This window comes from Urocitellus parryii, chromosome X (assembly GCF_045843805.1).
Source record: "Urocitellus parryii isolate mUroPar1 chromosome X, mUroPar1.hap1, whole genome shotgun sequence".
Classification (NCBI taxonomy): Eukaryota; Metazoa; Chordata; class Mammalia; order Rodentia; family Sciuridae; genus Urocitellus; species Urocitellus parryii.
In genome coordinates, this window is record NC_135547.1 from 96938739 (window position 1) to 97010827 (window position 72089).

A 72089-nucleotide genomic window follows, 5' to 3' on the forward strand; every position below is an offset into this window, starting at 1 on the left:
TTATCATCTTTTATATATAACCTTTTAATCACCCTCTGGCTCTCTGGGAACTTTATGTTCTTCTTTCCTCTCTTTATGTTTGCCTATAGCTACTAAAAATAACCCCAAATATAGTGGCATTAAAACAACAACACTTATTAATATTATTTCTCATAGGTTTGAGGGTTTATCAGGCTTAGATAGCTAGTTTTCTTTCTCAGAAGTTTTCTTTTTTCTTTCTTTTTCTTTTTTTTTAGAGAGAGAGAGATTTTTTAAATTTTTTTTTTTAGTTTTTCAGTGTACACAACATCTTTATTTTATTTTTATGTGGTGCTGAGGATCGAACCCAGCACCCCATGCATGACAGGCAAGCGTGCTACCGCTTGAGACACATCCCCAGCCCCTCTCAGAGGTTTTCTAAGTTATTGCTGTAAGACAGTGATTGAGCCTGGAATCATCATGAAAATGTCCTTGCTCGTGTGTCTGATGGTTAATTCTGGCTGTCAGCTAGGACCTCATCTAGAGCTATCAGCCACTTGTAGCCTGCCTCTGCAGTCTGGTTGGGTGTATTAGTTCATTTTGTATCAATATAACAAAATACCTGAAACTCAGTACTTTATAAAGAAAAGAGGTTTACTTAGCTCATAGTATGGATGTTCAAGAGCATGGAACCAGCTTCTGCTTAGTAACAGTGGGAGCAGAAAAGATCATATGGTGAGAGAGGAAGCAAGAGAGGCAGCTGAAACAGCTTAACTTGCTTTATAATAACCTTTTCTCAAGAGAACTAATACACTCCTCAAGACCTGCATTAATCTCTTTCAAGGGTGGTGTTCCATGACTGAATTATCTTCCTCTAGGTCCCACTTCTTTAAGGTTTCACAACCTCTCTCTACCCTTACATTGAGAACCAAGCCTCCATCATACAAACTCTTTAGGAACACACTCAAACTGTACTCAAGCCACTGTGGTTGGGTTCCAAGATCAAGTCTCCTAGAAGATATAGAGAATCAAGCTATATTAGCTAGCTTTTCATGGCCATGACCAAAATATCCGACAAGAGCAACTCAGTCAAGAGTTGGCTCATGGTATTAGAAGTCTTAGTCCATGGTCAGCGAACTCCATTATTCTGGGCCCAAGCTGAGGCAGAACATTATGGTGGAAGGGTATGGCAGAGGAGGGTTGCTCTGCTCATGGCATATAGTAAACAGAGAGGGGAAGGAAGGAGCTGGGGAGAAGATAAACCTTCCAAGTGTACCACTCCAGTGTCCTACTTCCTCCAACTAAGTCGCCACATCCCAGAAGTACATTCAGCTATCCAATGGATTAATCCATTAATGAGGTCAGACTTCATGATTTAATCATTGCTCAAAACCCCACCTCTGAAATTGGCTGTATTAAGGACCACACTTTTAACACATGAAGTTTTGGGGGGACTTTCAAGATCCAAGCCATAACAAAGGTCAATGCTGTCTCAATTTTCTTTATGATATAGTCATGGAGTGTCCCTTTTGTCACATTTTATTAGCTAAAAGCACACCACTCTGACCTTCCCATGTTCAATGGGAGGGGAATTCAACTTTACCTCTAATGGAAGTAATGATAAAAATGTTTGTGTTTAAACCATGACACATCTCTTTGTTGGGAATATAGGAAGCAAGTGGGGCCAGCAATAAAGGACTAAAGTCAGAAATCAGGGAGTCCATAAGAGATCTCTGGTTTGGCCATGGCCAGAGAAAAGGCCAAGAAGTATTCCATAAATACCAGGGACAAGATCCAGACCAGGGTGGGTCAGTACAAGTTGCTATAACAAAAAAAGGTGACAATGAAGAGATGCCAGATCTGCAGATAGAAGCTCTTAAAGTGAGAGTGAACTCTACGTGGCAAGGAGAGGGAGCCCAGGAGAGCAAAGTCAAAATGAAATAGCTCTCAGAATGCCATTCATGATGATCATGGGCTAAGTGTTGTTTTCAGTACTGATAATTGTGAGATCACCCGGGCCTGGCCTCAGAACACACAGGAGGTTTCACATCACAGTACAAAACCACTCAGAAGGGATAAGGCTGCTCTTGACTGTCTGAGTTTCTGAAAAGTTGCCATAAACAGTAAGGGGGTTAAGTATGATGGGCCCCTGCTGGAGTTCTACTAAAATCCTTCTATTTATTCAGGCAAAGAGAAAATGGGGTCAGGCACAGTGAGTTCTAACTCATGATGTAAGAATAACTGGATGCAGGGATGCTGAGGCTGGGACCAGAGTATCTACAGGCAGAACTTTAAGGAGACAAGCCCAAGGCCTGACACATAGCATGTACTTGTTGAATAGTTGTGAAATAAAAAAAAAATAACTGAGATAGATGGCCTTGACCCAGGCAAGGCAGTGGCTAGTCATGTGCCTTCTGTTGTATATAATGAGAAAGGGCAAAGCAGGAAGATTTTAAAATATAAAATGCTCTGTGTGCTTTTAAATTTTATATTCATCCCAATAACAGAAATGACACTTTATTGTGACTTTATATTTAGATTGTAATCCCATGCCCAAAACTATACATGTGCATGCATGCACGCGCGCGCGCGCGCACGCACACACACACACACACACACACACTCATATCCTGGAAGTGTTTTTCCCCCCTGGTGGCTCCTTCTGCAAAGTATATGCAGCTTTTTTAAGATCTGGTGCCATGGTTACCTCCATGTGTGAATGAGTTGTCACACTGATTGAACATGATGACACCATTCCCTTATTGTTCATTCAGAAAGTGTTTATGAACCTTAGGCTATGAAGGGCACTAGGTATAGTGGAGTTAGCTAAGATTCATAAGGTAGCATCTTATCTCCCAGGAGTGACAATTGAGCAAAGAGACTTGAAGAGTCATTCACACCATAACCTGCAAGAGTAGAAGAAATTTAGTATCTTTGATTGTGTCTATAACTAATCTGACACCCTCCTGTGAGTGAGCAGGAAAGCCAATTAGTTTAGGGCTCCATATGGTTCCAATGTAACCTGTAGTGCTTCCTCCTGCTACCTTCCTTAAGTTGGTAATAGCAGTCAGGGTACCAAGAATAAGATACAGTCCAAACCAGTATCTTTTGCAGTATCTTTTGAGAGAGAAAGGTAATGTTGTAATAATTACACCAGAACAATTGGAATAAACTGGGCCTATCTGGAATAAACTGGGACAAAAAGAAATTCTACTCAGAAGAAAAAGCACACCCCAAAAGGGTTTGTTTAACTAAAGAATCATTTTTCAAAGGTGTATATAGGGTTAAGAAAAGCCAACTAGAGATAGGGAATCACCCAAGGCTTCCAACAATGACAGAGTACTGCCATCTCTTAGCCTAAAAGGGTAAAGGAAGGGAATGTTCCAGAGCAGGGTGAGAGCTATAGCATTAGGACAGGACTGTTCATTGGAAGCTGTGACCACTAGCAGGGAAATGCAGTCCCTTTGAACTTACTTCCAGGTAAGGTGCTTAGGAAATGAGAGTTGGCGGTGCCTTAAAGTTAAGCCCAGGTGTCTCCTCTGTCTAGCCAGGATGTGCCTCATTCACTCTTGGCATCACCCTAAGTTCTCTGAACTCCCTCCCCTTCTCTTCACTGAATCCTAGAAGGAAAAAAAAAAAGAATTGAGGACCCACAATGGCTTGGTTTATTCTCCTTTCTCCATAATACTTTCTTCTGGGAGAAAAAGAGGTTTAATTGTCTCTTACTTCTCCTGAGTCATTGTCTTTTTCTATTTTCTATTGCTATAATAAAATCTCTGAGGCTGGATAACTTGTAAAGAAATTAAGTTTATCTAGTCCATAGTTTGTGAGGCTGAAAATCTAATATATGGCTCCATTACTTCAGTCTGTGTTGAAGGTCCCCTTGAATGGATCATAACATGGCAGAGAAGCAGACATGGAACAGACTGCAAGCAGAAGGAGCCAAGTGCATGGGTGGACTCACTTGACAACAGCCCAATGTTGCAAAATTAATTCACTTTAAAAGACCAGCATTAATCCTTTCCAAGGGTGGTACCTTTTTCACCTAATTACCTTCTACGAAGTCCTACTTCTTACAGGTTCCACCACCACACTTGGAACAAAACCTCCACCATATGAACCCTGGGAGACACTTAAATAATATCCAATCCTTAGCATTCATATTCTTATAACACTGAGAAAAAACTCATAGGTTTTCTATGTGAACTTGACATGTTTAAGTTCCACTCTCGGTTTTTGAGGCTGGATATACTAGATTGTAGAAGGAGAATGAGCTTTAACAATTGAAACAAAGATCATAGTCTGAATTACAAGGCCATTGTACTAGTGCATAATCGTATACTGTGAACATTATCATGTATTCCTTCATTTACAATTCTTATCACTAGAACATAAACACACACATACAACCTCAAAAAATTTCTATGCATTTGGGTATCATGAAAAAACTAGGGTAAGATCATGTGTTCAGGAAAGCAGAATAGAAGACCACATCAATATTTGTAAAATATTGATTCCCCTTAAAATTTTAATTTCCTGTTCCTAGCTATATTCTGGAAACTTGAGCTTTAAAGTGGAGAGCACTACATCTGAGCTAGGGCAGCAGACATGAAGCAGTGTATGAACCTGGATTTCAGCCCTGTCTCAGTCCCTTATAACCATATAAACTTCAACAAGTCACTTTACCTCTGTGATCTCCACCTTCTTGCTGAGTGAAATGAGGATGACACTTGCCACTCAGTGATGTAGTGAGGATGACATGCATTGGCAAAGAGCCTGGCTCATTGTAGATGTTTAAGTAACATTCATTTTCTGCCCTCAGAGCAAACCCTAAGGAAGAGCAAAAGCAAAAGATCTGATGCTGTTTGTAAATGCAGGGGCTAGGATTCCTGGCCCTAAGATTCTTGGTCTTATTGAATTGGGCAAGATGAGATGGGAAATTCAATTGAGTGAATGTCTTCTATGGAAAGATGCAGTAGTAGAGTTCTGTTAGCCATTACAAATGATCTCAATTTCAAAGTATACAAGAAAACAGAGAAATTAAGTAATTTATCTGAGTCATTTGCCTTTTGTTAATAAACTATAAAGCTACTTTCACTAGAAGTATATCATTCTTTAAACAAGTTGTCTGAACTTAGTGTCCACTGTGGCACTCCATCCAGATCTCAGGGTCTCAAGCCAAGGGCTTACAGGTAGGTAGGTCTCTTACCATGAAGTGTCCTTGGTTATAGCAAACAGCCCTGCCCAAGTTTAAACTCACTTTAGGGAGCTGAACCTCAGTGTCTGATTTGTAAATACAAAGGCCTAGCCCTGTCAACTTCAATTTGGGACAACTTAGTGTCCTTCCTGACCTCCCACACTTCCCAATAGATCAGTAGAGGCCTCCAGAGTAAACCATATGAATTGAGTTCTGCCTCAGAAAAAAACCTGGCTTCCTTATTTCCTTATAGGTGTATCTTCTTAAAGCACTCCCCAATAAACATTTTATACTCAGTTCTGTCTCAAAGTAAGTTTCCAGGAGACTCAATATAAGCTATAGTCTTAAATTTTAAGTGAGAGGAAAAACAAGAAGACAAACAAACAAAAAAAATCATTAGATCTCAAAACACAAACTTTTTCTTAAAGTTTGTCATTTAAACAATGTTGTACGAATTGCACATCTATAAATGTTGGCATGCGTATATCAATCACTATAGTATGCTGATTTGAGTTCTTTTGGGTATATACCAAGGAGTGGGATAACTGGGTCATATGGTGGTTCCATTCCTAGGCTTTTGAGGAATCTCCATACTGCTTTCCAGAGTGGTTGTACTAACTTGTAATCTGACCAACAATGTATGAGTGCATCTTTTCCCCACATCCTTGCCATATGTCCATAATGCACTAATAAAAAAATAAAAATAAAAAACTAAATGGTATTTAAAGTGACTGGTAGAAGTAGAATGAGGCTGGGCATCTTCTAGGAGGAGGAAGAGCTACTAGGGGAATGCAGTGGGGTCAAATTCCCAGAAATAAGACAAAAGTGGAATGCTAAAACTGCTCCTTGTTCCTATAGTATGTTTGACACTTTTACAATTATTGAAAGGCTTCTGGATATGGCAGGCTTTGCCTGGTAGGTGTACATAAAGGATTTAATGCTAGCAGAGTGTTCAGCCATGAGGTAAGAAGCAAACAGAAATAATAGTAGCTAATAGCAATATTAACCATAATAATTATTATAGCAAACAATTTACATAGAGCTTTCAATGTTGCATGCATTGTTCTGAGTACTTTGTACATATTAACTCATTTAACCTTAAAAACTGTGCTATGAAATAGTTGCTAGTATTATCACCAGGATGAGGAAACTAAGGCACAGAAAGGCTTAGTAATTTATCTAAGTTAAGCAGCTAGTGAACAAAGATTTTACCCAGATTCTTTGACTCCATAGGCATTGCTCACAATCACTCTGCCCTATGGAGTAAGACCACTGACCTCATGTATAAGGTGAATTATTTCAGAAGTTCAGTCCTAGTACCTAATCCAGAAGTCATTAGTCCCAGAAACCACAAAGGAAACAAAAATGTCCTCATCGATCCTCATGTCCCAAGCCCACTGAAGAATGACTGTTTTGCTACTAAGAAAAAAGGGACCTTTATTCATTAAAAACCTTGGAATTCTTTAGCTAAGAATTTATTTATTTGGGGTATAAACATATTATTTTATTTTTGTGGTGCGAGGGATCGAACCCAGGGCCTTATACATGCATGAGGCAAGACCTCTACCAACTGAGCTATATCCCCAGCCCATAAACATATTATTTTATATCATAATACTATTTATAGAAATAGTCTAGGTTCCAAGACCTGAGATACTAATAGAGACAATGGTTGAATGGACACCTTGGCACCACTGTTGAGAACATCACTTTGCACACAATAAATGAAGGGAAAGTTTTCCATGTGGTTTTTGAGGACCCACCTATAATTGGCAATCATCTCCAGAAAGTCCTACAAAGAGTCATCATCAATCATAGAACGTATATTCCATTGGAGAGCAGTTGGCCATTTGTCACCTACATCAGTTAATTTAACCAAAGCTTTCTCCATTAACTTCTGCTGAGAAGCCCTGGTGGAGCACTACTTGAATAGCATTTGATTGCTTAATGGAATATTCTCTCTACTGCTGTTGTTCCTGTTATAAATTTGGGGTAAGCATTGATTTGTTAAAGGTCTGGAGCTAATTTTACACATACCAGAATATCATAATGGATTGAAAGGTCAGAGACAGTATGAAGTAGCAAAAGGTGCTTATCAATTATCTATTGCTGGTTAATAAACCACTCCAAAACCTAGTGACTTAAAAGAATAGCAATGATTTATTTTGCTCTTGAATCTGCAATTTTAGAAGGGCTGGGTGTGGGTAGTTCCTCTGTATTTTATGCAGCATTGCAGCATCAGCAAAGGCCACTCAGCTGGAGGCTGGAGGATCTACTTTCAAAATGGCTCACTCACATGGCTGGTGACTTGGTATTGGCTGTCAGCTGAGAACTCAACTGGGGCTAGGAACCAGTGAGCTCACTTTCTTTTCATAGTAGGCTTCTCCATGAAATGCTTGGGGTAACTTATGGCATGGTGGCTGGGTTTCAAAGTGAGCATTGCAAGAAGCAGGAAGAAAAAGCTTTCATTTTCATAGTCTGGACCCACAAACTGGCAGAGCATCACTTCCATTACAATCTATTGGACTTTCAGTCCCAGAACCCAGATTTAAGAGGAGGAAACATAAGTTCCACAAGTCAGTGGGAGAAAAGTCAAAGAATGTTTGCATCGTGTTAGTCATCTTTTTGTCACTCTGATCAAAATACCTGACATAAGCAACTTAAAGAAGGAAAATTTTATTTTGGCTTATAGTTTCAGAGGTGTCAATCCATGGTTGGCTGGCTCCATTGCTTTGGGCCTAAGATGAGGCAGAATGTTATGGTGGAAGGGCAAGGGGAAGGACAGTAGCTCAGCTCATGGTAGCCAGGAGATAGGGTGGGGGTACAGGGAGGGAAAGCAAGGGCTGGGGTGAAGATAAACTTTCTACTTTTAAGTATCTGATTTCATGCAGGAGGGAGAGAGGGACAAAGGAAGGGAATTTGGGGAGGGAGGAGGAAGGGGTAGAAACAAAATATACTCTTCCAGGGCATATCCCTGTGACCTACTTCCTCTAACTAGGAGCTTACCTCCCACAGTTTCTACCACCTCCCAATAATGCAATAAAATTACTAATCCATGAATGGATAATTTCCTGGGTAAGATCAGAGCCCTCATAGTGTAATCACTTCCAAAGAACCTCCACCTCTGAACATTCCTGCATTGATGACCAAGCCTTCAACACATAAGCTTTTAGGAGACATTTCAGATCCAAACCATAACAGTTCATGTTTTTAAATTGCCACACAATTGAAGTAACAGAATGTCAGGCATGGGATATCTCTGTGACACATTCTATTATTTTTCTTTTTTGACAGATGAAGAAGACCGTTCAGAAGGGTGAAATTATTTCCCAAGAGCACACAGCAAGATAGCTAGAAAGCCAAACCTAAAACACAGGTCTTGATTTCTGGCTTTGTTCATTTTACGGAGAAACAGAGCATTTTGCTCAAATTGCTCTGACAGAGAAGTCCACAGAAATTCTGAAAATAATTCCTCAACAATTGTAGCCAGTTGCAAATGGCTAAATTCCTCAAAGCTACAAAACACTTAGCACTATTTTAGGGCATTGCCACAGTAATATATTGTAATAATATGATCGTATAATAGCCACAGAAATATAATGACACATTAACTGTCGTCAGGCATCATAACAATGCAGGAGATACAGAAAAGAGCAAGAAACAGGCTATTTCCCCCCAGAGTGTATAGTCCAATAGAAACTACAATTAAAGAAGAAAGTGTAACACAGTTTGATTATACTATCAAGGAAGTTTAGGTTGTTATTAAGGCACATAGTAAGGGAAATTAAACCTTTGTTTGAATATCTAAAAATGGAATGATGTATAAACTAAAACCGGAAGAATGTAAGAGGACAGAGATCAGAATATTTCAGGCAGAGGGAAGAACATTTATAAAGACATGTTGTGAATAAGACTCTGTTTTAAAAGACTGAGTAGACTCAAACTATCACAGTGGCTGATACATAGTAGATTCTCAAAACTAGTAGCCGAATTCAAAATATATAGGTGATTCCTTGGTATCTGCAGACTTTAGGGAAGACTTAATCTTCCCTAATCTTTTATCAAACCTGACTTAGTACTAAATGTTTGGTTTTAAAAAAGGAATCTGAAGACATGTTTAATACACCACATAATAACCACACTAGGTCATGTTGTTGTCGGGAGTACTTGGATTGATGGCAGCCTAAGAAAGCCTATTTTCTTGCTGTTCCCACCAATACTATGGCCACTTATTTTCTGTTTGTAATTGTTTAATGCATCCTGAAAAGGGTATGGGTAAATACAATTGGTGCAATTGTGCAATCTCTGTTGTCAATATGGAATAAATGTTTATCCTCCCTGCAGTAATTGCTAATTATAAACTAGCAGATATAGTTTTCTGGTGGTTTAATTTTCTCCAACAACCTTTGTCTTTTCTAAACCGTGCAAGAGTAGTTCTCAGGAATCTCAACTGACATACCAGTTTTTCCCAGGGTGATTCCTATGATTACTACCCAGACTTCCAGAAAATACATATTTGACTTTAACAGGAGATATTCTCCATTGTGTCTATTGTGTAACACCCACCTTCCTCCATTGTACCCACAAATACAATCCATTTCTCATCTCAGATCTTCAGTTTTTCTCTGCAAATATTTGACTCAATTATATGCAAGATACTGAGCTAGAAAATATGAGAGTCCTAAGGATCAATAAGTCAGAGATTATAAATTCCTTGAGGGTAGGTACTCTCAAGAAAGAATAGATCTATGCAAATATAAGTTGAAATTGCAATTTTTGTTGTTAAAATGGAATTATTGCAATAATGGAATATGGAAGATACCTTCTCTGCAAGTATTAAGATCAGGATTTTTCAGATTTGGAACATTTGCATATATACAATGAGATACCTTAAGGATGGGACCCAAATTTAAATGTGAAATTCAATGTTTCATATACACCCTATACACATAATCTGAAGGTAAGTTTATACAATATTTTTAGTACACTTGTACTTTACTATGATCTGTCATAGTTAAGTATGAGATTTTCTACTTATGGTGTCATATTGGTGCTGAAAAGTTTCAGATTTTGGAGCATTTCAGATAAGAGTCTCAGATTATGGATGCTCAACTATAATACATTATAATACATGACAGAGGATGGTACATACTCAAAGAATCAAAATTTCATATAACATAGTGGAAAGAGTTTATTTTCTGCAAAGAAAATTCAAGAAGACTATGATGGAAGCAACATCTGACTTGAAACTTAAAGGATAAGTAAGTAGGATTACATAAAAACCTTTTCATGTGATTGGATAATCCTATAATCAGGTAATTGCTCTTTCCCCCATTTTATTTTCTGGAGAGTTCAGGGGAATGAATCTGGAAAATAAGTGCTCAGTTGGATCAATCCCATACTAAGCTACTATTCTTCACCAATATATGTTGCTTATCCATGTGAAATGAATATACTTCTCTATTCTGTTAAACCTAATTATGGCCAAGTCATGTGCCTTGACCAATGGATGGGAACAAAAATGATGTGTCAGTTTTAGAAGGTGGCTTAAAGGCCAGTGCCTTCCTCAGCATGTTCTTTTTCCTTCTGCCACAACTACTGGCCATGTTCCAGATCAAGGGTATTCTGCCATCCTGGATCCCAGAGTAAAGGTAATGTAGACAAGAAGCACAATTCATCTATAGTGAACACAGAGCAGGAGTCATAAACCAACCATTATCATTATAAGACACTGAGATTTTAGGGTTATTTGTTATGGTAGCATAACATGACCTATCCTGACTAAGATGAAAATGTGCTTGTTAACTGAGTGCCTGAAAAGTAATATAGGGCTCAATAATGGGATAGCAAGGTATAATTTGAATATTTACTAATGTTCCAGGCATTGTATGAGGCAATTCACATACACAATCTCATTTAATTTTCACAGATTCACCACATATAACTTTACATAGATGTAGAAACTCAGAGAAGTTAAGAAAGTGGCCCAAATTTACCCAACACATAGGAATCATTGCAGGGATTCTAATTTCACATTGTTTAACAGGGAGTGTGCTCCTTTTTTGGTGATAAAATGCCTACCAAGTTACACAGATATTATAACCTTAGCTTCCATAGTCCCCATAGTAAATTATGTCTCTTATTCTGAATTTAATGAATATGTTATCATATGACTGGACCTTGGAAACTAGGGAAGGAGAACCTTGATTCCAGCTTCATTATTTGGTATGTGTAGGAAACTAACCAATAATAAATAGTTTCATGTAAGTGACAAAAAAGAGATTAACCTTAGAAATGATTTAAATCCATTGTGCCCCATCAAACCTGATTGGCAATTACTCATCTTGGATCCTAGGTGCTTATTTTTTCTTTGTGATCCCTGATAAAATCACAAGGTTAGATTTCCTTTGGATACTACAGAAGACAAAAGATTATATAGTTCAACAGAAATAATGTTCTCCAGCCATTGACCTGATCTCTATAGATCTCTCAGAAAAACAGGACTACAATTTTCTCAACCACCCTGCTTTTACAGGCTGCAAATCTTGCTATGAAAAGCCAGAAATTCACCATCAATGGGACCCAGTGAAGTCAAAACACATATTAAACAAGTATGCAGTGACCACAGGAGACTTGTCAACAGGAAAAGAAAAGGCTGTCTTGTCACAGGCAGAAGAAGAGAGGCTGAACAGAGGCTCTTCTAGAAATGAACTTGGTGACCTGATAGCTTCTTTTTCCATTATTCATCTTTTGTTCCTCTGGCTCACCTCCTTTCTTAACTCTTTCCTACCACAGATGTGGTTACTTATTTTTAATGATCGTTACTGGAGAAATCTATATTTCTCTTTTTAAAATTTCTAGTACCTTTTGGTGTTGAATTGATTTTTTTAAATTTGTCATTCCCTAGACACAGTTATTTCATTCATAATGTTAGGATTTTAGCTGATATTTAGGAGTATTTACTGTTTCTATGGTTTTGACTGTTTTTATGTCTCTGCACATGTGTATCAAATATATATATATATATATATATATATATATATATATATATATATATATATTTGTGCCACACACAAACACAAAATCAAAGAGGAAGAAAAGAGACACACGAGAAATACACATAAATCAGACCTGTATACCATGGAGACTTGAGCTTGGCAGCCAAGTAGTGTATTTAGGGCCAAATGAAGGCAAGGAATACCTGGCAAAGTAACTCATCATCCAAGCAACCAAAATAAGCAAAGCAAGTGCTGAGGTATAAATAAGAGTTTAGGTGGTCCAATGTTCTGTGAACAATCTTTATGGTGGTGCAAAAAGTTTTTCAATAACTTCTTGGAAACTTCCAAATTTCGAAACTGACATTTTTGTTTTAAAACAAGATATTAAATAAAGCTGGGCAATTGGAAGGAAGGGAGGAAGAGTGTTGATATAAAAATATGTATATACTGTCTGATTTTTAGATGAAATTTATCAAAATTGAATGCCCTCATTATCTTGCATCTCAAAGGTGATGAGATGAACCTACTGCCAAGAAGGATCATCTGATTGTGAGGCCCAGTATAAATTCTAGTAGTGATCAAACTATGTTTATTGGCATTGTTATGGGTTTTGTTAGTAGTCTTTTTAGAAATTTCCATGTTTTGAGTGGTCTGCATCAACTACATTTTTTCCATAAGCCAATAATTTATAGAGTGTGATTTTTTAGCATGAGAGATTTTTCAGAAATACATATCTGGTGTTATAATAGGAACTTGTATATATACATACATATGAAAGTTCAGTCCTGTAAATGATCAAAACTCAAAACTTGATTTAAAATTTTACGCCCCACCCCCAGCTGAGGAAAATAAGAAGACTGTCATGGGAAAAGTGCATGATCCTTCCACTTTCTCAACCTAAAGCCTTCAACACTCTGCTCCCATCTTTCTCCCTAGCTTTCTGGTTCTAAAAAAGCTAAAGAGAGAAGACAGATGGAAAGATGACTTTATACTCACTGGGCCTGGCAGACTCTTGAAGATGACTTTCTCTCTGAGATTCAGAGAGATTTCCTCTGAGGCATGTACATGAACCTCCTATGAACCAGGCCAATGTGGCTTCTCTGGTTGGCTTCTTGGCCCTTGTTTGAGTGGTTCCCCCCTACCCTTGCATGATCCTTTGCCCCTTATGGTAATTCTCTGGGACAAACATGCATAGAGCTACAGGATGGCTCTCTCTTCTATATGTGATCCCATCTCTACAAAAAACATGCTGACATCTGTGGCAAGTTCCAGGACTCGCAGGACTGGAGGGCATCCTCAGTGCAGGGGAAATATGCTCCACCATCAAAGCAGTTCCCCACTTCTCAAAGAGCCTGCAAACTTCCAAAGGTCCACTGAGTCCTCCTAATTCCTAACTGTGGAACTCAGATCCTGGTTTCTCACAGATATTTCCTCCTTTTAGACTTCAGTTTAAGAGAGAATGTTCCTTAATTCCCAAACCTTGGAAGGCATTTCAGATGAGACAGTAAGCAATAGACAAACATTTTTTTTCACAAATCCCTCTCTAAGTCCCCACTGCTATCTACATCCTCCGTAAGAGAGAAGAGCTTAAAGTTAAACAATTCTCATATTTTGACTTTGAAATGTTTGTATTGTTATATATTTGGAGTACAGGATTTATTGTCTTCATGCTTCGATGAGAACTGAAACAAGAAGAGTCCTACTTGTACACACACACTGTAACATACATACACACTCAGTCATAAATTTTGTACTTTCCTAAGTGTTCTATTTTTCAACCCCTGTAGCAACACAATAATGTACTATTGTGATACACAAATTCTCACACATGCACACATTGTAATTTTCCACCTTTATTTTCCTTATTTATTTTTCAATTTTGTCTTAGTGTTTTTAGCTTTTTACCAATCCTTTTGAATTTTAATATTCTCTTATCAAATCACACACACACACACATACACACACACAGAAAACTGTTGGAATTTCTATTGAAATAGCATCCATAGACATGTAGCACCCTCCATCTGGTTTTCTACATTAAGTTTTATGTATTTTTATTAGATTTGTTCATAGGCAAAGGTTTCTTATTCTTGTGAATTGGGTTCTTAAATTACCTTTTCTAATTGGTTGTTGCCAATACACTGGAACATTGCTGATTTTCACATTTTATTTTTATCCACTAACCTTATTGAAATTTCTTATTAGTTCTAATAGCTTGTTGAGCCTCTTGAATTTTCTATGTAAACAATTAGATTGTCTGAAAATAGTGACAACTTAATTTCTTCCTTCCAATTCTTAAGATTGTATTAGTCTTCCTTGTCTGTTGCACTGATTACCACCTTCTCTGATACCATGCTAAATCCAAACAGTAAATACAGGCAACCTTATTACTAAACTAAAAAGAACACATGCATCACTATTTTGTCTGAAATTCACTATAGGTTTTTAAAGTTACTTTCAGAAATTGTCTTTCTTCCAGATTGTTCTTTGTGAATGGCCTTTGAGATGACTGCTCACAGGCTCTAATCAGCAGCAAAATTGCCCCTAGATCACTGCTCTGGGAACAGTTGTACACAGTTAAGTGGCTTCCTTAAAGTCCTAGTATCTGGCAGAGGCAGAGTTGGGGCATTCTTTTACTGACTTAAACACCTACTGTGAAATGCACTCTTTATTCATATATCCTGCTTTTGCATTGCTTGGTAATTTTAACTCTGTGCTTTTATTTTGTCTTTCCAAGTAGATTGTAAAATTTTGGAGAATAGAGCTAAAAATTTATTTTCTTTATATCATATAAACTCTCTAGAATATACACTGTATGAGGGAAAGGCAGTCCTACTTTGTTTTGCTATTGCTGTTTCCCCAGTTCATAGAACAGTGTCAAGTCCTGAAAGCACTAAATAATTTCTGAATGAACAAATCAGTTTCATGTCCCTCCAATCCCTCACAGGTTTCAGCCCATGTCTGGCAATTTGCTGTGTACACTAAAAGCATTAAAAAATGTTGGTAGAATGAATGAGCCATTCCATCCCCCTAATCTTTCACTTTGATTCCACCATTCTTTCACCTGGACATCTCTATTTCTAAACAACTTAAATAAAGCTTGATGTTGATGTTTTTGTCAATGCCCGAAAAAAAAAAAAAATGTTTGACAAGTGTGCAATCTAACTTCATGAATTTCAAAACAGATGACACCCATTTTGATAAATGCATATGATTCTGCAGCTGATGAAAAAGAAAAATGAAAATAGGGCCAAATTACAGTTTGGTACCCAAGACAATAATCAATCTTTCATCATGTTAATGGTCTGTCATGAGACTATAAAACCACATGAAGACAGGAAACAGGAAAGCCCTCGCACCAGCTTTCCAAGGGAGTCAACATAATTTGGTTAACAAGACACACTTATCTGTGAATGAATTATAGCTAAGTGTGAACCTGGCAGTTCAATTATAAAATATGTCAAAGCTTTCCAGAAGCGATTACCACCACAACATTGAATAAGGTTACCATGGGCAGAACAGACTAATTGGTAGAGTTAGGTCTATTTTTAAATGTCAAACGACATCTTGCTCCTCTTAAAGTGCAGATCTCTGTCCCTTAACTGGGAATATTAACTACCTACAGGTTTCTAATTTTTACCACAATGGTCTATCTACATTTGTTTTTTAAATAACAGTTGAGAAGAGAGATGTGGGAATCTGTATCACCCAAGTCGTAGCACTACATAACTATGGAGTATTGGTAATAAAAGGTGAGAGAGGAAAAAGTCATGAAAGAACTCATAGAATGCAGGAATGTTTGTATCTCAGAATAGCTCTTGTGGGCACTGTGCAGATCCATCTGGACCATGCACTGAGCTACCACAAGCAACTCAATTACTTCACTTTGCCTATGAGCTCTGGTTCCTCTTTCCTTATACATTGCTCCCAACTCCAAGTTCCTTTCCTACCCTTCAAGTTCTCCCCGACCCCTCTCCTGTATGAAATCAGTTACTTAAAAGGAAGAAAATCTTCTCTCTGATGCCATCACAGACCTCATGAAAATCTGTACAATCTGAATCCATAAACTTACCATCCTCCATGATCTCTTTGCTGACTACAACTCTCAACCTCCATCCTAAACATACTTGTATAGATAGAATCTACATTCCTAACTGTTGTTGCTTGGATTTCCCTAGATGCAAACTGTGAGTCATGGATTTGAGTACAAGTAGATTTTTTTGTGGTAATTCCAGAAACCAACAGTAAGGATTTAAGGGAATGAAAAGAGGTCAATGTTGAGGGCATGAAGTTATCCTTGGAATGTGAGCTCAAATTTCCTGGGGAACTCTGGGACATGGTGTAGAACACACACCTCAGTGTTCTACCATCTAAGGTGCAAAGGGGTTGAGGAATTTATTCAGACATTTGTATTAGACATTGATTAAAGGCTACCCCCAGGCAGCATTGATTTCCTGGTACTTAGCCTGCTATTGCCAGAGTTGGCTCAGTTAGACAGAGAAAGCTCTTGGGCAAAAATGCACTTGTTGGTATTTGAAGTTGGGCCAGAATACAATGAAATAAAGCTGAAGATGGATGGAGTTAGGGATGTAGATCAGTGGTAGAGTACTTTCCTAGCATGCCAGAGGCTCTGGGTTCCATCCCTAGTACTGAAAAAGAAATCTTGAGGAGATATGAAGATGTGGGTGGGGACCTAACAGTATTTACTACTCCAACAAATCAAGGGTAATTTGGTAGCTCTGTTATTAGTGTATCTAGGTAGAAACCCTTTCAAAAGACTTTATCAAACAAAAGAAACTCAGATGCAAATTCTCAAAGTCCTAACTTTCTGATGGCAGAAAGCACTAAATGCTACTACTCTTTGCACTATACTGACTCTGTATCTTCATACTGATAATCTTTGTAGTTTGCAACAGAGATTAAATCCAAAGTAAAAGTGTTCGGTGTTCAAGTATACTTCCTTCTCCTGAAAGGGAAAAAAAAAAAAATATATATATATATATATATATATATATATATATAGAGAGAGAGAGAGAGAGAGAGAGAGAGAGATAGAGAGAGATAATATTTTATTAGAGCTAGGCAAATAGTTTTGTGTGGGCAAATGTTCTTATTTTAGGAATAGGAGTACTATAAATCCCAAGGCAATTATCTTTAGGAAAGCAGCAAAGTAATAGAAGAAGGAGTATTATCTTACCTTTAATGACTTTTTGTAATTTCAAAATAAACAATTGCTGACTGAGCTGAGAGGTAATTTCAATATTATAAACAAATCAGTATACGATTAAGTTATCAGGAATGAAATCAATGAAACATAAAAACTATTCTCCAATAAGTAAAGATGGCTTTGCCCCTTCAGTAGAAGACTACTGAGTTCCAACAATAAAATTTTTGGAAGGGTCTTAAAAGTACCTTTTGGAGTCTTGGGTCCCATTTTTTCCCAAATATTCATGGGGGAGATGAGAGAATTTGGCACCACTTAGATACTGAAAATAAACAGTTCATAATGAATTCTGAACAATGATGGAAAAATGATTCAATGAGAAATCTACATCAAAATACTAAAAGGAATGATACTAGGACCCCAAAGACAACATTCTAGAAGGGGAAATTTGTTGTTTGAATTCTTGCAAGAAAAAAATATCTTCCATATTTGTTTAGCCTTGAATTATTTTCAAAGTGCTTTCCCATATAAAACTGGCCCTTTGAAAAGTTCTGAAAGATAAGGTCAGGTATATGATTACTATCTTATAAACACTGAGGCATGGAAAAGTTCAAGTGCCATCACTGAGATATCACTACTAGGAACAGAGCATGAAATACACTTCATCCAGTCACTATATGAGGATCCTTCTGGAAAAAGATAGATGAAACTCAGATCTGAAAATTAGGCACAGAAATACTCTGTAAATCAACAACAGACTTGGGCTGACATCTTTCAGAAAATAAACTGAAGACAGTAATTCTTCAATTATGAGAATAGCTTAAATGAGGACAGCAGAAATTGGAAGCATACAAAAACTGCCTAAAATGATCTTTTGTGAATGCTGTATCTATAGTTAACACACATATATTCAGACTATTTAATATTAGTCCTTGACAATTTCCTTTAGCTTGCATGATTATTGGAAAATAAATAAATGCTATCTCTAAAGCTTAACCCTCAAAGGAATACCTAGTGCTGATAAACAAGTTCTATAATTTCACATGCTCTCAGAAAAGTAATGACTCTCAGAAATTTTAGAACATCTCAAGAGCAATGAAAGGAAATAGCAATTTATTTAGTGATTTTTTTTAAAATACGAAGATGCCTAAAGCAAGTAAGCATAATACAGTAGGAAATTTTCACTAGATAACATCTATTTGCAGCTGTCATCTGATCTGTGTAGAACTGAGGACAATGCCAAAGTTGTCACTGATTTGGTTGAATAGGCTAGCCCTCCATTTTAGAGTCACTAGAATCCTACAAATTCATTTTCTACCAGAATATCTATTACAGATAATGGTAATACTGCTTTTGCTTATTTTAGTGTCTATTTTAACAAATCTCAGAGCCATTATATAATGATGCACTCTTTTATATATGATTGTGGATGCCTGGGAATGCTTGGTCATCTATTCAACATATCTGTAGAATGCCTACTTTGGACAGGTACTACTTCTGGTATTTGATTTAAAATATGGGAGCTGTTTGACTGCTGTGTTTCGACAATGAAATGAATTAACATGAGGAGTGTTAAAAATGGTGACAAAATGGCATTGGGTGAAGAATTATATGGAAGAGAATGCAATAATCCAACTTGGAATATGACCAAAATCAACCATGTACCAAAAATAACAATGATGAAGATAAATTTAATTGAAAAAATACAACCTATCTTTTAAAAACAATAAACATTCCTGCTTTTTACTCCAGCAAACAATCACTTGTCCATTAATATGTTACCTAACTTGTATCCCCAACTCTTTGCTTATTAGTTTACCCACCGTTCTGCCTCTGTCAACTGCAGCACTAAATTAATCCTACTTTTCCTTTTTTGCCCCTAGTCTACTGAGAAAATTTTGCGAGACAAGGAAATAGACATGATTTCAAACAGTGGTCTTCCTCCCCCAGATAGTTCTTCAATGTAGGCATGTACTCCTCATACCTTCTATTTTCGCTGTTCCTACCAGTGCAATCACCAGTGTCCTCCATGGTGCCATTAAGTCCCATTATTGCTAGGAGATAACTTGCCTTCTGAACCACAAGCAAAAGTGAGGCCCTGATGTGCTGCCATCAGCTTCCACTCTCCAACATGATGTGTTATCTAATACATTCCCTTATTCAAACTTCATTACTTGTGGTCTTAAGGCAAGAGGTATATGTCCTCATGGGCAAGGCTTATCTTACTGGTCATCTGGGCTCCAGTCCCTCTTTCATTCTGCCAAGTGCATTTATTACTTAACCACCCTTTCTATTTCCACTGTTAGTGTGCCACAAAAATGGTACTGGACCATTATTTTTTTAAAGAAAAAAAACATTTTTTTAGTTGTCAATGGATTTTATTTATTTATTTATTTATTTATTTATTTATATGTGGTGCTGAGGATTGAACCCAGGGCCTCACACATGCCAGGCAAGTGCTCTACTGCTGAGCCACAACTCCAGCCCATGGACCATTATTGATAGAGCTTAATTATTCAATACATGAGATTTAAAGTCTTGAGCCTTTCTTACTATAAATTTCTTTTTCTTTGCTTTCCATAAGGCAGTTTGTCCTGACCACTCTACCACCCACTTCAATCAACACCATTAACTTTTCCTTGAGGTTTTCCTGCCCATGAGAGTAACACATGCACATTGTAGAAATTTTTGAAAACACATTCAAAAGAGTAAAAGAAAATTTGCCAAATAGAAATCATGTGAGTTTTGTGGCATCATTCTCTCCAGACCATATGTTTCCATGAAAAACTCCAATTGTGCTATGTTCATTATCTTGATTGTGGTGATGGTTTTACAGGCAGATACATATGTTAAAATGTATCAAATCACATCCTTAATATATGCAATTTATTGCATAACAATTATACCTCAATTAAGATATTTTAAAAATGTCAACAACATAAGAAGAAATAAATGTTTAGAAATACAATTAAGAAAACAGAAATTGAATATTTGAATATAATTAAAAAGAAAACTACTGGGGCTGGGTTGTGGCTCAGTGGTCGAGCACTTGTCTAGCATGTGTAGGGGTCTGGGTTCGATCCTCAGCACCACATATAAATAAATAAAGGTATCAATCTACAACTAAAAATAAAGTTAAAAAAGAAGAAAAAACATTTACAAAGGATGCATTGAGAAATGAGAGTGAAAAGGGTGAGAATGTTGTAATTGGCATGCACACTATGTCCCTGTTTCTTTTGGGGGCTGAAATTCTCATGGCTTGGAAGGTTGGCTCTTTCCATGTGGAAAAAGCACAATCTACAGGCATAAGCACTAAAATGATCATAGGCATGTTTGTGGGATTTATTAAAAAGAAAAAATAGTCATGCTATAAATAGTTTTTTTGTAGTTAGCTTTTTTTGGCATAAGCATTTTGCTATGTCAATTAAAATTCTCCAACACATGGAATATTTGGCATATCTCACAAACACTAAAACCATCTGATGGAGAGATAATGGTTTATTTCCTTGAATGCCCAGTAAAAGAATGATAGTTTATTTCTAACTTTTAATGATTTAAATATATATATATATATATATATATATATATATATATATATATAATATTCCTATGCATGAATTATGTTGTACATATAGATCATCACTTGGGATAGATTCCTAGGCGTGAAAGAGAACCAGCCTTTTTAAAGCCTTGTTTTAGTCAACTTTTTTGCGACTGTAATTAAAAGAGCTGACCAGCACGATTATAGGGGAGCAAAAGTTTATTTGTGGGCTCATAATTTTATAAGTCTCAGTCCATAACAGCAGGCTCCATTCCTCAGGGCTTGAGGTGAGGCAGGACAACATGGTGGAAGAGTGTGGTGGAGGTTATCAGTTCACATGATGATCACAAAGCACAGAGAGATCTCTACTTACCAAACACAAATATATACCCCAAAGCCATGTCCCCAGGGATCTACATCATCCAGCTACAACCTACCTGCCTCTAGCTACTACTCAGTTAATACCATCAGGGTGTTAATTCACTGATTGAGTTAAGGCTCTCACAACCCAATCATTTCCCCTCTGAACCCTCTCACATTTTCTCACATAGAAGCTTTTGGAGAATACCTCACATCCAAACCTAACAGCCCCGTTTTACACTATGCTCAATTGATTACTTAAAAGGCTAGAAAAATTTACTCACTTCATCTGATGTGGGTAAAAGTAATCATTTCACTTACTGACATTTTTGTACATTTTAAAAACCTCTTGTTATTTTATAGGTAAAAAGTTGTCTTGGAATTTTTTTTAAGAGAGAGAGAGAGAGAGAGAGAGAATTTTTTAATATTTATTTTTTAGTATTTGGCGGACACAACGTCTTTGTTGGTATGTGGTGCTGAGGATCCAACCCGGGCATGCCAGGCAAGCGTGCTACCGCTTGAGCCTCATCCCCAGCCCTGTCTTGGAATTTTTCAAGTTGGTGGAATAGAGACAGTCACCATGACATGAAACCAAGAAAGCAGACAGGCAGCTTCTCAGCAAGGTGGGTGAATGAAAAAAACAAAGAAGTGGGGGGACTTTACAGGAATTTAATACAGGACACTCAAAGCAGATCAAAGACTCCGGAGGTAGGAAATAATAAAATAAGGAAGAAATTCCCAGTGCCACAGCCACTACTGCGGTCACAGTAACCAGCCAGAGTAGGCCCTCCATGAGCACAGTAGATGGATAAGGGAATTAAAGGAACCCATATTTTTAGGAGGACTGAGGCATGTCTTGGTGTGAAGAGTTTAGAGATCAAAGACTCTGCCCTACTAAACTGAAAGGCACACGGCACAATATCTTTGTATGGGAAAGAAAGCACATTTCTCCTGGTGGCATGCAGACAATAGAGGAAGGCATCATCTCGCAGCTGTGGTGCAGGGGTTGGCAGCTGAGGGAGCCAATTCCTGGCAAACCCAAGTCTGGTCCCAAATACAAGCCTGCATGACATAAAGTGTGCCTACGTGACTAGGAGAAAATCAAACGTGGAGAGAGGTTTACACAGGGGACAACTGGTAATGGAAATCCATCCAGCTTTCCCCTCCCCCTCTAATCTTATTGTTTTGAGGGTTTTGTATTCTTTTGTTATCAGGGAGGTCAGCTATATTTCTGAAATAAGTCAGGGTCATCTGTACATCTTCCTTTTTTATTTTATTTGTTCTTCTCAGTTATACATGATAGTATAATCCATTCTGATATAGTTACACAAGCATGGAACATCTTATTCTAATTAGGACCCCATTCATGTGGATGTACATAACGGTGGGATCCACTATGTTATATCTGTACACAGGAAAATTATTTCAGATTCATTTCACTGTCTTTCCTTTTCCTATCCCACCTCCATTCCCTTAATTCTCCTTTGTCTAATCTACTGAATTTCTGTTTTCCCTTCTCCCCGCTTAAATCAATTGTGGCTCTACTTATGGTAAGCTTCCACATATCAGTAAAACATTCGACTTTGGGCTTTTGGGCACTGGTTTATGTCACTTAGCATGGTAGTTTCCACATCCATCCATTTACTGGCAAATATCATAAAGTCACTCTACTTTATGGCTGAGTAATATTCCACTGTGTATTTGTATCACATTTTCTTTATCCATTCATCTGTTGAAGGACACCTAGTTTGGCTTACTAGTTTAGCTATTGTGAATTGAGTTGCTATAAACATTGATGTGGTTGTGTCACTGTAGTAGACTGATTTGAAGTCCTTTTGGTATAAACTGAGGAGTGGGATAACCAGCTTAAATGGTAGTTCCATTCAGAGATTTTGCTGAATCTTCATACTGCTTTTCAGAGTGGTTGCATCAATTTGCAGTCTCATCAGCAATATATGAGTATACCTTTATCCCCACAACCTCACCAACATTTATTTTTGGTTGTATTCTCAATAATTGACATTTTGACTGGAATGAGATGAAATCTCAATGTAGTTTGGGTTGGGGGGGGAGTGGGGGGGGTACTGGGGATCAAAGTCAGGGGCACTCAACCACTGAGCCACATCTTCAGCCCTATTTTGTATTTTATTTAGTGACAGAGTCTCACTGAGTTGCTTAGCACCTTACTCTTGCTGAGGTTGGCTTTCAACTCATGATCCTCCTGCCTCAGCCTCCCCAGCCACTGGGATTAGAGGTATGTGCCACCAGGCCCAGTTTCAGTGTAGTTTAATTTGCATTTCTCTAATTGCTAGAGATGTTGAACTTTATTCCATGTATTTAAAAAAAAATATTTATTCTTTAATTGTAGATGGACACAATACTTTTATTTTATTTATTTTTATGTGGTTCTGAGAATCAAATCCAGTGCCTCACACATGCTAGGCAAGTGCTCTATTGCTGAGCCACAACCTCAACCCCTCCACATATTTTTTGACCTTTCATATTTCTTCTTTTGAGGAGTGTCTATTTTGTTCCTTTGCCTATTTATTGATTGGGTTATTTTATTTATTTATTTATTTACTTACTTACTTATTTATTTAGTTTAGTGTTAAGTTTTTTGATTTTTTAATATATCCTGGAGATTAATGCCCTAGGTTCAGGTGGCAAAGATTTTCTCCAATTCTATAGGCTGTCTGATCATGTTCTTAATTTGTTGTGGGGTAAACTGATAAATACAATCAGTAAGAGTATAAGTTATAAGTAATAGATTAGTAAAAATATAGATTATAGATATAATATTTTGATAAGTGAAATAAGACAATTATAAAGCAAGAACTATCACAGACATGCCTAAGACTCCATTTTGCTGCCTTCTATTCAAAAACTGTTACAAGAGCTGTTTCTGAGAAACTGAAATGAAAGTTGTTTTTCTTGTATTGTTTTCTGTACTTTGTACCCTACAAAATGTACTCAACCCACGATATGGTGGTCTTGGCAACCCAAGACTTTGAAGTAGATTCTCTCCCCCAGCCAACCACCTGCTTGAACTCAGGGTATGGCCGTCTAATACCTGATTGGACCCAAGATGCAGTTAACTGAGTTGCAAACTGACTGCTTTTTTTTTCTTTTGCTTCTGCAATCTGCTTGCTTGCTAACTGGAAAATTCCAGTCCTGCTTAGGGCTTGCAGGTACCAACTATTGTTTTAGCTTCTGTGATTGGCTTACTCACATGACACCGGGAAAAGTCCCTGAGCTGTGTTTTTCATCCTTAAATTCCCAACACACAGGCCAGGAAATTGCTGTTCTCTCACAGAGCATCAGTCTCTACAAGTGGGTGACAGTCCCTGGCCAGGTAAATAAAGCTCTCTTTGATTTCAGTTCGGACTGTTTTCTGAAGTGGCTCCCCATAACAGATTGAGTCCTTTACTGTGAAGAAGCTTTTTAATTTGATGCCATCCCATTTATTAATTGAGTTTATTTCTTGTGCTTTAGGATTCTTGTTTAAAAAAAAAAAAAAGTCAGTTCCTGAGCTGATATATTGGAGTATTAGGCCTACATTTTCTTTTTAGTAGATGCAGGGTTTCTGATCTAATTTCTAAGTCTGTAATCCACTTTGAGTTGAGTTTTGTGCAGGGTAAAAGACAGAGGTTGAATTTGATTCTACTACATATGGATTTCCAGTTTTCTCACCATCATTTGTTGAAGAAGCTATATTTTCTGCAATGTATATTTTTGGTGCCTTTGTCTAGTATGAGGTAACTGTATTTATGTGACCATGTGTATGAGTGTTGAGGGAGGGGCAGGTCCTGTACAAAGTAAAGACTGTTACCAAGTCCTATCTTGAAATCTAACCATGAAGAAGACTTGCTAATCCCCATCTTGCCCCTTCTGAGCCCAGGAGAACAGCAGGGGAGGCAACAGAACACACCAAGTAGTAGCTGACTCTTCCCATTTTGGATTTGTCATGACTGCTTGAGTTTCACATGGGTCAGATGAAAGGTTTGGAAAGAAGTCAAGCTCAATGAATTTTTCACACATCCCCATCAAGTGGAGGCTGGTGGTTGGGATGGACTGAAGGTGGGAATTGGAAGAGATGTAAAAGATGCAGATGGTAAACATTTCATTGTCCCTTATGAGCATTAAGAGTTTAGAACTCATCCCACAGAGAGCAATGAGGACTTGAAAGAGAAGTAGAAACAATCAAGAACAATTGAATGGGAGCTCTGGTGAGTAATTATCTACTTTCTCTAATTTTTCCTCCTTTCCTGTACCCATATCAGCTAGTGGCAGATAAGGGCATCTCAGAGAAGCCTACCACATACCATGTTTATTCCATGCCCCTCTAACCACAAATTTGGCAGGCCCTAGGAAAAGAGAAAAACTTTGAAGGGTAAATGAAATGGACAGATTCTTAATAACCAAAAGCAAAGTTAAGAAATTGTCCTGCCAGGTGCAGTAGCATATGCCTGTAATCCCAGTGGCTCAGGAGGCTGAGGCAGGAGGATTGTGGGTTCAAAGCCAGCCTCAGCAATGGTGAGGACCTAAGCAACTCAGTGAGACTCTGTCTCTAAATAAAATACAAAATAGGGCTGGGGATGTGGCTCAGTGGTCAAGTGACCCTGAGTTCAATTTCCAGTACCAAAAAAGAGAGGGGGGAGGAGAAAGAGAGGGGAGAGAGAGGAGGGGGAAGGAGGGAGGAAATTGTCCTAAGATGTCCTAAAGGAGACTGTGACCCAGCAGAGAGAAACTTTTCATATGACACAATTGTGGAAGTGAGAGCTGAGAATGGAGAAAAAACCATTTCCTCTTTATACCCAACAGGGATTAGACAGTTCAATAAAACACACATGAATAAACAAAGAGGAGAAAACAAAAATCATCCGTTATCCCACAAGGCTGCTATAACTAATATTAACCAATGTTTGCCAGGGACTTTATGTGAATTTCTTTTCAAAAATACAATTACAATGTTTCAATATTTTTAAATCTATCTTTTATTCTTAGTAATATGTTCTGAACACTTGTGCTTTTTTAAAAATGTATAACTACATAATTTTTAATAGCTTAGAACATCTTTTCTTATCAGTTGATAATTTACTTAAGCAAAGACCTTCTGTATTTAATGTTGCTTCCAGTGTTTTACCATTATATAGAATCTGGCAATGGACATCCTTAAAACTAAATCTTCTCACTTTTCCTTAGAGTAAAACCTAGTAATGGAGCTGCTTTATCAAATGGTAGACAGCCTTCTGTATCCATGAGGTCCTTGTACAAGATTCAACCGACTACAATTGAATTATTTTTTTTTAAATTGCACATGGCTGAGTACTGTGCTGTATGCTTGTAATCCTGGCAACTTGGGAGGCTGAGCAGGAAGATAGAAAGTTTGAAGCCAGCCTCAGCAACTTAACAAGGCCCTAAGCAACTTAGCAAGAACCTGTGTCCAAATAAAAAATAAAAAGTGTTAGGGATGTGTCTCAAGTGGTTAAGCACCCCTTGGTTCAATCCCTGATATAATAACAATAATATAATAATAACAATGATAATATCTGTACTGAACATATTCCATTGATACAGTATAACAACTATTGACATAGCACTTACATTGTATTAACTATCATATGTAATCTAGAGATGATTTAAAGTATGTAGCAGGATATGTGTAGGTTCTAAGCAAATACTACACTACTTTAAATATATATCTTGAGTGTCCCTGGGTTTCAGCATCTTGGAATCAGTGCACTTTGAATAATGATGTATAACTGTATATATTTTAAAGATTTTTCTATGTGCTCCCAAATACCCCTCAGTTTTCATCCCCACCAACTGTGTGGTTTTCTATGTTTTGGACCACAGTAAATATTTTCCCTTTTTGTGGTTTGCCTAATATCAATTTGTGGTATTTGAAAACTCTGTTTATCTGAATAGTACAAAGAGCTGAATATTTTCATTGCCTTATTGGTCATTTATAATTCTTGTGTTGTAGAATTTCTGTTCATCCATTGTCTATTTTTCTATCAGTATACAACTTCTCTTAATATTTTGAAAAAGATATTTACATATAAATCATTTATATCACAAACATTTTATACCATATATATGCAGTTTTACAAATATTCTTACCAGTTCCTTATTGTTTGTGATGTTATTTTGTGTTCCAAAGGTTTTAGATTTGACCACATAAAATTATTTTATGCTTTATGGCTGAGGTCAGTAAACTTTTTCTGAAAGTTTTTTTTTAGGCTTTGCTAGCCAAATGGTCTATGTTTCAACTATTCAACTCTGTCTTTGTAGAGCAAAGCAGCTATAGACATACATCAATGATGGGCACTACTAATTCTAAATTCAGCAATGAACCTCTGGTAAAGCCATTAGTGCCATGTTTTGAAAGTGATTCTTCACCACAAGGATATGTTGTTTTCTCTTCTCTGTTCTATTCTATCCTCTTACTTTTGTGACTATCTTTTAGAAGTATTTCTATTTTAATAGACTTATAATTAATTTTGTTGATTTATTTTTTTCAAATGGTTAGTCATCTGACTTATATCATTTAATAATCTACACCTTCCCAACTGAGTTGAATTGCAATCTTTTCTAAATTAAAAAATATGACCATATACACATATACTTGGATTTTTAAACCTCTACTAATATTCTGGGAATAGTATCATGCCTTTAATTATTAGCAGTTTCAGTGCTTTTTAATATCTGGTATAGCAATTTCAACATCTCTCATACTCTTTAAGTCTTTGTTATTGATTTTCTCTTATTTTTCCCAAATATTCTTTAGATTTGTTTTATCAAATTATAACATATTTCATTGCATTTTGATTGGAACTGCATTAATCTATAAATTAATTTCAGAAAAACTGACAGTTCAAGGCAATGGTATGTACACAGTAAAGGCTATTTTTCATTACCTTTAGTCTCATTAATTGACTTTATAATTGGCAAATGCAGCTGAATAAAGTACAACTTTGTAATTTGAGATTAAACACAATATTTTTAAAAATTGGTTTAAATGGTTTTTTTTTAGTTGTTGATTGACCTTTATTTTTTTTCATTTATTTGTGTGTGGTGCTGAAGATCGAACCTAGTGCCTCACATACACTAGACAAGCACTCTATCACTGAGTCACAACCCCAGCCCAACCATAATATTTTATTTCACATAATATTCTGGTGCTTAAAATTGTAAAGTCCACTAGTTGAGCCTATGTACATTTATTATTACTACTAATGTGGCTTCTTCCATCATATTCAATGCTTCATATTTTAAATTTTTCCTTCTGGCTCCTTTTATTTTCTATCCTTTGACAATAACTAGTTTAATTTTACTAGTGGTCATTTGGAAAGTGTTTTCATAAACAGTTTACATTCAGTTTTAACATTCTTTACCCTTGATATTAGGCCCCATTAGTCCTGTTTTTATTAGTAAAATGATAAAGAAATTTAATTCCATCTTCTTTATTAGAGCACTATGATTATACACATATTTGGGTTCACTGTGACAAAATTAAAAGTGCAAGGAATTTGATTTTAAACCCCACTCCCCCCATCTTACTGCTTTTCCGATCCTCCTCCCATTCCCTATCTTCCTTCCTCTACTCAGATTCCTTTCACTCCTTTATTTATTTCTGACTGGTCCTTTCTATATATACAAAAAGGTAAAATTCCCTTTGTTACATTTATAACATGATTTTGTTAAATTCATCCCATATTTCCTCCCCTTTCCCATCCTTCCTCTGTTGCTCTAGTTATCCTTATTCTACTCTATTGATCTATTCATCCTATTTATGATATCTAATCCTCCCCAGTACCATCTTCTTTTCCTTATTTTGCTCTAGCTTCCACATTGAGAGAAAACATTCAACCCTTGATTTCTGACTCTTGCTTATTTCACTTAGCATAATATTCTCTGGTTCCATCCATGTATTAGCAAATGCCATTATTTCATTCTTTTTGATGTCTGAGTAAATTCCATTGTGCCACATTTCCTTGATCCATTCATCTATTGACAGGCATCTGGGCTGATTTGACAATGTTGCTACTGTGAATTGTGCTGCTATAAATATTGGAGTGGCTATATTACTATGGTATGCTGTAAATCAATCATCTTTTAAAAACCGTGTATATTGTCATTTTTGGAATGTTTGATATTTTTATTTGATTTTATAATCAAATTTTTAAAAATAATATGCTGTCATTCTAATAATCTGAATCTATTTCATGAAAATTATGGCTTACTGAGCTCTGTTGCAAAGAATAACAAAACTGAAATTTGTTATTCTTCTGAGTCTTCTAGATATTGTGGTTGTTCCCTTGTTCTGCATATATTACCACAAATTCCATCTTTACTTTTGTTCTTTATTCATCTTAGTCCTTGGTCCTACACATCATCCTTTGCTATTTAAGTAACAATCAAATTTGTGGGCTTTCAAGTATGTGTCTTCCTTCCCCAAATTCAGTTTCTCTGGTATTTTGAACTGTGTTAAATAAAAAACTACAATTCCCAGCATGCCCTGCTGCCTGTGGTCTTCCTGCAATGGCTCTTTGTACATAATACTCCAGCACTCTAGCTGAAGTATATACTGTCTCTTCCCATAACCAGTATAAATAGAGATGCCCCTAGTTTCTGGCTTCTTCAAACTCCAAATCTTCAACCACTGAGGTATAGAATTTTTCTAACTTTCATGAAGTTGTCTTTGAACCCAGTTCCTGTTGTCCTGGAATTAATTCCATATTTTTCAAGATTCTAGTATTATATTACCCAGCAGTCTTATTTTCCATGTTGGGAGCTTTATTTTCCCCCCAGGCCTTCATTAGTGTTTTTGCTAGATATTGAGAGAAGCTTCCCTGGTGACTGCTAGCCAGATGCCACTTTGAATAACAACAACAGCAGCAGCTAACATTTATTGAGCACTTACCATGTACTATCCATCCATTTTCTCATTTAATCACCAAAACAACCCTCATTTAACCTCTCTAAGACTAATTTGCCCAAGGACACTCTCTGCTAAGGACACACACTGCTATGTATAAGCCTTTAAAAGCATTTGCAACCTTCCAGGCTATCTGGGATTCAAACAAATAGAACATCATCTTCTTTTTAGTCTTTCTAAATTTCTTAATCTTTCTGACCCTAAATTAACTCTTAAATGCTAGTGTTTTTTCTACTTCCCTTGTGTGCTGATATGTCACCTCATAAGTAACTCTGAAATTAGTCTCTCATTTGAAAGACATCCCATGTCATTCATGTTCAATTAATGATCATTTAGTAATCAGAGATCCCTTAAAATTCTTTTAGTTAGAGGAATTATATGCCCCAAGTGCTTGAGTGAACATTTTACTTCTCAGTGTCATTTTTAAACTTTATAAAAGAAAGCTCCTTTGCAAACGATGCATAAGTCATATATTATTTCAGATAGGCACAGGACAGAAATGCCAAAGATTGTAGAGAAGTAGTTTACATGAGCACCAACTTAACTAATAAGGTGACAGAAGGAAAAACACCTGTACACAATAGGTTGGATTTTCTGGAAAGCAGACTCAGGGATGGAATTTCACATGTGCAATGTTTTTTAGGGAATTGTTTTAGGATCAATGCCTATGGAATAAAGGACATAGCAGGATTGAGTAGAGAAGTTAAGCTGTGAGACAGGGCCACGAAGAGCTTCAACTTACCCCCTTGAACCTCCAGAACCTTCAGAGTTGTCACAAGTTGGACCAAAATAGTTGGATTTTTGTATTCCCTCATGGATCTTAAAAGTGGGCCACCTGGGAAGGGAGGGGCCTTGGTGAAACTGACAGCCTGAGTCAATTTCTGAAGGGGCTAACACTGAAGGCTGACTTCCAACACCACTCCTAGTGGCTTGGGCAATTGTCCGCCATTATTGAGGGATCTAGGTGGAAGAGCCTCCCAGTATCTACCATAGCAATTCTCTCTGAAATGTCAGTCATTACAGAGATATGCAATTTGTTTAAGGCTGGCTGTAATTTTTGAGTACTTTTTAAGATCTAATAAAATGAAGATAATAAGTGAATAACTGTTTTCAATGGGAAATTAATCATTAAGTAAAAGAGGATTAGGGATGGAAAGAGAACTGACTTTCATGGGTACTCTATGGTCATGCAACCGACTAGGCCTTTAATATCTTTAATATACATGATTTTTTATAACAGTCCAACAACTCTTGGAGTTTACGGATAAGCGACAGAGAAGCTTACCCACAGCTGATCAATTGTGCACTTAGAACTGGATCACCATAAAACTGTTAATCCACTCTGATGGTTCACTCTGACAAAGTGACTCAGATATCAGAGACATCTCACTCCTGGCTTTTGGAGCATTTTGGCAAATAGTGGTAGAGCCTATGGCCAGGGAGCCTGGGCCAAAGCAGATGGTCTGGATGGTGCCCAAAATCACCCCAGGAGAGAACAAAGGGCTGCCATGCTATCCCTGGATGAAAGTATTAGTCACAGCCTTTTTGGAAATCTCCAATGAAAGAGAATCTATTAAAATATGTCCCCTCACAAGGGTCTTCAATGATCCCAGCATGTTGATGGGTTCCTTCGAGGCATGCAAGACCTAAGTGACAAAACCCATCAATCAACCAACATAGTATAAGAGCATCTGCCACATGCTTGGGTAGCAGAGGAGACACAAAGATATTTAAGGACAACATATTATTGTCAAGAAAGCACTGGCTTCCCATTTCACTTAGACTAAAATCCAAGTTATTTGCCATGGCTTATAATTCTTGCCCTTATCTGTCCACTGTTTCTTTGCTCTAGTCACATCTTTATTTTTGTCTCTGACCAGTCCATTTACCTAGAATAAACTTCCCCAAATCTCTGGGCAATTGACTTATTCTCTCTTCCAAAAAATTTCAGTTCTTTTTTGTTTGTTTGTTTAAGAATGTTTGTCTCTGATTCCTGTAGCTAAAGCCATCCTCTATCGCTATGTTATCTTCTTCATGGTTACTTCTCATTTTCTGAAGTTATCTTCTTTTCTCATTTACTTGTTCATCCTTTATCTCCCCCAAATAGGCAAGCCACCTGGGAATAGGAACTTTCTTTATCTCCAATACTTGGAACAGTGCTTGATAGATAGTAGGGACTCAATAAATATTTATTAAATGAATAAAGCATGCAAGAGGCCTAGGTTCAAATGTTTATTTCTACAAGCTGTATACAATTGGAAGGATTATTAAACCACTCTGAATGGGAGCTTATTCATTTGGAGCAAGAGTTGGCAAATCATGGCCTACACACCAAATAGCCAATCACCTGTTTTTGTAAATAAGGTTTAATTGGTACATAGCCACTCTCTTTCACTTATGTATTGCCTATGTTGCCTTTCATGCTACAATGGCAGCACTGAGTAGTGCCTAACACCATGCAGCTTAAAAACTTAAATTATTTAATCCAACCCTTTAAAGAAAAAGTCTATTGACCTTTAGACTAAACAGTGGTGATCATAATGTCCACCCTGCATTTCCCACATCGCTTCTGTAAAGAAACAATTATAAATGCAGGTGAAAGATCTTTGTGAGTTAAAAATACTATTTGTGTAAAGGCTTAACTTTATTAGCTGGGAAGATGATTGTCATGAAGCCTTTGCAATCGATCAGTTCATTCATCAAACAACAATTGTGTAAAATAAAGATATTGAATTATATGATCAGACTATTTCAAGAGGACATCAAACTCTGAAATCATGCCTGTAGACATGGACCAATCTGCCCTACTTGAACATTAGAAAACCTTGGGGTAACAACTACCTCACCAAGCAAAGGTGGAGAGAAGGTAGCTATGCCTTTGGAATCTCGTCAACTCTGTATTTCACATTTCTTTTCTGTAAAATGGGGACAGTAATACATAAGTACCCATCCCATAGGATTGTTATGAGAACCAAATGAGATAATCCTATGGAAAGTGACAACATCTGGCTCATCGTCAACATCATTAATGGTAATTGCCGCCGCCACCGCGGCCACCACCACCACCGCCACCACCACCACCACCACCATCTATCTACTTCTGATGTATTCTGAACTAATTCTGTGGCTAAGGAAACAAGTTTGCATGCCTGACCCTTTTTATTCTGGATGAGTCTGTATGGGATACAAAGGGTCTCATTTTCTTCCCCATTTCTCCTATTCTCACCTACTCTCTTCAGAACCATACCTTCCCAGATGGCCTTGGAACAGTAGCTTCATCTTACTCTCTTCTGTCCTTGTTCCCTACATTGATTAGATGGCCAATTTTCACCTGTCTGAAATGAATCTCTAGTATTTGTGCTCTGAGCCCCATTCTATGACCAAAGCTCAATTTCATAGGCTTGCAAGCTCCTGTCTCAATTCCGGACATTTTTTCAGGTGGATGCCTTACTCCAGGGGACTCTAGCTCCAGCTAGAGTCAGTGTTATCCTACAAAATAAATCAGACCATTTCTTTACAGTAAACCCCTCTTATCTATGGTTTTGCTCTCTGAGGTTTTGATTACCTGTAGTCAATCTTGGTCCAAAAATATTTAATGGAAAATCCCAGAAATAACAATTCAAAAGTTTTAAATTGCATGTGGTTCTGAGTGCTGTGATAAAATCCTGCTCCATCCTACTTAGGACATGAATCATTCCTTTGTCCAGTGTATCCAGGCTATATACACTACCCTACCCATTAGTTGCTTAGTAGCCAACACAGTTATCAGATCTACTGTCTTGGTATCAAAATGCTTAATGTTCAATTAACCCTTATTTTATTTAATAATGGCCCACAGTGCAAGAGTAGTGTTACTGTCAATTTTACTACATTATACTATTATAATTGCTCTATTATGTCACATGGATAAGTGGGACTACTAGATTTTAAAAGCTCTGGGTTCCCCATTGTCAGCTGTTGCATTAGGGCTTTGTAAAACTGCCACCTGATCCCTCCTAGGATTTCATCTTCTTTCACCTGTTTCCCGTTGGTATCCATTCTGTATGTATGTTCCAATCACATGCATCTACTTGCTGCTTACCCACCCAACATGTTGAACCAGGAGTAAATACACACACACACACACACACACACACACACAAATTGCTGAGATTTTAGGGTGCTCTTTTTATCCAGCATTATCTCAGCTGAAATCTGACTTGTATGTGGCAGAAATTCTAAATGAATAACCAGGTATTTAGCTAAAAGCATTTTCCCTATTAATATATAATACCAGTAGCATAATTTAATTCCAAAATAAAGTTTTCATTTAAAAAAATCACAATAAGAATGATACGTACTGAAGGAAATCATTTGGGTCATCTTTTTGGAAACATTTGCTAAATGTGTGTCTTATATCCCCATAATTTAATCTCCATTAGCAAGGTCAATTTTCTTCTTTAAAATACCATGGTAAATTTATGAAGGATGAAAAACATGACTCAGAGAAAATCAGACCAAAAACTTCAGAGGTAAGGGCACTCAATAAGAAACCTGACAATAGAGAACACAAAATGGGAACAATTAAGGTTGATTGAGTGATTGGGGTAGGGAGAAGGAAGCTCTGTAAGAGTAGAATGATCACCATGCTAGTATGTGGGCAGGAATCCCTCAAATGGCAGGAAGAGTGAGAAAACCAAGCAGTGCCTTGGATGTGAACCTGAGCCAGGTGAGTCTCTAAGAGAAACTCAAAATTGTGGCTGGGTAAGAAGGTACCAGGTGAGGGGAGCACACTGTTCTCAAGTAGAGGTGGCCTGTGAATTCATTCCCTTGAGCATTTATATGAGAGGCTTAATGGATGCTCAAAGATCATTTTGTCCACATTAGCTACTAAGAAGACTTGACCCTAAATGAGAGGTACCACTGGTACCCTGCTAATGGCCTGATCTCTTTGACAATGCCACATATACAGTTCTTTTCCCTTATTGGCTTTGAAGTGTCCCTCAATAAATGCATTGTTATTGGGAATGAAGGAAAAGAGGGGGAAATGAGGGAGAATTGACTAGCAAAAATTCATTCTCAGAAACTATTAGAGTCATATATAAGGAACTTTGGGTATCCTGGGAATTACTCAGAAAGGTAAAGATGTCCTGTTTAGTTTTTACAGCCCTGTGTGCATACTCTGGGTCACCGTTGATTTTCAGTCTGAAATAGAAAACTTGAAGTAGTCCAGAAGTTGAAACCCACATCTAATTTGTAGCAAAAATTCCCTGGATCCTTGCTGGGGGAAAAACATGGAGGAAAGGGTAAAACCTACCAGACATCATTAGTCATCAAAGAAAAAGAATTGTTTCATTCAGTCTTTCTAGGTAATTAGCATTATGAGGTCATTTAAGATCCCATAGTGTGAAAAGGATACTAAGTACTGTGGAGAACTGATTTAAATTCTTGAAGTACTTCATTTCAACATAGTCTTTGATAAACAGAAAAAAAGAAAGAAACTAGGATATCTTTTTTGTTATTTGAATGTTTTTTAACTTTCCATATGGAAATTATTTCTGAGAGTAATAAAATTCTAATATTTGCTGAGAATATCTAACTTTGGTGATTTCCAATTTTTTGTGGACTTCAAGCTTCTTAATTCTTGAAGTTTGGTTGAAAATTCCATTGTATCCAGGACATAATGTACTAAATAACTAAACAAAGAAATAAATAAATCTCCCAATATCAACATGAAGTATACTGAGTAATTTTGGAAATGGGTCTTCTTTGATTTCTGTGTCTTAATATAGCACACAGATTTCATATAAGGTTAATGAAAATATAATTTGCTATAGCCTTTGGTAACCCATTTTAGAAAGGTTTCAATCACATGCTATTCACATGATATAGACTATATTTAAAAAAAAACACTCCTCACTTCACTCCTCTTTATTTTTACTAGAAAAAATTAGTGGTAAAAATAAAGTAATAAGATACTTAAAAGAAAAAGAAATTCCCTAATATTCCAACAATCCCTAATATAAGTAAATAAAATAAATTTGGGGTGAATGAATCATTTTCTTCCATAGGCCCTCATTCCCCATATTTGAAATTAAGAACATTGACCAGAAAATTCATTTCTGGTAGTAAAGTGCTAAGATATCTGTTTGTTTATGCACATAAATTTGAGGGTAAGTCTTCCTGCCTGCAGCTGGGGACTCCTCTGAATCTGGCATCCCCAACTATGTCCTATTTCACTCCATTTTACCCTAATTCACACAACTCACCAGATACCTATTCATTATAATCTGACCAATGTTGTCATTGGGACATATTTGGAAAGGCCAGCCCCTAGCCATTTCTAAACATTAGCCAGGCTATATCTCTCATTTGGAATGCCATCCCTAGATGATCCAAATCCTACTTTTCCTTTAAGGCATGGCTTCCCAGCCTTGGCTAGTTCAGCCCCACTTGTTTTATTTCTCTAAGCTATTGTCTGCATGATCTACAATGTGATTCTGTACAGACTCATATGTATTGTTAATGTTTCACTTTATTTAAGAACTTGGGCTACATAACTGGGCTGCCTAGATCTAATGTCATCAATACTTTTTATTTACTCAATGACCTTGAGTAGTTTGTTTACTCCAATTAACTTTTCTATGCCTCAATTTCATCAGCTTTAAACAGGGGATAGTAATGAAATGAACTTCATACTTGTACCATGGAACCATTTCTGGCCAAATCATCTCAAGTAAATCCATGGAGAATGTTTCAGGAAATGCATTACATATTATGCATCAGTATTATATAATGTTTGCTATATGTTATATTTTTATTATTTTAGTACATTCACATCCATGTATAAAATGAAAATACAGATAAATAATTCATAATTTAACCACCCAGAGATAATCACTGTTCAAAATATTGCATTTATTCCTATGGATATCCTTTCACAAATTGTGGTAGTTTTAAAATATGTGCACAAAATTTTTGACACTCCTCACTTCAAAAGGTTCAGCCTAATTCCCTTCCCATTGAGAGTGGGTCAGACTTAGTGGCTGGTTTCTGGCTAATAGAATGAGGCAGATGTGATGGTGTGTGATTTCTGAAACTAGGTCATAAAAAACATTACAGTTCTCAATCTTTCTCTCCCTTCCTCCCTCCCTCTCCCTTTCTTTGTTTCATCACTGCCTCTAGGGGAAGCCAACTGCCATATGGGGACATTCAAGCAGCCCAGTGGAGTAGTCCATATGGTGAAGAACTGAGGCCTCTTGCCAACAGCCATACGACTGAGCCATCTTGGAAGCAGATCCTGCAGCCCCAGTCAAGTCTTCAGAGAATGCAGACCTAGCCAACGTTCTGACTCCCACCATACAAGAGACCCTGAACTAGAACTACCCAGCTAAACTGTTCTCAAATTCCAAACATACAGAAACTATAATACATTGTTTCAAACTATCAAGTGTTGAAGTACTATTTTAAGCAATAACAAATACCTAATATACACATATATGTGTACATATATGTATATGTATGTATGTACATAGAAATAAATATATATATACCCAATATACACTATATATTTACAAACAATAAAAAAGTTTCAAATACTTTTTGATAACCCTCTTCATTTTTATTGGTAATAATATGTCACAATGTATTCTCATGTGATATATTGCCTCATGTATGCTCATGATAGCATCTTAAGAGAGTCAGGAAATGAAATACAGCCCCTGTCAAAAAGGCTACTTCATACATCTTCTGGGGTATAAAATTCCCCTAACAAAGGATAAAATCCATATTCTACTACTTGAAATCAGGCTTAACATGCAACCATTACCACCATTGCTGGAAGGAGAAAGCAAATTCTAACTGGGATGTCAATGGCTGGTATCTATTCTCTTCCTAGTGGTGGGTTTTGCTACATCATGATAGGAATAAAACAGACATGGAGACAGAATGACATGTATCCACAGGTAATTTGAGGGACAGTAAAGAAAATTTAAGTGAGGGGATTTTTGGAATAGAGGTGCAAAGACTTTTCAAATTGATGAATTTTAGAAGGAGTAGAAAATTCTAAGGACCATGGACTGAAACCTGGGTGAGTTTCCATGCATAAATGGAAAGAAGAGAGGGTTCAATTAAGTAGAACAAAAAGAGACATCAACCAGGATAGGAGAATCAGGAGCAGAGGAGGTCAGGAAAGCAAAATGATCAGAAGTCTCAGAAGGCCATTAAAATTTTAAAAAATACAAAAAAAAGGCCCATTGGATTTTAAAATGTCATTTAATGGTCTTGAAAAGTACCAACTGAGGTGAGCAAATTAAACAAATTAATGCTTGTGTTTGGGTTCTTTTTTCCCCCCTCTTCTTGGCTCTCTTCCAATCAGCATTTTAGAATCAATGAGAATCCCCAGGAAGGCTCCTCTGCTCTGCTAGGCTGGATTAGGCACCACAGTATCATGAGTTCCCACAGCACCCTGTGCTCTCCTGCCTCATAACATTAATCATGCCATGTTTATCTACAATTCCATGTCTGGATATAGAAGCTGCATGAAATAATGCCTTAGTCTCAGCTATATCTCCAAGACCTAACACCCTGCCTGCTCAGAGAATCTTCGATGAATGAACGAGTAATGTGTAAATAGAAGGAAAAGGAGAAACCCTTTGTTAATAGGTATGGCCATGAAATAATGGAAGGGTAAAAGTGTAGTAAAGAAGAACATTAAGGTGAAATGAAGAGAAGGCCTTTTAAAGGATAGATCGTTTGAACCTGTTTCTAACCTTCTAAAGTAGAAATTAAGAATGCATTCAACATTAAGTTTTGAACTTAGTATTCAGACAAAATTTGTATCTTTGGAAAGTCAAAAATTCATATCTATAATCATTTCTGTTATCCTTATATTTGTCAATGATCAAGGAACATGTGATGCTGAAGATTACCCTTCTAATTATTGAACAAAACATTTGTGAAAGAACAAGACATGTCATACTGATGAATTGATTTTATCAGAATATTCACATTCAAATTCTAGTAATATGGAAGTAGGTATTCCTGATGTAACTTGGAGTTTAAAAAATCCTCATGTGCTTTATACATTGAAATTCTTTCAAGTCATTGATGTATAAAATACGTATTTATCTTTGCAAAAGTTAAACACTACTATAATTAATGATGATCTGAAGGCTGTTAATTTTATATTCAAAAACAATTATTAAGAACTTTCGAGTAGTTAAATAAGTAGAGATGTAGATTGACAGTTTATATTATATTAAAAGAGTATTAGTTGATAAGTGTAAGAACATTAATTCCTTGCTAAGCCAACTAGTGTTTCAAAAAATTTAAATTCAGCAATAATACAAAGGCAAATAATAGATATTAGACTATATCAAAAGTCTACATTTGGGGGAAATTTTTAGTGTTATCATTTATAGTCATATACACTACAACATGTAAGACTTTCTGAAAACTTAGGAAAGCACCTTCCTCAACCAGTGCAGAGATTCCCTTGGGAAGGATTGCTTCAATTAAAGTGTATTATCAGCCAGGCTATAATTCCTGGTAATTGGAAGGTTGAGGCATGAAGATAATAAGTTCAAGGCCAGCTGGGATAACTTAGCAAGACCACTTCTCAAAATAAAAAATAATAATGGCTTGGTGATGGAGGGAAGGAAATAAACAGGGAAGGGAGGAATGAAAGAAGAAAGAAGAAATATCCTGAGCCTCAGCTGGTTACTACTAGAGAGAAAAGAAGGTTTCATAATGTGGTAACAGCTTTACCCTCAGCAGAATCCTACAGTAACTGACCAAGGCTCAAAATTCCTTGCTTTTCTACCAGCCTCATTTTGAAAGTGATATCCATTTGGTATCACAAATGTACATTATCATGACCATACAAGCAATCCAGCAGCTGATAGTACCTAAGAAGATACTGTCCCTGATTTATAATAGCAGTCTAGTTAAGGTTAATTACCAGATTTTTAATAATAAATACTCTAATACATTTTCAGATGTATTCTTATGATTCAGAAGTTCATTTTATGGTGCTGATTTTTGCTTTTGGCTCTAGCTTTGAGAGAATATGATTTTTAACACTGACCTTTTAACATTTGGCCAAAATGTGTATTCAGTGCACTATAATAAAGACCACGGGTCCTGATGAGAAATCCATGCAACATTTGGAAAAGAATTGTGATTCCAAATTTTTAAAAATTTTTAGTTGTAGATGGACACAATACCTTTGTTTTATTTATTCATTTTTATGTAGTGCTGAGAATTGAACCCAGTGCTTCACAGTGCTAGGCAAGTGCTCTACCATAGAGCCCCATCCCAGCCCATGATTCCAAATTTTAATGAAGGATACACTTGAGAAGTGTTTTATGCTCCCAGGGTAGAGTGAGAGCTGATGAGAAGATGGGCCTACTTCCTTTACTCAAATTAGGGGAGTGGAAGGAGTGAGGTAAGGCCTCTCTGACAGATGACATAGGTGTGGGGTGGGGAGGGGACAAGATGATGGAGAGGTATGTTTTGTATCTTCAACAGGCCAAGCAGGTGATGAGAAGAAGCACAAAGGAGAACCCTCTGGCACTGCAGTAATGAAAATGAAACCCCCTTCTTTGATGGGGCTTTAGGCAGGCTCTACTCATTCCAGATTTCTCTTCAAAGCAAATGCCCATCAGCATAAGGATTGGAGATGTCTGGGTCTCTGCTGACAGATGCAGGGATTATTAAACATAGCAGTGGAGGTGCTGTGGGGCTGCAAGGATCAGAATCCCTGGAGTCACCAAGTGGCCAAACAGAGCTGGCACTGAGTGCCCAGGTTCCACCCTCAAGGCCACTTGCCAGCCTGTATTGCTCATGGTGGAGCTCAGCTGTCCAAATCCCTAATTGCTTGCCAGCTGCTTAAACCTTTTCATTGTTCAGAGATATTTGAAGCAGAATAAAATTCACCTTCAGTGACATAGCAAGTCTAAATTGTTCCCCTGCAAGTCCTGAATTTTTCTGGGAATTTATTGAGCACCTAACAGGAAACAAAACTGATGTTTCAAAAGAGTCCCTGGAATTAATACACGACAAGATGGTTAGGAGTATGAAATATGAATTCAAACAGGGTTTGATAACCTGACTCAGTTACTTGACCTTGAGCAAGTGATAAAATTTTCCTGGGTCCTAGGAGTCCTCATCTATAAAATGAGATTTAAACTCTGACACAATCAATGAGCCCAAAATACCTGTTCTTTCTTTTTCCTCAACCTCCTAGCTGTTCATCTGTCCTCACTGTTTGAGTCAGCTTTTTCGCTGCTGTCTCTGAAAGACATGACCAGCACAATTATAGAGAAGGAAGAGTTTATTTGAAGGTTTCAGAGGTCTCAGTCCATATACAGCTGACTCCGTTCCTCAGGGCTCCAGGTGAGGCAGTATGGCAGAGGGAAGCAGCTCACATGATGATCAGAAAGCAGAGATCCAAATATATACCCCACAGCGAGGCTCTCATTGCCCACCTCCTCCAGCCACACCCCACCTGCCTCCAGTTACCACTCTGTCAGTCCCACCAGAGATTAATTCACTGATTGGGTTCATACTCTTACAACCCAATCATTTCTCCTCTGAACCTTCTTGCATTGTCTCACACATGAGCTTTTGGGGGACACCTCACATCCAAACCATAACACTGGCCAACTTTGCTCAGGTCTTAGAATTGTTTGCCTAGTAAAAAAGATTCAAGGTTGAGGAGGGATGTCAATTTGGACATAAGCTCTGTTCATCTTGGATTCAGTGTTCAGGCAAATTAGGAAGTCCCCTGTTTACATAGCAGGAAAAGGACTTTCAAGAAAAAGCACAGCCAACCAGTTAGGCTCAAAACTAAGGGCTTGTAGACTTAGGGAATCACCAAAAATCTGATTTTTTAGTTACAAATCAGATATTTTAGTTACATTTTTGTGTATTTATTGATGGAATATATTATCACAGTGCTAACTTCCCCCCCCCCAAAAAAAAAAGATTAACATGGTGATCAGCAGAAATAATTTATTTGGGAAACAAAGAATTGGAATTTGCCTACACTAAATCAGGGAAGTCCTGAGTAGTGTCACATAGGGCAAGTACAGGAGACAGTGTTTGTTGGTATGTTTGTTTGATTTACAAGAGGCTTTTAATATGAGGGATTTCCACAGAAGGATCTTTTTGGAGGCAGTTATTGTCTGGGCAGAAATCCTAAACTACAAATCCATTCTGATGTTTAGTTGACAAGTGTACTCCTGGCTGAGAGATGCTGAAGACAGGTGCATACTGACTTTAGTTGTTTATCCAAGTCTACTAGAACATTCTCTGGTTTCATCTTTAGCAGGCGAGAGTGCAAGCCTCTCAATTTCCAGACTCCACTTTAGAAAGTGTTAGCCTTAATCACTTCATTATGTTTCACAATAGTATTTACATATTTGGAGATTTGTGAGCATTTAGGAAAGTATCTCTCTCAAATATCACAAGATTAATGTGTTATATGATCAATCTTTTCAATTATGTTAAATAATATTTAAAATGGTTCCAAAAGTATGGAGAATCAAGATACTTATATAAGCTACTAAAGGAAACTGAAATCCATAGCAAATAATAAGTTATTTACTTAGATTTTTCTGGGTGGGGTGTTTTTATTAGGTTATAGTAGAACAGCATCTACCTGAGCAGGGGAATTTATTTATGTATTCAATAAATATTTATTGAGGGCTTACCTGTCAGTATAAGGCCTATGTAAATAGTATGCTTAGGCGGGAGGGGTGTCATGAAGGCAGCAAGATGTGGGCCCTGCTTTCAGGTTATTTCTACTCCAGTTTGACTAAAAATAAAAATTATTGTTTCTATCTCCATGACATTTTACAATTTTCAAAATTTTAAGCTGGGCACTCTGCTGCACGCCTGTAGTCCCAGCAGCTCTGGTGACCAGGACAGGAGGATCACAATGTCAAAGCCAGTCTCAGCAAAGGTGAGGCCCCAAGCAACTCAGTGAGACCCTGTCTCTAAATAAAATACAAAATAGGGCTGAGATGTGGCTCAGTGGTTGAGTACCCCTGAGTTCAATCCCCAGTACCCCCCCAAAAAAATTTAACACCTGTTCTCATTTCATCCTCAAAGATTTTTGTAAGGCAAGTACTATTAACTCAATTTTAAAGAAAAGGAATCTGAAGTTCCAAGAGGTGAAGGGCAGTTTTCAAAGGCCATGAAGTTAATACATAATCACAATTCAAATCCAGGTTTTCTGAGTCTAGCTTTAATGTTCTCATTTACTGTAGTTGCATCTTGAAAAGAGACTGTCAAGGTAAGAGAGAAAGAACTGAACATTGTTTTGATTAATTTTCCCATGAGGTCCTGCAGTCCATCTGGCCTTAGCAAAAACACCATGGAGGAGTATTTGTATGAGGGGTGGGGCTTGTTTCCTACCTTCCAGAGGTTTTCAAATAAACTGGATATTAAGAAGCATTTAGGGAAACAACTTTAATGAGCAATTAGAAGACTTGAAAAAGAATTAATGGGATTATAACACAATCAGCCTTGCTATGAAATGGTCTTTCTCCTTCTGCAGCTTCTGTTCATCTTGTTCAGAATTATTTGTCCCAGCGACTGCCACAGGATCTGGGATCTAGAAAGTATAGATCCCCAATAAAAATGTGTTGCATAAATAGAAGATTTATGGAGTAAATAGATAACCTCAAAGCATACTTCAGTATACAGTGTAACTTCAAATATGATAAAGTAGTTATAGGAGAATAGGAATTAGATGTTTTATTTAATACAGGAGGTTTGGATAATTGACTATTTGGAGAACAACAAGTTAGAACTCCCACAATATAATCTCATAATGTCAAGTGAATTCCAGATGAATCAAAGAGTCAAATGTTAAGAACAAAGTCATACTTTTTAAAATACAGAAACTACAAATGACAATTTTATTGATTTCTGACTGAAAAGTGATTCCAAAGTATAAAAATAATGTAGGAAGTCACAATATAAATAGTTGGCAATACAATTACATAAAAGTACTTGGTTTTGGCTCTATATTTTTGAACAATTATTGTCCAAAGACAGTATGAATGTTATGTGATGATCTGGGAAATATATTTAAAATAAATAAGAAAAAGAAATATTAGTCTCTTAATATACTAAAAAAAGCATAGGAAAAAAATCCCATAAAATATAAAAGCCAACAACTCGATAGGAAAAATATAAACACACTAAGAAAAATGGTAAAAGAACATAAAAATTTATTTTTAGATGAAACAAAAATAGAAAATTGCTGAAAAACTCAATCTCACTGTTAATTGAAGAAAAATACAAACAATAAAATATTCTTACATGTTACATTTGTAAAAATTAAAATTACTATGTTCAATGCTTATCTAAAATCATGTTTTATATTTCGAGGCAGTGGTCAAACAGGTATGGATATTATATGTGTTATTTTAAAGTGTTGGCGTTTAGCCTCTGAATACCTTCTCCATTGGGAAAAAAAAATTCATTGAACTACTAATAACATATCTTAGTAGAAAGTCATTGGCAATGTATAAACTAATTGTGGGTTTGATATGTATGTAAATATCAGTTTACCATGCCTTGATTTTGCATATTCACACTATAGAAAGCTAGTTGGTTCTGTTATTAGTCTTGTGAGTCTTCTGTTTGGAAGGATTCACAGCAAACTCTTTACTTTTATTTTATCAAATCTATAATGTGTATATTTTTAAATGTATATCTTCATTCCTAGATACTAATTTACAAGTATCTTTACATATTTAAATACAAGAACTATAACATATAATAGTGTGCTTGTCAAAGTGTGCTTAGCTCATCTGGATATACCTACACTGTTAAATAAAGTGTAAAAATTAATAATTAAAACAGATTTTACTGTCAAGGTGGCTCATGCCTGTAATCCCAGTGGCTTGGGAGACTGAGGCAGGCGAATTGAGAGTTCAAAGCCAGCCTCAGCAATGGTGAGGCTCTAAGAGACCCTATCTCTAAATAAAATACAAAATATGGCTGAGTTCAATTCCCAGTACAAAAAAAATTTTTTGATTACCAAAAACAAATAAACAACAAAAAATGTTCAGTACTACCAAAGGCATGATTAAATGGCTCTTCCATAAACTGGTGGTAGGAATGAAAATATTAAAAATTTTCCATTAGGCAATTTGGCTATGGTTTTCAAAAGTTTTAAAGTGTAAATAAATTTTGAATCAGTAATTCTCTTTCTATAAAATCATTCTAAGGAAATAATCAGGGATGCAAAGAAAGGTATATGCAATGAGGTTCATCATAGCCTTCTTGACAACAGTGAAAAAAGTGTAAACAAAATAAATACTCAATACTAGGGAATTGTTAGGCAAATGTTTCATAAGATGGAATGCTATGTTGTCATTTTAAATTAGATTGTAAACCAGGAGCAGTAATGGTGCACAACTGTTATCTCAGTGACTTGGGAGGAAGACGGACGAAGGAGGATCACAAGTTAGAGGCCAGTCTCAGCAATTTAACAAGACTCTGTCTAAAAATAAAAAGATAAAAGGACTGAGTATGTAGCTCAGTAGTAAAATACTCCTGCATTCAAACCCCAGTTTGAATAATTCAGAAAACTGAATAATTCATATTTAGGTGAATGTTTATTGAAATATGAAATATTTTATATATCCAAAATGATCAAAAGCAGATTATAAAAGATATTATAACACTAATGTACAGATAGAGTAGAACAGAAAGAGAAAGAAGGAGAAAGAGAGGGAAGAAAGAGGAAGATAGAAGGGAAAAAAGAAAAAATGATGGAATAGCAAACTCAAGGTTTGTTGTTAATCTCAGAATATAATATACAAGGGATTTCTTATTGGCTGTTTTTGCTTTTCTGTGTTTTCACAAATTTGTCACATTTTTGTAGTTGAAAAAAATATTTAAGACTGCAAAGAATACCCAGAAACCTCTAGGCAATAGGATTTACAAATATTCTTCCTGATATTTCATATATTTTTCAATATTTTTACAGAAAGTGTGAATTATTTGAAGCAGGTTTCTGTAACACAAAGAATACATGCATCTCTTATCTTTGACATTTTATTTTCAATATGAACCACATAGTATCTGTACACTACTATAAAATATATTTTTAATAATAAAGATCAAGTCTGAATAATGTAGAATAAAGAGTTCAAAATGGATACAAATTTGGCAATGACTCCAAGGTATGAAAATATCCTTTCAGTACTATCCACAAGGAAATTTACAGAAATGAAGACTTATGCCCCTTATTTTCTGCTTGGCTTCCATGGCAGCCTGTGGGATGAGGAAGGCTTAGCTGTGCTAAGAATTTGAGGAAGTGAGAAACAAATAATGGAGGCGTGGCTGAGTGGAGAGATCATAAGAGTAATATTTAAAGGGTCTGTACGCATTTTTTCAAGATCCTATAAGTTAACAAAAGGTTGCTGTAAGTCATCTATTGATTTTATCTTTGTTTGAAATTGAAATGACATTGGGGTCTTCTCAATAAATAATAATAATAATAATAATAATAATAAAATAATAATAGCTGGAATTTACTGAATGTTTGCTCTGTGTTAAGCACTGTATCAAATTTTGGCCATTACTATTTCTTTTAATTTGAACAGCAGACCTGTGGCAGGAACTATATGAATCTCCATTGGACAGATTTTAAATGGTGAGTCTCAAAAAGTTGAAGTAAAAGTAACTTGTTCAAGTTCTTAGAAAGAAATAGAACCAAAATTTAGAACCAGGTTTATCTGAATTTATACTGCAATAACCTAATAATACATTGCTTAATGAATCTACTAAAGCTAAACAATATCTCCTAAAATGCATTCTTATGGTGAACAAAAAATACTCACTAGACTATTAAGCAGCAGCGCTATTCTTTTTTCATTTTTTATTATTAGAGCTTCATAGCTATACATAGTAGTTGTTTCATCCCCAAAACTCATATATGCATGGAATTGGATTTTAGTTCATGATCCCCCACTTTCCCTCCCATCATCCCTCCTCTCCCCAGTTCTCCTTCCTGTACTCTACTAGACTTCCTTTCATTCATCTATTTACTTATATTTGATTGGTTGGTTTTCCTTAGGCACAAAGGTGAAATTCTCTGTGATATATTTGTAAATGCACATAACATGATTTTGGGGGGTACTAGGTGTTGAACACAGGGCACTTAACCATTGAGCCACATCCCCAGTCCATGTTATCTTTTATTTAGAGACATGGTCTTGCTAAGTTACTTAGGGCCTCACTAAATTGCTGAGGCTGGCTTAGAACTTGCGTTCCTCCTGCCTCAGACTCCAGAGTCACTGGGATGGCAGACAGGCACCACCATGCCCAGCACTTAACATGATTTTAAGAATTCATTCTGCATTGCCTCCCCTTACCCATCCTTCCACTTGGCCTCTCAATCAATCTTACACAACATTACTGATGTTCCCTTTATCTTTACAATGTCCTATCCTTGTCTTCCCCTTTTCTTTCTTTTTTTTTTATGCTTGTATCAAGTATTTATTTATTTATTTATTTATTGGTTGTTCAAAACATTACAAAGCTCTTGACATATCATATTTCATACTTTAGATTCAAGTGGGCAACACTATTTTTAAAAGCCCCAAACAAGAAACTGTTGTAGAAGAGACCCACCTGCAGAGCTGAAGAGACTGGGGGGTGGAGTGGGGGTTGGCAAAAACTGGTTCTTGCTATCTGGCTCAAAGGATTTCAAGTGAATGGCACAGAGTATAGGCAAATTTATTTTAAAAAGTGAGAGCAGAGATACCCAGTATAGGCACTTCGTGGATCCATCCCTCAGGGGAGAACCACAGTGGAGAGCTCTTAAAGAGTCTGGACTTTTTAAGGGATTTGGCTTCCTTTGTTCTTGCCTTAGTTTCTCATTTCCCGTAAGTAGTTCATTACTCTCTGTGTAACCCTCAGCAGATTTTTTTTGAGAGGGTGGTGATGATCTGGTCACAAGGTGTGGGTGTAACATGATTTTCAAACAATAGTTCCCTTAAAGGGTTATAATTGACCATGGCTTGGGGAGGTTCGGCATACCAGTTCCCATTTTCCACATGCTTTTCTGCTTTGATAAAGTTCCCTGTGATTTCTGATCCTGTGACCTATGGACTCTCTTCAGTGCACGTCTGATGCCCTCCCTGTAAGTTACTACCTTTCATTGTCCTCCCTCAACCCGTATGCTCTTGGTTGCCTGTTTACCTAACAAACTACCTAAATACACATCAGCAGTTAGACAGATAAACAAATTGTAGTACATATGCATATTCCACATGGAATGCCATACAGCAATGTTATCATTGGGGTGTCCAGTTGGGATCCAAGTCCTTGGTGTCCCAAACAAAGAACTGAGCAAGACACACGAAAGTAACAAAGTACAGATTTATTGAAGGTGAAGGTCAAGGTAGCACTCTATAAGGTGGAGTGGAGTGGAGTGGACCAAACAAGAGAGGATGAAGGTCCCGATTTTTGGAAATTAGTGTCTTATAAGCTGAGCTATGAGGCGTTTTCTTCCTAATACAGACCTGATTGAAGACCCTACCCATTTGCTACCATTGGTAACCTTATGATAACTGATTAGAAGACTGTTCAATTTTCCCCCCCATTGATTAGAAAATCTAATTAGAAAACTGTCCACTTTTCTGCCATTGTTCATTTTAGAACTCTGAACCTGTAAGAGGAGTTGTCAAGGGCAATAAATCCTCAGTGGTGGGAGTTATCATGATAATGGGACTTATCACAAACAGGGATATGATGACGGGAACAATCACAGCCTCTGAGACAGGAGTCCCCTGTGTTTCTCCTTTGTTAGCAAAACAATAAAACTTCTTTTTCCTTTTTCTCAAAATGTCCTCATTATTGGATTGGCATCGTGACAAAGACCAATCTTTTGATAACATGGCTAGTGAGTCCAGAAGAAGAAAGCAAAAATGCTTCTCAACTTATGATGATGTTAGTCCTGATAAACCCATCATAAATTAAAAATATTGTAGCTAAAAAAATGTATTTAATATACCTAACCTGCCACATGCCTTAGGTTAGTAGCACAATATACCATGGAGTATTAATTGTTTCCACTTGGGGTCTCTGGGTTGACTGGGAGCTGTGTCTTTCTGCTGCTGCCTAGCATCTGGAGACAAGATCAGAGGGCAGATTGCCAGTCCTGGAAAAGATCAGAATTCTAAATTTGAAGTTCAATTTCTCCTGAATATGTTATCACTTTTGCATAAGTCAAACCACTATATGTCAGGGAACTTTTATAGTTGATGACAGACATCTGGTTTAGTGTCTTTGATGAGGGAAGCTCCACACACAGGAAAATAGCACAACGTGATAAAGGAGAATCATGGAAATACTGATCTGATAATGATCAGCTTTCTGAGATATAAACAATTAACCCTGGGGAGTGACAAATAATGTGCCACAACAAGCTCACTTGGTTACCTTTCCATCAGAATTCAGAACCACAGTGTGTCTGTTTGGACAGCAGGAAAGTGTTTGCTTTAATATCACCACCTGCAGAATGAAATTCAACCAATTAAGTTAGGAAATTGCCATTTGCAGATAATTATTATTTAGCCAGTTTCTAACTTCACAGTTCTGCAGCCATTTGAGGACAAGGTCTCAAAACTGCCACAGGGTGTGGTGTTGGAGCTGGTCTATTTTAACTTAATGATCTGGAAGAGGAAATAACCAGCATGGTAATGGCATTGCAAATGATGCTAAATTGGGAGAGTTGCAAATGCTAATAAAGGCAGAGGAACAAAATGGGAAGACTTTGCTGATAAAATCTGGGCTTTAGTGAATAATACCAGTGCATTGAATTCCCAATTCTCTGCCCTAGCAATGGATTGCTGAGCACACTCCTTTGTGCTAAAAAAATAAAGGCCTCATATCTTAAAAATTGAATATTCTATCTCAGCATTGCAATTTCAAATAAACCTTCTCAAATTTTAGAACAGTTTCATATTTACAGAAAAAAATGTGAAGGCAGTACAGAGAATTCCCATATATTCCACTTCCAGTTTCCCCTATAATTAACACCTGACATTAGCATGGCACATTTGTCACAATTAATGAACCAATATTGTCATATTGTTATTTTTAAATGTTTACTTTTAATTGCAAATTGACAGATTATAATGATATCTATTTACAGGGTACAAAATGATATGATTTATGAATACAATATGGAATAATTATATCAAGCTAATTAACAAGTTGATATTTATTCTTATGGTGAGGACACTTGAAATTTACTCAGCAATTTTGAAATGTATAATATGTTATTGTTTACTGTATCTCTACATAAGAAAACAAATGTATTCCTTTTATCTAATTGAGGCTGTGTACCCTCTAATAATCATTTCTTCATTACCCTCTTCCCACAGTTCTACTCTCTCTTTTTTTGAGTTCAATTGTTTTAAATTCTACTCAGAAGTGAGAACACGTGGTATTTGTCTCTCTGTGCCTGACTTATTTCTCTACATCCATGCTGACACAATTTCCCTCTTTTTCAAGGCTGAATAGTATCCCATTGTGCAGATATACCATACCATTCATCTGTTGTTGGACACTTAGGTTGATTCCATAACTTGGCTATTATGAATAGTGCTACAATAAACATGGGAGTCCAGGCATCTCTTCAACATACTGATTTCACATCTTTGGGGTATATACCCAGAATAGGATTATTGGATCATATGGTAATGCTGTTTTCAGTTTTCTTTGGGTTTTGTTTCTTTGTTTGTTTGTACCAGGGATTGAACTCAGGGGCACTTACCCACTGAGCCACATCCCCAGCCCTTTTTATTTTTTTATTTTATAACAGGGTCTCGCTAAGTTACTTAGGGCTTTGCTAAGTTGCTAAAACTGGCTTAGAAATTGCAATCCTCCTGCCTCAGCCTCCTAAGTAGTTGGTATTATTACAGGTGTGCACCACCATGCCTGGCTGTTTTCAATTTTTGAGGAATATGCACACTGATTGCCATAAAGGCTGCTCCCTTTTCTCCACATCTTTGCCAATACTTCTATCTTTTGTCTTTTTTATAATAGCCATTTTTACTGGGTGAGGCACTAGCTCACCATGGGTTTGATTTGCACTTCCCAGATGATTAGTGATGTTCAGCATTTTTCCTGACTTCTTGGTCCTTTGTATGTTTTCTTTAATTAATTAATTATTTTAAGTTCCTTGTCTGATAATGTTACCAGAGTCCTAGGCCAGAGGCCAGGCTTTGGGGGTCCAGTAAGTGAGGTTTAGCCACTTGCACCACAAAACCAAACAGAAAAGGTAATGGGGAAAAGGATGAAAGGAAATTTCATCAGTGAAGTAGCACCAGGAAGACAAGCTGACCCATGTCCTTAGCCCCGCCTTTGAGGGGTTGACAATGACCATGAGGTCTGATAAAAAGGGGAATGAAGGGCCCGGTTATGGGACTTGAACAATTGGAAGCTTTTCACAGCTTCCAAATGGGTGATCTTGATTAGGTGTGATGTGTCCATTACCTCAGGAGTGGTAAGGAAGGGCTTTGCCTATGATTTCACAAAAGCTGCTATTGCTTACTAGGTAGCTTCAATTCATCACAAGATATTTATTGGACCAGACCTTGTTCCTGGAATCCAAGGTTTGTTAGATGCAAAATGGAGGCAGAGATGCCAAGTCTTTAGTCCTGCTTTTAACCACCCACTGGACATTTGTAGGCAAAAGTGAAGAGTCTTAAATCCCTGTTACATTAATTCAAACAACTGTGTCATGCTTGAGTCTGGTTCTGGTGATTGCTTTATCTCTTCAGACTATTTTCCTTGTAATTTGTTGTTAAAAGCCAGAATGTTGTGTTGGGGAATAGGAATTGAGGTACATAGGCCTTTAGTGTAAATCTTTATGTTAATTTGGCAAGAAGTTGAGATATGTTTAAAATTGGCTGTCGTAATAGGTGAAAGACTTCAAAATCCTTTAGTGTCTTTGTGTTTGTCTCCTCTCTTGAGTTTGTGCTTTTCAAAGTCCTCCTGCTTCAGGAGGGTCTGTGTCTTACAGATCTTTCAGCTACAAACTGTTATTATATTGGTGCCCCATTGGTGTGGTGTTAAGTATGTGAATGGGGATACTTCTAGAATCTTGTGATTAAACCTCAGTGTTTTAGTGGTTTTGTGGCTAGGGGATATAATCTTCACAAGCATTTCTCAGGCTTTTTCTCCAGAAACCATACTCTTTTCTGACTGAAGCATTCGCAATTCTTTTTCCCATGCCTGAGAACCATAAGATGATCTTTCTTCAGTCTTCACCAGGAAAATATGGTGGATTGTTGGAGGTAAAACCCACTAAACTCTGGGGCCCCGTGAATTTCTACTCTAATATTGGTCCACATTCAACCTCCAGAAATTCATGAGAATTACCACTTGCATGCTCCTGTCAGTTTGTCTCAGCTGATCTCAGTTGGGACTCTCTGAATGGACCCATCTTTACAAACTTCAAGGTGACCCTTTGTCCTACAAAATTAGTTCTTTTGTGGGTCCAAGAAGAGTTGTTGAATTTCAATTTATCTATATTCTTCTCATAAGCAGAAGAATAATGACTTTCAAGCTCTCTTCATATCAGAGCTGAAAAAATATCTATGCTGCATTGAATTTTAATCAAATAATACAACTAAATGATACCAAGTGGTCTGTTTGTAAGAAGGATATTGGGAAATGGTATTTATTGAATACCTAAGTTTATATAGCTTACTAATTTCATTGATAAATAATTGTTGAATACCTATTATTCTAGAGGTTCTAGGTACTATTCTAGAGGATAGGATACCTCAAGGAACAAGAGAAAGTCCTTGCCTTTGTGAAACTTACATTCTAGTCAGAAGGAGACTGAAGATGATAATAAATGCTATACAGTAAAATAAAACTGGGTAAGGATGATAGAGAATGATGGGATGGAGGTTTACATACAATGTTAAAGAGAATGGACAGAAAGGGGCCCTCTGATGAGATAAAATTTGGAAATAAAACCAAAGGAAATGAAGGAGTACCTCCATAGTCTACTGAGAGGATAAGGATTCAGGGGACATGATGAAGGCCAGTGTGTCTGACTGGAATGATGAGAGAGAGAGAGTCAAAGTAGAAGAAGCAGCAGGAGGCCTCAGCATTGGGAGCCTTATCAAGCACAGTGAGGATTTGAACCATCACTCTAAATAAGATATGAAACCACTGTAGAATTTTCAACAGAATGACATGAGTTGAATTCTTTTAAAAAGGCTCTGTGTCATGCATTGAAAACAGACTCCTAGGGGTGGGGAGGACAAAATGGAAGCTAAAGAGATTATTTAGAACACCAATACAATAATCCAGGCAAAATATGATAGTGGCTTGGAAATAATGTGATCAGATTCTGGAATTATTTTGAAAGTAGAGGTATGACTACGGATGGATTGGTTATAGTATTTAACTTTCATGTTTAGATATGAGATGTCCCCCAAAAGCTCCTGTCAATGCAGGAATATTCTGAGGTGAAATTATTGGATTATGAGAGCTGTGACCTAATCAGTTCATCCTATTTGGAATGGACTGACTGAGTGGTAACTGTAGGCAGGTGGGGCATGGCTGGAGGAGATGGGTCACTGGGGTCCTGCCCTGGATAATTCATTTTTCCTGTGATCCCTGCTCCCACTCTGCTTCTGGACTCCTCCATAAGCTGAGGAGCTTTTCTCCACTGGGCCCTCTTCCATGATGTGCTACTTGGGCTCTGAGCCATGGAATTGGCTGTCTATACACTGAAAACTCTGAAATCTTGAGCCCCAAATAAACTTTTCTTCCTCTAAGTTGTTCCTGTTTGATATTTTGGTCATGGTGACAAAAAAAAAAACTAACTAAACCCCCTAATAAAAACCCTTAGAAAAATAAAATTACCTATGGGAAATGAGAAAATTGATCCTCAAGGAAAGGTGATCTAGGCTCCCAAGCTAATAAATGGCAAATCGAAACTTAAAACCAAATCTGTAAGGCCCCAGTCCCCTAATTCTGAGTCTCCCACTCACAGCCTATTACAGTTATGAAGGATATTTGTTCCTTGTTTAGCCTACCAATTTATCTCATAGAAGAACAAATTAAATCCCCCAATGGTTACAGGACACCTGAGTGGGTTTCTTTCCACTCCACCACACTGCACTTGTTATTTGATAAGCAAGAATAAGTAGCCAAAAGTAACAAGTAATTGTTAATGAAAGTTAAATTCACAATAAGATGGCTCTATTACCAAATCTGCTGCATGTAGGTCATCTTCAAGGAGGCACCACAAGACAGGAATGATGTGCAGTATATTGCACTCTGGACACCACCTGTATTTTTACTCATTAACAAAATGATACAATATCTGAGGGATGTTTTAAAAAATAAGAAATGAAGTAGTCAAGCAAACAAAGGACTCCTGTATCAGTGCTATGAACATTTACACTGTGGAACTCCTTAGAATACAGTAGCAGCTTTATTCTGTTCATCTTAATTGGCCATTTTCTCCTAGAGAATATATTCCTGGGATGCACACAAGAATGATAACCCCTAGAAATAAACCAGGGGCTTTAGAAAAGCTTATTACTCCTTCAACTCAGTCTACTATCTATTAAGACCTTACTATGTGCCAGAAACCAGGAAGAGAGACTTATGTGTTGCTCATTTAAATTTTCAAAACAATCTAATGAGGTAGACAGTGTTATACCCATTTTACAGATGAAGTGACAAAATCAACTGATTTGTTGGTCTTTCTTTAGTTCACAGAGTACCCTAGTTTTACTTGTACAGCTTCACTTTCACAAATCAATCAAGAATGACAGTGCTGTGTGATGTCTCTCTTCCACTATGCTATGAATGTCTTGAGTGGTGGAACCTTTCTTTTTTTTCCCTCTTCTGTATTTCACTGTGCCTAAAGAACACACACATTTAGCCCCAAATATTTCACTTAATCTCATTTATTCCTGACAGCAGCCCTATGTGGTATTGTTTTAACAACTTCCTCTTCACTCTGTTGGTGAGAGGGGGTCCCATCCTAGGGTTATGAACACATAACCCTTGACACCTGGCAATGAACATACCAGGCTGTCAGCAGTTCATTAGTTACATGAACTCACAGCTCAGAGGAGAAGGACACTATACTACACAGAGCCATATGGAGGTTATACTAGAGGACAGAGTAAACAACCAGAGGCTATAGAAAGCAAATTTTATAGTATCAATCATAGGATAAGGGTTCCCATGGGAAGTGAAATTTGTTTGTTTGAGCAATTCCATGAGATGGCAATCCCATACTCAGGAATAGATAAGAAGGAACTGTGCTTCATTCCTGTAACAAGGAGAATTGTTTGCCTACGTGATCTTATCTGTCAGAATACGATGGGGAAGGGAACTTTTAGTTACTCCTTTCTAAAGGCCTCATGATTTTACCAGATATCAAAGCAGAGCATAATATTGAGCCTTTGAAGGCTTTTTAAAAAAATTGTTTTTAGTTGTGGATGGTCACAATACCTTTATTTTATTTATTTATTTTTATGTGGTGCTGAGGATGGGACCCAGTGCCTCACATGTGCTAAGCGAGTGTTCTGCCACTGAGCCACAACTCCAACCTAACATGAAGTTTTAATATGTAAATCGTTGCTCTTGAATGTTTAGACTGCCACTTATCCACAATAGCTTTTACTTTATGTTTTTAAATATTTTAATAATTGTTGCTGCTCTTCTTGTATCTCCTTTTTCCTATATATCAAGTTATCCTGGCTTCTGCTTTAAGTTTCAATGTGTTAGTTGTCCATAGCTAATATGATTTGTAAAATATACATTAGAGTATTTGCTTTTCCTCCAAATGTTCTGGATCATTCTGTTTCAATCATGAATTTCAAGGCAGAATAACAGTTTTTGTTGCAGTTTTTCTGGGAGTAATTTGCTTAGTTGTAATACATTATAGTGACAGTAGTGGGGGAGAGGGGTCCCATGGGGCTGCTGTTTGTAGATTTTGAAATATAAATACTAATTTTCAGGCATAAAATATTCAGGGAATTTTAAGCCAAATAGATTACACATGTAATTTACCAATGCCAATAAACTGCATTGTAAATGAATCGGATTGCTGGTTGCTGATAATCTTCAGAGCCTGGAGACTAGTCAACCATTTAGCCCATTTAGCTGTGACAAAGACCTCCAAACTTTAAAGTTAGTCACCTCTCCCAGTGAAAGGAGATCATGGGAACAAAAGGAAAGCTAGTGACAATATGACAAGTTAGCAATTAATATCATTCTCCATAAAATAGCACTAAAGTTCAGATGAAGGCAAAGTATATTATCAAAATAACAGGACCTTAAGAAAAATAAAATATGCAATATAGACCCAATAATCCTACCTCCACAAATGTATACCAAAGATATATTGGCAAAAATATGAAAAGAATGCACCAGGCTAATCATTGCAGTACTGTTCATAATAGTCAAAGATTAGAAATAACTCAAATATTTATCATCAGGTGAAGGATTAAATTAAATATGACACATCCACCCAACAGAGTTCTATACAGCTATAAAAAGGAGTGAAAACAAGTCTATATACTGCTGGTTGGATAAAGTGAGTATCTATATTAAGAAAGGAAGGAGGAACAATCATAGGTCAGAAGAGACATGGAAAACATCAACAATCTGTGAAATACAAATACAATGTGTGAAACTTGAGTACTGATTTTCTGTACTGCATAAAAGATATTTTTGAGACAGCTAGGAAAAATCAAACACAGACTGAACATTATTTAATAGAGAATCATTGTTAACTTTCTGGGAGTGCCAATGATATTGCATCATGTTTCCTTTAAAAGTCCTTATCTATAGATATAATCATTGACATCTATGGAAAAAAAATGATCTGATATCTGGATCTCACTTTTAAAATACTCTAGCCAAAAAAAAAAAAAAACAGGTGGGGAAGAGGTAGAAGAAACTAAAACATCTATTTTTTTCTCCTTTTGGTATAGCTGAACATTTTCGTAATAAGTTAAAATGGATATAATACACGTATACATATATACACAGGTATACATACATAAATATACTGTTTGGAGAGGTATAGAAATAGAGATAGATGATAGATATACATAGATGTAATAATAATAATGATGAATCATGATGATGATGATGATGATGATAGATAGATAGATAGATAGATAGATAGATAATAGGAAAGAAGGGAAAAGAAGACAGAGACAGAAACAGAAACAGAGAGGGAGAGAGCTTGATACCACCAAAGAGATCTGATCCAGTTGAATCTGGGGCCAAGCTTATGTATCTGAATTTTTTTAAAGGCTCAAAGTTCATTGGCATTCTCATTAATCCAGCCATAGGATTCAGCCTTTGGAGGTTAAAGATTCTTGAAGATTTTGACTATTCAAAAGCCACACTGAATATTGAAGCCATAATGAATACAACAAATTTTCTCTCAGATAATTCTAAAAGCCCTTTAGTGTTCTTAAGTGACTTAGGGTTACGTGAATAACATGGATTTTTATCTCAGTCTACTTTGATGTTCAGATCTGCTGATTAGCAGAGTACTGGTTGACAGAATGCCAGATACAGACATAATACGCTTAAGTCAACTTGAGGGCAGGGCTGGCATCATGTCTGCCTTTTATAACTGTCCAGTGTCTGCCACTTCAAAGGATTACAGAGGGGATAACAAGGATATCTGTGTAAGTGCTTCAGAGTCCTCAAAGAACCACCTTCAAAAAGATCCCAGGTATTAGTGGTGATAACAAGGAAAGCTGCTCACCCAGTGGGCTCCCTTTGTCATTGGCTGTAGAGGAGGAGTCCAGAATGATGAGTGGCATCACCCCCGCCCAGCACTGCAGAGAATGTAAGGTGCAAAGGCAGACCTGGGAAGGAGGGGGAGGCTTGCTGGGCCTGAACCACCCAGTCACCTTCTCTGTGTTTGAAAGCAAAAAAAGGCATTGAGCCCTGCAATAGTTCACTCTGCAGCTCATGTTCCAGCAAAAGGGCAGGCTTAAATGGAAAATTGAATTCTATCTACAACCATAAAAATTTGTCCCTGACAGAAAGGAAAAGTATATATGCAAACTTTCATTTTGAAATTGCTGTAAGCTTAAAAAATTTATTTCATTAATTGACACATAAAACACAAACATTTAACATATTAATAGGGTATCATGTGATGTTTGAATACATTGTGTAATGTTTAAATCAGGCTAAACATATCTATCTCTGCAACATTTACCTTTTCATATGTGTTTATGGTACTGGGGATTGAACCCAGGGTTGCTTTACACTGAGCTACATCCTCAGCCCTTTTTAACTTTGAGACAGGGTATTTTTAAAAAAATATTGATTTTTTAGTTGTAGTTGGACACAATACCTTTATTTTATCAATATATTTATTTTTATGTGGTGCTGGAGATCAAATCCAGGGCCTCACATTTGCTGAGCGAGCACTCTACCACTAAGCCACAGCTCCAGCAACAAGACAGGGTCTTGATAATTTTTTCAGCTTGGCTTCAGACCTGTGATCCTCCTGTCTCAGCCTCTTAAGTACCTGGGATTATAGGTGTGTACCACCACACCAGGCTTCATTCATGATTTCTTTATGGTGAAAACATTCAAAATCCTTTCTTCCATATTTTTGAAATATATAGTACATAATCATTGTCTATAGCCACCCTACTGTGCAATAGCACACCAAAACATTTCACTCTTTTCTAACTATAACCTGGTATGAATTGATCCCCCTCTCCCCATTCATCCTTCTTCCTTCCCCCATCCCTCCCCAGCCTCTGGTAACCACTACTCTACTCTCACCTTCTAGAATATCTACTATTTTGTACTCTACTTCTGAGTAAGATCACATGATACTTGTCTTTCTGTGATTGGCTTATTTCTCTTAACCAAATGTCTTCCAATTCCAACCAAATTGTCCCAGATGACAGGATTTCATTCCTTTTTATGACTGGATACTATTTCAATGTATATACATACCACATTTTTAAAATATCTCTATTCATCCATTGATGGACACTTATTTCCTTTTTTTTTTCTTTTTTCTTTTTTTTTTTTTTTTTTTTGGTACCAGGGATTGAACCCAGGGACACTTACCATTGATCACATCCCTACATCCCCAGCCCTTTTTGTTTTTATTTTGGGACAGGGTCTCACTAAGTTGCTTAGGGACTAAGTTGCTGAGCCTGGCTTTGAACTTGCAGTCCTCCTGTTTCAGTTTCCTGAGCCACTGGGATTACAGGCATGTGCCACCATGCCTGCCTATTTCCATTTCTTGGCTACTGTGAATAGTGCTGCAAAGAACATAGGGATGCAGATGTCTCTTGAACATACTGATTTCCTTTCCTTTGAATATATGCCCAATTCTGGGATTGCTGCATCATATGGTAGTTTTATTTTTAGTTTTTTTAATGAACTTCCATACTGGTTTTCATAATGGCTTCACTAATTCATATTCCTATGAATACCATACAAGGGTTCCCTTTTCTCCACATCTTCGCTAGCACATGTCATCATTAGTCTTTTAGATAATGGCCATTCTTACAAGGTGAGGTGATATTATGGTTTTGATTTACATTTCCCTGATGATTAGTGATGGTAAATGCTATTTGAAAAAAAAATGTCTATTTAATTCTATTTCCCATTTTTTTTTTTGGTAATGAGTTTTTCAAAGTTTCTTATTTATTCTGGATATTCATCTCTTATCAGATGTATAATTTGCAAATATTTTCTCCCATTCTTTACTCCTTTACTCTAATGATTGCTTCTTTACTCTAATGATTGCTTCCTTTGTTTTGCAGAAATTTGTTTAATGTAATCCTATTTGTCTATTTTTGCTTTCATTTCCTGTGTTTTGGTATCTAGTCTAAAAAAAATTCTTGCTCATTCCAGTGTCCTAAAACATTTCTCCTCTGTTTTCTGCTAGTAGTTACATCATTTCAGGTCTCACACTTAAGACTTTAATGTATTTTCTTTTTTTTCTGAATATTTTTAATTGTCAATGAACCTTTATTTCACTTATTTTTTGATAAGTGGTGCTAAGAATCGAACACAGTGCTGCACACATGCTAGGCAAGCACTCTACTGCTGAGCTATGATTCCAGCCCTTTAATCCACTTTGAGTTCAATTTTGTGACTGGTGAGAAATAGGGGTCTAGTTTCATCCTTCTGAATGTGGATATCCAGTTTTGTGGCTGCTATTAGGTTGAGGTATATTCCTTATATATCTTATTTGTTCAGCATTTTTATTATAAATTGACATTGAATTTTATCAAATGCCTTTTCTGCATCTATAGAAATGACCATATAGTTTTTGTGTTTCATTCTGTTTATGTTATGTATCATGTGTATTGATTTGCATATATTGAACCATCCTTGCATCTCTCTGAGATGAATTCCACTTGATCATGATGAATAATCTTTTTAATGTTGGATTCATTTTGCTAATATTTCATTGATGGTTTTGCATCTATATTCATCAGGGATATTAGTCTCTATTTTTCTTTTTGTGTTGTGTTCTTTTCTGCTTTTGGTATCATAGTAATGCTGGCCAAATAGAAGTAGTAGTCTCATTGATCTTTTGTATTTTTTAGTCTCTGTCTCATTTATTTCTGCTTTGATCTTTGCTATTTCCTTTTTCTTCTATTAATTTGGGATTTGGTTTGTTCCTGTTTTTCTAATTCCTTGAGATGAAGCAATAGGTTTTTAATTTGAGATCTTTCTGCATTATTGAGGTAAGCATTGATTGCTATAAACTTCCCTCTTAGAATTGCTTTTGCTGTCATGGGAGTAGGAAAGACAGTGGAATGAGATAAACATCATTACCCTAAGTATATGTATGAAGATATGAATGGTGTGACTCTACTTTTTGTACAACCAGAGACATGAAAAATTGTGCTCTATATGTGTACTATGAATTGAAATGCATTGTGCTGTACATAGCAATTAGAATAAATACATAAAAAGAAAAAAGTAGTCTCATTAAAAAAGAATTGATTTTGCTGTATCCCATAGGTTTTGTATGCTGTGTCTCCATTTTCCTTTGTTTCAAAAAAAATCTTTTATTTTTTCTCGATTCTTCCTTGATCCATTGGTTGCTGGAGAGTAAGGTGTTTAATTTCCATGGATTTGTACAGTTTCAAAGTTTTTCTCATTATTCATTTCTAGTTTCATTGCATTGTGGTTGGAAAAGACACGTGACATAATTATAATTTTCTGAGTCATGTTTTTTGGCCTATCATATCTGTCCTGAATAATGTTCCATGTGCTGATGCAAACAATGCGTATTGGGCAGTTATGGGATATTCTGTAAAAATGTCTGTTAAGTCCATTTGGTCTTAAATATAATTCAACTCTTCTGTTTCTTTATTGATATTCTGTTTGGAGGATGTGTTCATTACTGAAATTGGAGTGTGAAAGTCTCCAACTATTATATTGAAATCTATTTTTCCTTTTAGGTCTATCAATATTTGCTTTATACATTTGGATACTATGATATTATGTGAAGATATATTTAAAATTGCTATTTTTTCTTGCTGAATCGAACCCCTTATCATTATATAATGATCTTCCTTTTCTCTTTTTAGCACTTTTGATTTAAATTCCACTTTATCTTATATAACTACTCCTGCTTTCATTTGCATTTCATTTGCATGGAGTATCTTATTGCTTCCCTTCACTTTCAATCTATGTATGTCCTTACAGCTAAAGTGAGTTTCTTATAAGCAACATATAATTGTGTCTTGTTTTTATTCATTCAGTCACTCTGTGTCTTTTAATTGGAGAATTTAAACTGTTTAAGGAAATTATTGATAAGTAAGTTCTTACTCTAGCTATTTTAAACTTGTTTTCTAGTTTTATTGTAGTTTCATTCATTTTGCCTCCCTTTCCTTTGTGGTTAAGTAATTTACTCAAGTAGTATATTTTGATTCCTTGCTTATTATCTTTGATTTGTCTATTACAGATTTGTGCTGTGTAGTTACTGTGAGGCATGCAATAAACATATCTTGCTCATAGAAGTCTATTTTGAGATGAAAGCAACTTAGATGATTGTAAAAATAGGGAAAAAACAAAAATCATAGAAAAATACTAATAAAAAAAACTACACTTGACCTCCATTTCTTCCCATATTTTGAATTGTTGATGCCTGAACTTATATCTTTCTATATTGCCTTTTATATATTAATGTAGTTTAATATTTTAATTGTTTTCATTTTTAGCCTACATGCTCAAGATATGAATGCCTCCCACACCATGATTGCAATATTAAATTCTAATTTTGTCTGTGAGGTATATAACTTCTGAAATTTTATTTTTAATTCATTAATTTTGTTTTCAGTTTGGATAATTTCCTTTAGCATTCCATATAAGTCAGGTCTGGTGGTGACGTATTCCTGGCTTTTGTTTAGCATAATTTAGTTTCTGAAGAATAGCTTTGCTGAGTATGGTGTTTTTTGGTTTGTTTGTTTGTTTGTTTTTGTTTTTGTTTTGTTTTTTTGGTATCAGAGACTGAACCCAGGGGTGTTAACCAGTGAGTCACATCTGAAGCCCTGACCCTTTGTCTTTATTTAGAGAATGGCTTTCACTAATTTGCTTATGGCCTCACTAAGTTGCTGAGGCTGGCTTTGAACTTGTGATCCTCCTGCCTCAGGCTCTTGAGTCACTGAAATTACAGGTGTATGCCACTGTGCCTGGCTCTGAGTATAATATTCTTGATTGGCATTTTTTTTAATTTGCCACTATGAAAATTGTATTCCAATTTGTATGAAAATTGTATTCCAATTCTTTCCTGGCCTCTAAAGTTTCTACTTGAAATCTTCTGTGAGGTGAATTGGTAACCTTATTTGTCATTGTTTTGTTTGTTTCTAGTGTCTTGCATCCTTGAGAATCTTTTCTTTGTATCTCACCTTTGAGAGCTTGGTGGTATGCTTGGTTGAGTTAAAAATCAGACAGACCTTTGACTTTCCCAGACCTGGATTCTTGTATCCTTCTCTAGGCTTGGGAAGTTTTCTGTTATTATTTGTTTAAATAAGACTTCTGTGGCTGGGCTGGGATTGTAGCTCAGTGGTAGAGTGCTTGCATAGTATTGTGAGGCTCTGGGTTTGATTCTCAGCACTGTAAATAAATAAATAAATAAAAAGTCTATGAAAAACTAAAAAATATATTTAAGAAAAGACTTCTAATCCCTTTGACATCCTTAAGTCACTCCTAAACCCTAATAACCCAAATATTTGTCTTTTCAATGCTGTCCCAAAATTCCTTCAGGCTTTTTTCATTCCTCTTCATTTCTCTTTTCTTTTTCAGCTGTGGGTCTTTAAATAGCCTGTTTTCAAGCTCACTAGTTTTTTCTTTCATTTGATCTATCGTGTTAATGATGCCTTCTATTACATTTCACTGAGAGTATTTTCAGCTCAATATCTATTGACTTTTTAAAAATTGCTTCCATCTCTCTCTTAATTTTCTCTTTTTGAGCTTTAAATATTTTTCTCTGTTGTTTTTAAAGCTTGTTGAGTTTCCTCAAAACAGCTGTTTCAAATTCCCCTTCTGAGCGTGTTCTCTCATCCTGGTTACTAATAGGACAGTTTCTCATGCTTTTTGACCATTAGGTGAGATCATGGTTTCCTAAAAAAACTTGATTATGTGTGATGTCATCTAGACATTAAAGAATTAGGCATTATTCCATTCTTGATAATCTGGCTTTCTGTCTTTCCAAAAATTCTAAGCAGATTGCCTCTGAACCTGAAACAACTTCCACAAGTTCAGCACTAGATGGCTCTCTAAGTCAACCTTTTCTGCTAGTCATCTGTTGTGTCTTATCAGTTTTTCATCACTAGAGGGCGATCTAAGCCCAGGTTTGTCCCAAATCCAGTTTTCGTGCCCTTCAGCAAGCCCCAGAGAAGTACTTAAAATGGACAATATATTCCTCTAAGCATCTTCCTGGGGCTGGGGTAGAACAACACTTTGTCTAGAGTCACTGGCCTGTAGTCAGTCATTATATAATTCTGCCTAGCTCTGGTATGTTTCTCAGCAAATTCAATCTTCTTAGAGTCTTGGAGATGATTGTATACTGGATGCCACCTTCAACTAACAAGAGTCATTAGAAGATTTATCAATAAGTTCAGAGTACAAATGTATTAATTCAAAATGAGAAATAAAATTTCTAGATGGATTAAAAAATTGTATTGGCAGAATCAACATTCATTAAGACATAGTTATTGATCACTGTAGTAGCCTTATTAATGGAGCCCAAAGATATCAGGTCGTAAGTCCTGAAACCTATAAATACTATTTGAAAAAAATGGGGCAGGGGTTGCAGATGTAATCAAGTTAAGAAACTGGAGATGGGTATGTTATCCTGGACTTATCCATGTGGACCCTAAATATAATCACAAGTATTCTTTTAAGAGAGAGTCAGAGAGAGCTTTGACTATATATATACAGGGAGACGGGCATGTGAAGAAGGATGGAGCAGACAGGGATTTGAAGATACGGACTTGAAGATTGTAGTGATGTGGCCACAACCCAAGGAAGTCTGGCAGTACCAGAAGCTGGAAGAGACATGGAATGAACTGTCCTCTAGAGTTCCCAGAAGGGGTGTGGCCCTAATGATAACGCTCTGATTTTTACCAACTGATAATATTTTAAGACCAGTGGCCTCCAGTACTTCAGTAGAATACATTTTGATTGTTTTAAGACACCAAGTTTGTGACCATTTGTTACAGCAGCTGGGGGAAATTAATCCAAGGACAAACCGTGTGCACATGAGGAATACAGTGGTAAACAAGACTACATGGTCTCCATCTTCATGAAGCATCAAAGCAGGTAATAAGAAGGTATATGATTGGATGAAATTGGCCCTCCATAACTTTCTGAATTGCTGCCACATTGGGAATATGTAACTTGTAGTAAAACTGATGGGGTCCTTTCAGAGGGAAGGACATTTTTCCTCCAAACCATTTTCCAGGTTTTTATTTGATGTACAAAGCTAACCATCCCTCTGGCACAATGTCTCTTCAGTTATACAAACTTCTCTTTCATTCCCACCAATTGACATTCTAACTAGATAGCTACAGATAGGTAGATAGACACATATTGTACTTAATTCTCACAAAGCACCTTCTTTTTGTATCAAGTTATTGAGGTGCAACTCACACAGTTACATTGTTTATATAATAGTTAATATTTTAGCACTTGCAATGAACATAATTACAGATATGAGGCATTTGAACAGGACTGATTTTGAAATTTTATGACACTTTTAACTAGGACCTTCCACTCAGCAAATAGTCTATGACCTGGGAAAATGTTCTGAACATTCTGAAAATTATTACATTAGTAACCCTTTGACCATAAAACAATCAGAACAAGATGTTCTGTCTTGAGAATCATCATGAATTTCTCTACACTTATTTAAAGATGTTTTGTAAATAAACATAACTAAGATGAACTGTCTATATTACAGTTAAAATGTAGAATCATTTGCTTATTATGGTATAGATCAATTGGTAAAGTCATGATGCCATAATCCAAGAAATGCTGCACTCCTTCAGCTCAGGGCATTAAACCATGTCCTCATGAGAAGCATGAGATAGTTGTCATTCAGCCTCACACACAGCACCCAGGGTTTGTCCTTTGCTGCTACTATCCAACTCTGGAACTCTGGATGAAAGAGAACAGGGAGCTTTTACAACAGTTCTTTCTCCCAGCCCATGGATGGGAAATTCTTTGTAAGCCTGGGAAAGGGGAAAATAATGTATTCCTTTTATATAGCTTCCTGCCTCCTGCAATTTCTATCTCCTATAGCCAGTCTACATTTGCTGTTCAGAAATGAGGTTAATTCACTTTTTAACTCCCTCCAGGATTTTTGAGGTTTTCCATGGGCTTCTGATACTTCTATTGGAGTCAGGAGGCCTGGAGAGAGACAATTGACTTGAGGGCCAAGGCACTTTTCTGCATTCATAGGCAAAAAAAAAAAAAAGACTCGAACCTGTTTGGATCATGACATTATAAGAAAATTAAATATATTTTATGATTATAAAGTAATAATGTAATCATCGCATACAATTTAGATTACAGATTAAAATATAAAGAAGAAAATAATACCACCTGAAATCTACCCTCCAAAATAGTCAGTGTTGGCCTTGAACATGAATACATTTCTTTGAATACAGTTGAGCCTTCTGCTTTGTTTTTACTTTACATGAAATCATATTTTCCAGTGCCATTATATAGTCATCATAAACACGACTTTCTGGGGATGTAAATATCCTATCATAATATGTTTGATCACTTCTCTATTGTTCTATGATTTTCAATTTCTCACTGTTCAAAGGAATACTTTGAGTAAAATGCCTTGCCTTATAAATTCTTTGTGGACATCTAAAAATTATTTCACCAGGATAAAGTACTAGTTGTGAAATTACTGGGCCAAAGAGCATTCAGACTTTAAATACTTTTTACTGAAGCACAACATACACACAGAAAAGTTCACAAATCAGAAGTGAATTGCTTTGATGAGTTTCTATCAAGTGAACACAACCATGGAACTAACACATAACACCCAGATCAAAAAATATTGCCAGCATTCCTAAATCCACCTTCTCAGTTCCTAATCCTCCAAAGGTAACCAGCATCCTTATATTTCACAAAAGAAATAAGTTTTACCTTATTTGAAGCCTCAATATAAAAGGAATTATTCATATGGGATGTACTCTTTTTTTTTTTTCTTTTGGGTCCTTTCACTCAACGAATGTCATTTGTGCAATTCATCCCTGTAGATGGGTGTAGTGATCACTTCTTCATTCTCATTTCTGGATGATATTCCATGGTGTGCATATGTCACACTTTCTTATCCATTTTAGTGTTGATAGGCATTTGAGTACTTTCTGATTTGGGGTTATTATAAATAATGCTGCTATGAAGATTCCAGAACAGTCTTTTGATGAACATATGTACACACTTCTGTTGGATATGTACCTAGGAGAAGAATTGCTAGGTCGTAACGATGGCATATGTTCAGCTTCAGTAGATACTGTCAAACGTTTTTCCAAAGTAGTTAGAATATGCACATTTTAAGTCTCTTGATACAAGCTGCCATTCAAAAGGTTCTCTCCCTTTACCATCTCCCAGCAGTAAGAGATTCCATGTGGAACTCTTCCCAACAGTAGGTATCACACTTTTTACTCAAAACTTTCCCCAGTTGCCCCCAAATGGTTTTGTGCTATTGTTTTAATTTGTATTTCCTTGATTTCTATTGTTAGTAAATGAACATTCCACAAAAGAAAAAACATAGCTATCTAAATAAACATATGGAAAAAAATATTCATATCATTTCCAAATTACCTTTTGGAGTATTTTTCTTTTCCTTATTGTTTTGAAAGGTTTGGCTTTATATTAATGTAACCATGGCAGATTTTTTTTAAATAGTAGCTTTGTAGACACACATATCCTCAAATTGGTGCAAATGTTTTGTTACTCTCATTTTCTTAATTTTCAAGTTATTATCCACTAAGAAATTTACTATGCATACACTGCTCCAGTGTATGTGCTATATACTATAGTGGATGCAAAATTATTCAAGATGCATATCTTCAAGTGCTTTGTGGTGATTTATAGTCCATTGACTGCATAAGATACCCAAATGAATATCTACGGTGCAGAGCAGTGGGTTCTGCAAGTCATAGGACAACAGCACAGTAAGGATTATAGGGGAAGGACAAAGACCATTTGGCTGGAATAATAGACCAGTGAAGATCCAGATGTCAAAACTGAAGCTACAAAAATGGGAGCACCTTCTTAGCTGGCTGAGAGCTGAAGAGGAAGCACAGGCCAAGCTGGCACTGAGGCCAGAAGGAGGCCCAGCAATACAAGGCAGGCCACAAGTGTGTATAAAATGAAGAAAAATCAAGAAGCCTAAGCTGATTCTTACACAGAATTTAGGCAAGAGAATGTTGAGCTCCAAATAAGATGGGAAGATGGTTTGGAACCAGCGAGTTAGTGTTTGAAATGATTTCACTAGAATGAAGATGTTCCTCCATTTTCCAAATCTTTAAAAACAAAACAAAACAACAACAAAAAAAAACTTTTAGTTGCAAATGGACACAACACTTTAATTAATTAATTTATTTTTATGTGGTGGTGAGGATTAAACCCAGTGCCTCACACGTGCTGACAAGTGTTCTCTCTACCACTGAGCTATAACTGCAGCCCTATTTTTCAAGTCTTGTTCTCCCTGGAAGAATCTACTCCCTTGGGCTCTGAATTCTAGACTAGGTTGGGTGGACTTAACTTGGTAAGCCTCACACACACAAAATTAAGACCCTTGACATTGAAACAGCTGAGAGAGCAAACTGAGGAGGCACATTTATAATGCTGAAGGCAGAGTGGGTTGTTCTCATGCAATCCCCTGTTTGAAAAGTGAGAAAAATAAAAGCAAAGGCAAATCGAAGAGATTCATGGCTCAGATTAGTGAATCTGAGGAAAGTTTATTTTGAGTTGGTTTTTGTAACTGAGAGAAAAACAACTGAGAATGGATGTGGGGAGCCGAGAGGGAAGGGGGGGGGCATGGGATCAAGTGAACTTGTGATATACTGGCAAATATAACCCAAGATTCAGATCAGATTTTAGTTTATCTGAGGAGTATTATGGAGTGTCCAGGGCTTTCCTCCCATTGGCATATACATGCATTTTATGAAGACTGTGTAGCCAAATTCATTTCTGTGTGTTTTCCTCAGTCCACCCAACACCTCTCCATACATACTCACTGGGAGTGCTCCCTTGGAGCCAAGAAAAGTCCCTGTTCCCTAGCTTAGAGCCCAGCAAAAGAAAATGAGGGGCTAGCTGTGAGCAAAATTCGTTGTGTTGTGTTCCACGGGTTCATTTTCCTAATGCTATTCAAGGGCTCTAAACACATTCTCAAAAGAACCAATGAAAGAGTGGGAGTACCTTTTCTTCCTTGTATTTGGCTTACCACAGGTGAGGTAGTGGGAATGGTCAGTTCCAGGTACAGGCAATAAGGGGGTGCATTGTTTGTTTGTAGATAATTTTAAAACATCAATAACATCACCTTGTGTGGTCTGCTTTATTTTCACCATGCACTGGTAATACTAAACAAGTGGGTGAGAAAATAGTCCTTGTTTTTCTCAGAAAGATCTCTTGCTGCTACAGTTACTTTTTAAGTTTTAATGCCATAATATATATGTAAACTTTAAAATAGCATTTTTCATTATTTATTTTTTAATCAACATGACATTTTCAAGGAAGTGAATCAAAGAACTCCTAGTTACATGCCCAATTCCATACACATGAACTCAGCTACATTTCTAGAGAAGACAGTTCGGAATGACATGAGCCAATTTGAATGAAGTTCCTGTTTTCATCTCCTGTGATCCAAATCATCCTTATATTTAAATAGTAGATTTTGGTGGACATGGTAGTACATGCTTATAATCCTAGCTACTTAGGAGGCTGAAACAGGAAGATCACAAGTTTGAGGCTAGTCTCAGCAACCTTAACAAGACCTTGTCTCAAAGTAAAATTACAAAACAAGTCTGGGAATGTAGCTCAGTGGTAGAGAGCATTGACCTAGCATTCTTGAAGCCCTGAGTTTAATCTCCAGTACCAAAAAATATGTATATATAAAATAAACAATAAATGATTGTAGAGGTATAGAAACAGAAATCAGTTATTTCTTTCTTTTTTTTTAAATTTGGTACCATGAATTGAACCCAGGGACACTCATCCTCAGCCATTTTTTATTTTTTATTTTGAGGTAGTGTCTCACTAAATTGCTTCAAGCCTGGCTAAGTTGCTGAGGCTGACCTTAAACTTGCAATCTGCCTGCCTTTCCCTCCTGAGTAACCTGGATTATAGGCATGCACCATTGTAACAAGTATATTTATTTCAATTATTTTAATGCCATTATATTTATGTAAACTTTAAAATCTCTGGACCTGGTGGCAATCATCTTTTCAGAAGTGTTTCTTCCCATGTTCCCTCCCCCCTCTTTCTCAAAATGACAATAATGTAATTAGAAAGTATTCATCTATACCTTTTATCTTTTTTGTACTGTGATCTTTTATTTTAATCATTTTATTTACTGTAATAATATATTAAAAGAAAATTATCATTGTCTACATTTCCTTGCTAGCCAGTATTATTATTAATTTTATACCATGATTATCCCTGAAAATAATTTGATCAAGAAATGATCTGTTATGGGTGTCAATATACCAGGCAAGGCACTGAGGTAAACCAAAGGTTTCTCATCAGGAATCCCAGTAAAGATGAAGACTACAAATCCAGCATGATCTTGAACCATAACAGGTCTTAGTAACCCACCTGGGAAGATGCATCCCAGGAAAGAGGAGCAGAATCCAAATTTCCGTTTGAGAAGCTGAAGTCTCAGAACCTTAATCCCAAGGAGAGTGTATACAGTGGGCAAGCAGAGCAACTTCCAAATCAGGATTAGAGCCAAAGACCCACTCGACATGCAAAAGAGGAGTGGTTTTGATCCTTTATGACAGCAACCAACAGTTAAATAAATAATATATCTATTTTACATGCAACCTGAGCACACATCCAAATATATTCACATACATATTATTTTAAAAATACTTGAACTTTACTATGGATGATGAAATCTGTCTATTCTACTCAATTTCATTCTTAAAAAAATATTAGTTGTAACCCAGTAAATTGATTTCATGACCCACTATTGAGTAGTGAACTAAAGTTTAAAAATACTGATGTAAAAGAAAGGAAACTTGATCTTCCAGTGCTCAGATAATAATCTAAGGTTTGCTGGACTTTTACTCCAGAGCAAGCTTTGAAAAGCTGTATATTCCCTCTTATCCTGTATCCTGAAGAAATCTGAGCTCTGACTTCACTAAAAACTAGGAATAAGGATGGGTCAGGGGCAAAACAAAATTCAGACAGGTCCAAAAACCATGTTACAATAATGAAAGAAAACCTGGAAATTTTCTGACAGTTTTTAAATGTTTAATTTATTATTAACTTTTTAGTTGCCATGTAATAATTGTACATATTCATGGGCTACAAGATGATATTTCAAAAATTGTCTACACTATGCAACAATCAGATCCCGGTACTTGGCTTATCCATTACCTCATTTCTTTGTGTTGGGAATATTCAAATTCCTCTCTAATAGCTATTTTGTAATGTACAATTAATTGTTGTTTCTGACACTTTTAACTAATAAAGTAAGCATTCCTTGACTAAGAATATCTCAATTTAAAGGATCTAATTTATTACTGCAATAAAAAGACAATTAGAAACTTCAAGAAATAGCTTTGGAGAAAGGACATGTCATAGTATAGTCATAGTATACTACGTCACCTGGCAGGAAATAATATTACATAGCTAAAATAATGCAAATTTTTTTGTTTTTCTACTCACAGAATCAACCCACAGAAAAAGTTAGGATTCATTTATTTGAATTGTGTATTGGAGGAACCTACAAAAAAGGCTAGAGTCATTTTAAAACAGATGCAATTGGGAAGGGGTGATATCCAGGACAACTGTACTTTTTATTATACATTTTCTGCACAAATTGACTTTTTAAACCATTTTAATGAATTATTCTTATTTAAATGAATAATAAAATTAGTAGTAACAGTGATGATAACAATTAGTGTAACCTGTAAATCTGTAGATTTTACCCTACTGACTTTGTAAGCTTGTAAATCTATGGTTGTGATAAAAATTATCATGGCACTTTAGAGTTCTCTCTCTTATTCCTGGCACACTTTGCCAATTTTGAGAAATGGTTTTATATACCATCCATTCACAAATGACACTTAAATATAAGTCAAATAAAAAACATTCCCCAGAAATTAATTAACTTTGGAGAAACAGAGATGTTCCAATAGTTCTTTGATCATATT